Raw genomic sequence first — 72,089 nt, 5'->3', positions numbered from 1 at the left:
CTTGGTACGGTGCCTCTTCTTTGTGACAATGAAAGTGCAATAAAGATCGCCAACAACCCGGTTCAACATTGTCGCACCAAACATATTGACATTCGCCATCACTTCCTACGTGATCATGTTGCCAATAAGGATATTGATCTCACTCATGTGGGAACAACCTACCAATTGGCGGATATTTTCACTAAGCCTTTGGATGAAGCCCGCTTTGTTAACTTGAGAGGAGAACTTGGTATTCTTGATCCTAAAAACTTGGATTGATTAACTTCTTGCACTATATTCTTGCATTTATCTTGCTATCTAGCTTAGAGGCATAGCACATGTGGGGATAGTCATCTTACCATGTCTTGGTATGATGCATACCTATGTGTGCAACATAAATAGACCCAATGTCATTATATGGACCCAAGCATGTCTCTTCGAGGTCTCATGACATTTGCGCTTTTCACATAGGGGGAGTAATCCCCCGCCCCTCATTGAGCCTTCATTACAACTTGATTTGACTACATAAGGCCAAATGATCTTATTGCAAAAACTATTTCAAAATGCTCTTATGATTCTTGATATACTTCGAATCATGCCCATTGTTGCTATTCACATCTTGTTTGGATTTTCTCTCCAATGGGTATGCCTAGAGAACTTTGTGCTTCCAACTCCATGTCTATGCTCATCCCATCATTATCTATCTATCTATATGTACATGTCATCATATGAGCACTCACACACATTTACACAAAGAATAGGGGCAAAACGAGGCAAAATGACACATTTTTGGGAAAATTGTCTCTGGCCGGTCACTGGCCCGGTCGGACCGGCCTGTGCGCCGGGTCGTCCGGTCACTGGCCCGGTCGACCGGGTGCCCGACCGGCCGTGCGGGCTGTTATGTTTTGAAGAGGATACCCCTTGGGGATCTTCTTCCTCATTATCCCCCACCTCTCAAACCTCCATGGCCGCCGCCTCCACCATCTCCACCACATCCTAGGCACTTCCCACCACTAGATTCTCCCCAAACTTCACACAAACATAGATCGGGATCTCGCAAGCATCTTCACCAAAGCATTTGGTCCCTCTCAAGCTAGTTTGGGAGATCGTGGGGATTTGGTCCTCAAGCCTTCTTCACGAGTTCCTCTTGCTCATTTGGGCCAAGAGGACAATGTCTTCGGGTAAATCCTTCTCCCTATCCCCCTCCCTCTTGCTTTCCCTCCCACATTGCTCATTTTTGAGGAAAGTTGAGAAAAATTAGGGTTAGGGTTAGGGTTAGTAAGTCCTCATGCCACCTAGAGTGTCACACCCCTCCTATGCACATTGTTCACTCTCCTGGTATAATCTATGTTCAAGTTTGTGAGTTTTGCATGATTTTATGTCGAATTTCTGGGCAAAAACGTTACAACTCAGCATGACCCGGTTCACAGCCCGGTCGACCGGCCTCTCGACCGGCTGGTCCGGCGCACAGCCCGGTCAAACCGGATGGCCAACCGGCTCGTCCGGTCTGTCGTCCGGTCGGACCGGCTCCTGCGCCGGCTCGCTCAGCTTTTTCGCATGATCTCGTCGAGACACTTGAACCTAGGCTATGCTTTTGGCTTCCTCACATATGCTGATGACATGTACACTTACCTCTTTGCTATCCTCTCCCTATTATGCTGATTCACAGGTGATGAATGGACTGAAGCGAACCCTGGCCATGTTGCCAAGAGAGGGAGGAGCTCCGGGGTTCCACCCCGGCGCTCTACTGGTCGTGCTCCTCTGACTAGGGGTGGCAGCTCAACTGGAGGCCGAATCAAGAAATCTGCCAATAAGAGGAAAGATAAAGAGGCAGCACAGGATGGTGATGAGGTACTGCCAGATTTCCATGTTGGCAGTGTGCATATTGGGGCATGGAGAAGACTCAGAGAGTCCAACCCCTATCGCTTTGCGGAACCCACTTACACAGGGGGAGATCAATTCTTCTGGACCAACACACAGCAAGTCATGTGGGAAGAATTCTATGACTCCCGCGAGTACATGAAGAAAGGCACCATTGTTATGCCCAAGGCCATCAAGGATGTCATTGGAATGTATGAAGCCACCAAGTTCCGCTTTGTGGTTGCGACCTTGAGGCGGATGGGGTTGTATGATCTTATGTGCTTGACACCTACTGATGGGTGCTATTGTCCAACCTTGGTGAGACAGTTCCACTGCACAGTCTTTTTCCATGATGATGCAGCTCGGACTATGACTTGGATGACGGGCAAACAGCAATACACTTGCAACTATCTTGATTTCTGTGAAGCCTTGGGGTTTGGTGGAGGGCGTACTTCTGGCTTCAAGATATATTCTCAGCAGAAGTTCAACCGTGGGGACATTGCTGGCTGCTATCCGCCGGAGCCCACACCTGGACCTCCCACCATATCCGGGATGTACTACTCCTACCTCTTACTTGCCAAGCTCTTCCGTGAGACTCTCATCAGCAAGTCCGGCGATACAAGTGAATGCCGTGCATACCATCTGAACTTGATGTACTACTGTCTCCCTGAGCACCGGCAACCTATTGATGGCTGTGATCTCATCTACTGCGAGTTACGGCGCTGTGTTCGCGAGAGGTTGACTCCTAACCTTGCCCAGTACGTTCAGCTGCTCATCAACAAGGTTGTGCCCGCACCTCTCAATGTTTTAGGTGAGCGGGTCAGGATGGAAGCATTCAAAATCCCGGCCCAAGGTGATAACCCGGATGTTCCGGAAATGATGCCTTCTGAGCGCCGGTCCAAGGCACGCCATGACCATGCTAGCTCCAGCTCCTCTCGTCGCCCACAGCGTGGTGTCGCACGGTTCTTCTCTCGCTTATGGCAGATGTGCAAAACTACACATGATGTTGCACATCAAAGTCTCGCTTTGAACCAAGAGACAAGGAGGCGCCAAAATGAGTTCATGGCTGCTAGGAATGTGCCTATCCCTCCTCCTGGCCCTGAGTTGGAGCCTGTCCATGCACAAGACTGGGAGATGCCTCCTCTCACTGATGAGATGTTCCAGAACTTTGATCCTTCTCTGTACTTTGGTGGTAGATTTGCTCATCCACCCCCGCCGGATGATGACGATGAAGAGGATGATGACGGTAATGAGGATGATGATGAAGAGGATGATGATGAGGATGATGATGACGAGGATGACGATGGGGATGGTGATGGCAACTCTCCATCTGCCGTGCCCCACTTCTATTGATGGGACGCTAGCATCTCTCCTCTTTTCTTCGCCTTTTTGGTGTTCCGATGCCAAAGGGGGAGAAGAGAGTAGAGTCTAGAATTACGGGGTTCTTTCGTTGTCACAAGCCATGGGAGTTGCTTTATTTGGATTTTATATGGCTTGTGCGTAATTGCTTTGATTTCTCAAGAACCATTTGCTACTTTGAATGATTCATGTATGGATATGTATGGACGACTATTATGTGTGCTACTCTATGTTAGGATAATCATGCTTTATGCTTATATATGTTGATATACTTGTCCATACCATGCTTGTTTCCTAAAGATATTGGGGGAGCTTCTCATATTCCACAAATGGTGCACTTTGCATTCAAACGCAAACTCTCCAAGTGCACACATTATGGGGGAGCTGTTGTAATATCTTCTATGGAATCAAGGTTTAGAGCTTATCATAATATCTATGTGTTACTCTAGCTCGGTTTGTCATCATATACCAAAAAGGGGGAGATTGTAAGGGTATTTTACCCTTATCCATTATTTTGGTATCTATGACACCGTGCTAGAGTATTTGGACTAATACATGCCTACAAGATGACTTTCAGGTATTAGCCAAAGAGGTATGATGGTGTTGCAATGGAACAAAAGGCAACGGGAGACCCCCCCAATTCGACGAAAAATCAGCTAGTTTTTCTGAGCCAGGCCGGTCCACGAATCCGGTTGGACCGGCCCCTGGCACCGAGCAGCCCGGTCGCCAACCGGACCCTGAACCGGTGCCATCCGGGCGACATCCAGTAAAGAAACGAAGCCATCCGGCGCGCGTCCGGTCACCAGCCCGGTTTCGGACCGGCTGCTCCGGTCCACGGCCCGGTCTGACCGGGCGCCTGACCGAGCGGCCCGGTCAGCAACCGGGTTCTGCGCCTGTGACATCCGGGCCACATCCAGTAAGCACAGAAGTCTGCCCGGTCAAGTCCCGGTCCCAGCTCCGGTTGGAAACCGGCCGGCCCGGTCTGTGGCCCGGTCTGACCGGGCTGTGGACCGGCCTGTCCGGCGCAAAATCCGGTTGACCGGGTTTCTCGAAGAATCTGCTGATGTGGCAAGTGACCAACGGCCGTATTTAGAAGAACACTATAAATAGGTCTTCTCCTACCTCTGAACAGTCAGGCACTACACTACAAGCTGTTCTTAAGCTCTCTCTCTCATACTCCATTGCTAGAAACACCAAAAGCCTCAGATCTCCCTCCTCCTCCACCCAAACTCAAATCCCTCCGGGGAATCATTAGAGGAGGACCCGATCTACCGTTCTACCAAGCCAAATCTCATTCCCCCTTGTATTCATTGAGAAGCTTGCTTCCTAGGGTTCCTAGGAAACCCTAGGTAGGCAAGAGGAGTCCGGAAGCATCCGGGCTGTGGATTTGCTCCGGGCAAGATTGTGAAGGTTTGGAGGCTACCTCAAAGTCTACCACAAGTGAGTGAGCTATTCCTTCGTGGGATAGGCTCCGGAGAATAGGGTGAGCCTTCGTGGCGCGGGGAATCCTTCGTGGGACCTCCACTCCTCCAAACGTGACGTACCTTGTTGCAAAGCAAGGGAACACGGGAATACATCCTCGTCTCCGCGTGCTATCGGTTATCTCTAACCGAACTCCTTACTTGTGATTTAATCGCACTGTGAGAGCCTTCGTGCTCGAGTTGGTTGTATTCTCATATAGGTTGCTTCACCTAGTTTGCATTAGGCTCATCTTTATATTCCGCAAAGCCTAATATTGCAAAGAAAGAATTAAAATTTGTAGAAACCTATTCACCCCCCCCTCTAGGTTTACCATCTCTATACTTTCACATTGTATCTCATAATTCAACAGATGGACAGAACTTGGATACTACATGGACACTTATGTTCACCTTCATATATAAATGGTGTTCAACCCTTTATGGGGTTTATTAGAGCTCATGAAGGTCACGACCTGGACGTGTATTGCCCGCGCTGCACATGTATGAATGGTGAGAAGAGGCCTCACCATGTAGTGGAAGATCATTTACACATTTTTGGGATGGACTGCACATATGTTAGGTGGGTTTATCATGGTGAACCACATAATGATCCTTCAGCGGGAGAAGCAGATCTTGCTCACACTGTATGTGTGCTGGCATATGTAGTTAATTATTTATATTGATGCTGCCGCTGTTTCGATCAATAGTTTGCATTGCTGTGCAAGTTCTGTACTCAAACTTAACTTGTTGCAGATGGATGGACGGGAAGGAGAGAAAAAGCGCTTGCTTCAGGAACCGGGTTTCAGCTCTAGGACATGTGCTGTGCCAGATGAGAAGGTAAATATGTAAAACGGCATTTGTTCAGGTTGCATCCCTTAGATGTTTGTCTAATCTGTTGATGTACTAATTGCAGAAGCATAGAGTTGAAGAGGTCTCTCAGTTTGATGGGAGATTTGAAGATGAATCTCAGTTTGATGCACCTGTGGATGGTACTGATGACAGGCCTTTCATAGACGAAGGTCCTGCACCTGAGATTATCCAGCCTACAGAAGGAGGCCGTGGACCGAGTACACAGCTTTGCGTTGAAGTGGATGCACGCCCAGAGATCATCAGTTGCGTCCGGGTAGTCTCAAGACCACCCAACCCTGATGCACCTGTGGATGGTACTGATGACGAGCCTTTCATATACGAAGGTCCTGCACCTGAGATTATCCAGCCTACAGAAGGAGGCCGTGGACCGAGTACACAGCTTTGCGTTGAAGCGGATGCACGCCCGGAGATCATCAGGGGCGCCCCGGTAGTCTCAGGACCACCTAGCCCTGATGCAAAATGTTGAGCTACTTTATGATTCGTACTTTTATGTTCTGGTGCTGTAGTATGTACTATATTTGTTATGATTTGTACGCCTTTGACGCTAGAACTATAATTAAGTACTCAGTGGATGATCGCGTTGCAAAATTTGACACCCACACAATCAGTTCATCGTATGAGTAGTAGCACAATTACTTCTATAGCCAGTCCTGCCAGCGCATTAATTGGTAGCATGAAACACTTTCAGGCACTCCCCTCTGATTCATATTAATTGACTCAATTTTATCTAGATATGGATGTGTCTAGATGCATTTGTTATCTAGACTAACAAACTTGAGTCAGTTAATATGAATCGGTGTAAACCGCCCAAGTCCTCCAGCAGCTAGTTTATTGACTCTGGACTCCAAGCCTCTCGCGGCAAGCCATCGACGAAGCTTTGACCAGATCTTGGCCCGCTTTTTTTCTTTGGCGAATAGCAAAGCTTTGACCAGTTCCTCTCGGGATACAGCACGCCGGTGAGCTTGCACGGTTGCCATGAGTACTTTCCGGCGGAACTTCCTCTGCAGCGCCCTCAAGCCGCCGCTGCGAGACAGCACGCAGTGCCTCGAGGTGGACGGAACGGACGAACTCGGGATCTCAGGGCGGGGGGTCCGCCTCGTCCGGGAACGATCTCCAGCGGGTTAACGAGGACATGCATGGCGGCCAGGGTATTTGGTTTTTTTTTTGTTGTTGTTTGTGCTTGGGATTTGGGGTTTTTTCAGATAGGGGAGGAGGAACCGAGGAAGAGGAAGGAACAACCCGCGTGCTTGGCGCGTGGCAGTGTGCTTGAATTTCGATTTTTTGTGAAATGTTTCATTTCCCCGCTACAATTCGGGGGTTTTCTTGACGCGCCAATGCGTCCCGCCGTACAGGTTCAAGTGAATTTGGGGTGCCACACTATGGGCCCCAGTTTCAGTGAGACATGTAATGACTAGTCACAGCAGTAAGTTCACTTTGTAATAAAATATGTAACCCCTCCCCTTTATGTAGCCCCCTTTGTCTCTCCCGATCGAGTGCCGACAGCCGACGGATGCAAGCCGCTAGCTCGATCCCCTCCTTTCGCCTCCACCATCCAGGCATCCAGCTTGGAGGGGCAAGCTGCATCTAGACCAAGCGGATTAGGTAGTACTAGTAATGCTCTTTCCTTTCTCGAGATCGGTTCTTTTTTCCTCACCTCGATATCTTGCGCATCTACTATTTCCTATTCTGGGCGAAGGGGTGTCTTTCTGGTTACCCTCGCGCTGGGAGTGATTGATGGGGGTGGGGGGCGGGGGCTACCTTTGCTTGGATTGGGGTGTTCTTCCTTTATTTGTCGACATTTGCAACCTTTGTAGTTTCTGCAGATCCTCAATGTATCTTTTGTCAGCTTGTACAGGAAAGGAAATACCTCGGTGGTGGTGGTGGGGGCAATGGAGCGTAAGGCCACCACGCATGTGGGCAGTTGGCTGAGCCTGAGCTGCGTCCCCAGCCCCGCAAAGCAGGTACTCCGTTTGCTTATCCACTCTGTCTGTCTGCATCCTCAATCTGTTCCTGTTCTGGAAGATGCTTAAAGTAGCACATGTCTTCAGCTGTTTGTGCATAAAGCCTCTGTGACACCATGCTCTATATTCTCTGTATCAGGTTGGTACCTCCAGGTTCCGTGCTGAGGCTATGGGGAACGAGAATAGCGCCCCACCTGCTGCAGGAGCATGGCCCGATCTGCAGCACAAGAAGCGAAATGCCACTGCCGAGCTGGGCAGGGACCACCGAGGGGTAATTTTTTTAACCAACTTATCATGATGTAGTCTGAATCTGATACTCCCTCAGATCCAAATTAATTGACTCAACTATCTGTAGATACGGATGTATCTAGATGTGTTTTTAGCTCTAGATACTACTACCTCCATCCCAAAGCTTAGGGATTATATTATTTTTAGAAAGTCAAACTATATCATGTTTGACTAAGCTTTTACCAAAAATCATTAACATGCAAAATACAAAATTAATATCATTAAATAGGTTGTGAAATATATTTACCTACGGTATCTACACAATATTATATTTGTTGATAGAATGTTCTAAAATTTTGGTCAAACTTTACTTGTTTTGATTTCTCAAAAATAAATAAGCCTTAAGCTTTGGGATGGAGGTATCTAGACAAAGCTGAGTCAACTGGAGTAGTTTTTTTTGTCTATCCATAGCTAGTGTTCATGGTGCAAAAGGCTAAGAGCATCCACTATATGCATCAGTCTATCTCATACAGTAATTCAATATCACTGCTGAGGTCTGCCTTTTGTTTTGCTATTCATATGCAGACTGAAACTTTAGGGCCTTTACTCAAAAGGAAGATCAAAACTGCGGCTGATCAGGCTGCCAGTATGTTGATGCCGCCCCCATCTTCTAAATGCCTCTACAAGCACAAGGCCACGCGCCCGCTGGGTGGTGATCTTTTAATGAATATGGTATATTTTCTTAATCCACAAAACATGCCTTGATATTTGTCTGTTTATTGTCGGTTTTTTCTAATGCTTGCCAAAAGTTTACAACAACAACAACAACAACCAAGCCTTTCAGTCCCAAACAAGTTGGGGTAGGCTATAGTTGAAGCCCATAAGATCTCGAAGCCAAAAGTTTAGAAACACCAAATTCGTTTGCTTACAATCATCATACAGTAACGGATGAAGCTTGCTACCCGCATGGGTAGCTACACACCCATGCAGTATACCAATATGCAAGCCATATTAACTTGTTTTAGCTCAGTTTCCTAGTAGAACGTGGAATTCTAGTGTATAAAAGTGGTTTCCGAATTTTGATTTGAACTTTTTTTTGTCAAAGTCAACTCAATATTCAAAAAGTCAATGCAAAATACGTTGGTGAGTTGACTTTGATCAAAAAATATTCATATCAAAATTCGGAAACCACTTTTGTACACTAGAATTCCACGTTCTACTAGGAAACCGAGCTAAAACAAGTTAATATGGCTTGCATATTGGTATACTGCATGGGTGTGTAGCTACCCATGCGGGTAGCGAATGCACTCTCCATACAGTAATGTTCATCTACTCTCCAGTTCCCCTAACCCAACAAAAAATGATGTTAATTACGATTTTTAGATTAAAAGAGCACCATTAGGCGCTGTTAATTACGATTTTGAGATTAAATGTCATTTGCAATTGCTAATTACAATTTTGAGGCAAATGATTAGTTTAACCTTGATCTGTTCCGCTCTCCATTTTTCCCAACCGAAAAAAATGTAACCATTCCATTCCTCTGAAATGGAACCATTCCATTCCATTCCACGCTGTTTTAGAACCGAACACACCCTTGCATTGTTGTGAACTGTTGTCCATACACAGCCATACCCGTCCACTTACATCCAGCACTATATGCATCAGTCTGTCTCAGAGTCATTCAATATCACTGCTGAGATCTGTTCCCATTCTTATGCAGGCTGAAACTGCTGCGCCTTTACTCAAGTGGATGCAAAATGAGGCTGATGAGGCTGCTGTGAGGACGATGGTGCCGGCACCATCATCCGAAAACCTCTACAAGCACGAGGCCATGGGCCAGCTGGGTGGTGACCTTTTAATGAATCTGGTATATTTTCTTAATCCACATACATGATTTTATTATTATCTGTTTAATTACTGTTGGCTTTGCCTAATGCTTACCAAAAGTTCAGAACACTGCGTTTGCTTACAATCATCATACACTAATTTTTCACTTTTCAGTCTGTCTCATCCAAAGATATAAACTGTTGAGTTCCGTTGGCTTCTTTTGTAATCATTTGCATTGTTGTCAACTGTTGTCTATGCACAACCCTATTCTTCCACTTACATCCCGCACTTTTTGCATCAGTCCATCTCATAGATTTATTAAATATCAATGATGAGTTCTGTTGCTATTCATATGTAGGATGAAGCTTCTGTGCCTCTACTCAAATGGATAAAAAATGATCCTGATGAAGATGATGGTGCCGCCACCATCTTCTGAAAACCTCCTCAAGCACAAGGCCACGGGCCAGCTGGGTGGTATCCTTTTTAAGCAGGTATATTTTCTTAATCCTCATACATGATTTGATTTGTCTGTTTATTGCCGGCTTTGTCTAATTATGCTTACCAATAGTTCAGAAACACACACAACCCTATTCTTCCACTTACATCCAGCACTATATGCATCAGTGTCTCATAGATTCATTTTATATATCACTGCTGATGTCCGTTGCTCATCAATTTTCATATGCATCGAAACTGTTAAGCCTTCATTGGTCAAAAAGATTGCAACTGCTGCTGATGAGGCATCTGCAGAGGCTGCCACCAAGTTACTGCCAGCCCCACCTTCTGGATGCTTATATAAGCTCAAGTCCAAGGACCAGCCGGGCCGTAACCATCCAAGGGTTCGGGTATATTTTCTTAAGCCACATATACATGCCATGATTTATTTCGATATTATCACCGTCTCATCTCTTGCTTCTTGGAATTCGGAAACGCCAAATTAGCATGCTTATATTCATCATACACTAAATTTTGACTGTTCAGTTTGTAACATAGTGTTATGCACTCGCTTGTCAACATTTGCATTGCTCTGAACTATGCACTTTACACAACCTAATTCTTCCACTTACATTCAGCGCTACGCACCAGTAGTACCTCCCATGTTTTCTTCACCATCCCGATGTCGAGCTTGCGGGAATATGGCGGGCCCATGTACATACCCCGCATATAACACCTCCTATGGCTCTATCTACCTTTCTAATAACTCCTTCACAGAGTTACAGGTATGTATTCTCAGTGGTTTAGCATGAATTGGCATATAGTAAAGTCTTGTTTTTAGTCTTCCTGCTTCTTACATTAGTATCAATTTTCACCTGCAGACTGTACCTTGTGAACTTCGTCCAATGATTAACCAGAAGTGTCCGCATGAAGGGTCTTTCACTATGCATGGCAATGGCAAATTGATGAACACCTACACGGTCTATGAGGTGTATGTCTACAAGACGCAGGCCATCACATATTTGTATGGACATGATTGGAGAAAGTTTGCTTTTGACTACGGTCTGAAGAAGGGCGACGAGTGAGGATCGAAACTCAAACGGGCAGATATACGTAACTGCTTACAGAGTTGGAGACACTTCCAAATATATAATATGTAACTTTTTTGTACTCATATCCTTTGATTACTGCATTCTGAGCAGTTGTTCTAAACCATTCCCTCTGTTCTAGCTTGCTGGGTTTAACATGATCAAAGCTGCAGATCCCCTGATGGAACAGGAGCGGATGTCACAAAGGGCACCCACACCAGCACCGGCACCGGCTTCCCACTCTCCTGCATCAGCACCGGTTCCTGTACCAGCACCGTTTATTGCATCTACCCAGCAGGCCCCTACATCAGCATTGGTTCCTGTAGAGGCCCCATATACTACACCTGCCCAGCAGGCTCCTGCATCAACACTGGTTCTTCTAGCTGCACCGTTTACTGCACCTGCCCAACAGTCTCCTGCATCAGCACCGGTTCCTCTAGAGGCACCGTTTATTGCACCTGCCCAGCAGTCTCCTGCATCAGCACCAGCTCGTGTACCAGCCCAGGCTCCTGCACCTGCCCCAGCCAGATCACCGAGGTCTCAGCTCATTGTTGTGGCCACCCGTGTGGTGACCAGGACGCATCTGAAGGCTATGTTCGTGAGTATATGACAGCATAACTGCTCTTATCTTGATGTCTTCTCTGCTCAAAGTCTCACATGGTTCAGTCTTTAGTGCATTGGTGCCATTGACTAATTTTTGTTGGTATCTCTTGCTTTGAATCAGAAATTGCCTAAAAGTATCGCCAAGGATCTCAATGCTGGCCGAAGGGGCAAGATTTCCCTCGTCATGGAGAGTGAAGGTCTCACCGTGGAGGGACGGTACTCCGTCAGTCCCACAGATGGCCGCTTGGCTGTTACTTCCAGGTGGAAAAAGTTCATTGACGGTGCCAAACTTCGCATTGGATCAAAGTTGAAGGTCAAGATCTTTCGATGCCACTGTGACATGCTGGTCATCAAGTTTGCGGTTGTCTAGTTCTATTGTCCCATGAGCCCTTAGCAAATGCATTTGTAGTTATACTTATATAAGGTTATCTTATCTGAACTGCTAATTAATTGTATGGGTGGTAAAACTCTGGCAAGCTTTTGCTCTTAGCAAGTATGTATGTATGATCAGCTATTATGATAACTAATGTTTGTGTTCATCTTAATTTGCATTTCCGTTTTAGAAAAAAACTTAATTTCTATTTTGGCTGACCTGTTAGAGAACTATCAGATTGAATCCACAACATGATTCAAATAGATTCATTACACCAAGCCACATGTCTTGACCTTGCTATACACTAGTTCCATTAATCAGTGCAAGAAGGCTTACCTGAGCTGCTCGAACCACGGCGGTCGAATCCACCTTAGCTATCTAGCTAGAAATACAACCTTTGCAGAAAGAGGATTTGCAGTACGGGGAGGCTGACATTGGGGACCCATGAGCCAGCAGCGTCGTCAACGTTTTAAAGGCGGCAGGAGATCGAAACAAAAAAAGCCAAAAATCAGTTGGTAAACAAAATCCAAGAAATGAAACTTTTACCTTTCTGAGAGGATGATATGCGGGACCCATGAGGCAATCCTCAACTATTCCAAGGCGGCAGGGGATCAAAATAAAAATAGGAAATAGCCAGAAATTAATTAGGGTAAAAAATAAATCTATCAAAGGAAACCTTTATTGTTCATAGAGGATGACATGTGGGACCGACCTGCCAGCTGCGTCGTCATGGTTTCAAAGGGGGCAGGGGATCAAAAGAAAAAGGCAAATAACCAGAAATTAGGGGTAAAAAATAAATCCAACAAAGGAAACTTTTATTGTTCATAGAGGATGACATGCGGGACCCATGAGCCAGCAGCTTCCTCAACGTTTCAAAGTCGGCATGAGATTGAAAGAAAAAGGCAAGTGACCAAATATCAGGAGCCAAAAATAATCCAAGAAAAGAAATTTTATTGTACATAGAGGATGACATGCGGGTCCCATTTTGCAGCAGCGTACTCAACATTTCCAAGGCGGCACGGGAGCAAAAGAAAAATGAAGTAGCCGAGAAATCGGGGGTGAAAAAATCCAAGAAAAGAAAGATTTCAATTGGGCTGCATCTGGACATCTGGGCCTTCGAACTATCCTGCTGGGCCTTTTGACTCGTACAATTTCAGCCCACTCCAAAACAGGAAAGTTCGGATTTTTCTAAAAAAAAACAGGAAAGTCCTATGCTTCGCAAAAACACAAAACAAGGAGATTCAACATATAAGTTTGTCTATGTAAAAATAAAGATTTAATTTATCCGTATGCAATAGCTCAGAGCGAAATACAATGTTTATTGTCTGTAAAATAATCAAGATATCACATGTTTCTTGTACGGGGAGGCTGACATCGGGGACCCATGAGCCAGCAGCGTCGTCAACGTTTTAAAGGCGGCAGGGGATGGAAAGAAAAAATAAACCAAAAATCTGTTGGTAAAAAATACAAGAAAAGAAACATTTTCGTTCTGAGAGGATGACATGCGGGACCCATGAGGCAGCAGCATCCTCAGCGTTTATTGTTCATAGAGGTTGACATGTGGGACCCGTGAGCCAGCAGCGCCCTGAACGTTTTAAAGGCTGCAGGAGATCGAAAGAAAAAATAAGCCAAAAATCGTTTGGTCAACAAAATCCAAGAAAAGAAACATTTACCGTTCTGAGAGGATGACATGCGGGACCCATGAGGCAGCAGCATCCTCAACGATTCCAAGGCGGCAGGGGATCAAAGGAAAAAAGGAAATATCCCGAAATTAATTAGGGGTTCAAAATAAATCCATCAAAGGAAACTTTTATTGTTCACAGAGGATGACATGTGGGACCGACCTGCCAGCTGCGTCGTCATCGTTTCAAAGGGGGCAGTAGATCAAAAGAAAAAGGCAAATAGCCAGAAATTAGGGGTCAAAAATAACTCCAAGAAAGGAAACTTTTATTGTTCGTAGAGGATGACATGCGGGACCCATGAGCCAGCAGCTTACTCAACGTTTCAAAGGCGGCATGAGATCGAAAGAAAAAGGCAAGTGACAAAATATCAGGAGCCAAAGATAATCCAAGAAAAAAACTTTATGGTACATAGAGGATGACATGCAGGTCCCAATTAGCAGCAGCGGTCTCAACGTTTCAAATGCGGCTTGAGATCAAAAGAAAAAGAAAGTTGATTGTACATAGAGGATGACATGCGGGTCCCATGAGTCAGCAGCTTACTCAACGTTTCCAAGGCGGCAGGGGATGATACGTCTCCGATGTATCGATAATTTCTGATGTTCCATGCCACATTATTGATGATATCTACATGTTTTATGCACACTTTATGTCATATTCGTGCATTTTCTGGAACTAACCTATTAACAAGATGCCGAATTGCCGATTCTTGTTTCTGCTGTTTTTGGTTTCAGAAATCCTAGTAAGGAAATATTCTCGGAATTGGACGAAATCAACGCCCAGGGTCCTATTTTGCCACGAAGCTTCCAGAAGACCGAAGAGGAGACGAAGTGGGGCCACGAGGTGGCCAAACCATAGGGCGGCGCGGCCCAAGCCCTGGCCGCGCCGACCTAGGGTGTGGGCCCCTCGTGACGCCCCTTGACCTGCCCTTCCGCCTACAAATAGCCTTCGTCGCGAAACCCCCAGTACCGAGAGCCACGATACGAAAAACCTTCCAGAGACGCCGCCGCCAATCCCATCTCGGGGGATTCAGGAGATCGCCTCCGGCACCCTGCCAGAGAGGGGAATCATCTCCCGGAGGACTCTACGCCGCCATGGTCGCCTCCGGAGTGATGTGTGAGTAGTCTACCCCTGGACTATGGGTCCATAGCAGTAGCTAGATGGTTGCCTTCTCCTCATTGTGCTTAATTGTCGGGTCTTGTGAGCTGCCAAACATGATCAAGATCATCTATCTGTAATTCTATATGTTGTGTTTGTTGGGATCCGATGAATAGAGAATACTTGTTATGTTGATTATCAATTTATATCTATGTGTTGTTTATGATCTTGCATGCTCTCCGTTACTAGTAGATGCTCTAGCCAAGTAGATGCTTGTAACTCGAAGAGGGAGTATTTATGCTCGATAGTGGGTTCATGTCTCCGTGAATCTGGGGAAGTGACAGAAATCTCTAAGATTATGGATGTGCTGTTGCCACTAGGGATAAAACATTGGTGCTATGTTCGAGGATGTAGTTACTAATTACATTACGCGCAATACTTAATGCAATTGTCTGTTGTTAGCAACTTAATACTGGAGGGGGTTCGGATGATAAACTGAAGGTGGACTTTTTAGGCATAGATGCATGCTGGATAGCGGTCTATGTACTTTGTCGTAATGCCCAATTAAATCTCACTATACTCATCATAATATGTATGTGCATGGTCATGCCCTCTTTATTTGTCAATTGCCCAACTGTAATTTGTTCACCCAACATGCTGTTTATCTTATGGGAGAGACACCTCTAGTGAACTGTGGACCCCGGTCCAATTCTCTTTACTGAAATACAATCTACTGCAATACTGTTCTACTGTTTTCTGCAAACAATCATCATCCACACTATACATCTAATCCTTTGTTACAGCAAGCCGGTGAGATTGACAACCTCGCTGTTTCGTTGGGGCAAAGTACTTGGTTTGTGTTGTGCAGGTTCCACGTTGGCGCCGGAATCCCTGGTGTTGCGCCGCACTACATCTCGCCGCCATCAACCTTCAACGTGCTTCTTGACTCCTACTGGTTCGATAAACCTTGGTTTCTACTGAGGGAAACTTGCCGCTGTGCGCATCACACCTTCCTCTTGGGGTTCCCAACGGACGCATGTCGAACGAAAAGACAATACGTCAACCACGCGCATCAAGCAAATTTCTGGCGCCGTTGCCGGGGAGATCAAGACACGCTGCAAGGGGAGGCTCCACATCCCAATCTCTTTACTTTGTTTTTGTCTTGCTTAGTTTTATTTACTACTTTGTTTGCTGCACTAAATCAAAATACAAAAAAATTAGTTACTTGCATTTACTTTATCTAGTTTGCTTTATTTACTGTCTTGCACTCTATATTAAAAATACCAAAAAATTAGTTACTTTTGTTACCATGTCTAGCTCTGAACCTGTTACTTCTTCGCCTGAAGAATTAGTCTTCACTTTTAAACAAGGGGATGAGGAGAGTTTTAAGGATGCTTGGTCTAGAATTTTTACTTCTTATCGTAAAACTGAACCTCAAATGACTCTAAGTTTGCTCCTTAGTAATTTTTATTTTGGTCTTATGATTCGCTATAGATATGCTTTGGATGCTTTAGTGGGAGGAGATTTCCTTCATTGCAATGGGGATCAAGCTTTTAATGCCATAAAGAAGTTGGTTGCATCACATGATTCAGCTAATAACTTTGATTCAGCCCTTATTAGCATTTATAATAGATTAAACAATCTTGAGATAAGTACATCTCGCTTGGATGACAACTATCGCCATGTTCGTAATCGTCTTGAACAAGTTTTAGTGAACTCTGAACCTTCATTATGGGATCCTACTGTTAAAATTGTTATCGGTGATCAAACTCTTCATGCCAATTGTGATATTATGTCTGAATTTTGCCTTATACCTGAGAGCATTTATAAATCTTTGAAACTTTGGGGAGTTGATGAAGGAGGAGAAGAAATAACTCTCATTGATAACTCTGTTATAATTCCTAAGGGAATAGCCGCAGGTGTGCATACAACCATTCTTGGAAGAACAATATCCATTGATTATCTTGTTATTGAATGTGTAGGGACAGGAAAAATCACACTCAGAAGATCCCTGCTGAAACTATTGGGAGCAGTCATAGATGTGGGAGAAGGCACCCTGGAATTCACCTCTACACCGGGGGGGAATCATATATTTTCTAAATCAAAGAGAAAGAAAAAGAACAAGAAAGGTAAGGGTAAATCCCAAGGTAAGGTTGATACACCGTCTCTTGATAATACTTGATATACACTTTCTGCGCCTAGCTGAAAGGCGTTAAAGAAAAGCGCTTATGGGAGACAACCCATGTTTTTACTACAGTACTATGTTTTTATTTTGTGTCTTGGAAGTTGTTTACTACTGTAGCAACCTCTCCTTATCTTAGTTTAGTGTTTTATTGTGCCAAGTAAAGTCGTTGATAGTAAAGTTCATACTAGATTTGGATTACTGCGCAGAAACAGATTTCTTTGCCGTCACGAATCTGGGCAAAATTCTCTGTAGGTAACTCAGAAAATTATGCCAATTTACGTGAGTGATCCTCAGATATGTACGCAACTTTCATTCAATTTGAGAATTTTCATTTGAGCAAGTCTGGTGCCTCAATAAAATTCGTCAATACGAACTTTTCTGTTTTGACAGATTCTATCTTTTATTTCGCATTGCCTGTTTTGTTATGTTCGATGGATATTTCGATTCCATTGACTTTCAGTAGCTTTGTGAAATGTCCAGAAGTGTTAAGAATGATTATGTCACCTCTGAACATGTATATTTTTGATTGTGCACTAACCCTCTAATGAGTTGTTCTAAGTTTGGTGTGGAGGAAGTTTTCAAGGATCAAGAGAGGGAGATGATACAACATGATCAAGGAGAGTGAAAGCTCTAAGCTTGGGGATGCCCCGGTGGTTCACCCCTGCATATATCAAGAAGACTCAAGCGTCTAAGCTTGGGGATGCCCAAGGCATCCCCTTCTTCATCGACAACATTATCAGGTTCCTCCCCTGAAACTATATTTTTATTCCATCACATCTTATGTGCTTTTCTTGGAGCGTCGGTTTGTTTTTGTTTTGTTTGAATAAAATGGATCCTAGCATTCTTTGTGTGGGAGAGAGACACGCTCCGCTGTAGCATATGGACAAGTATGTCCTTAGGCTCTACTCATAGTATTCATGGCGAAGTTTCTTCTTCGTTAAATTATTATATGGTTGGAATTGGAAAATGATACATGTAGTAATTGCTAAAATGTCTTGGATAATATGATACTTGGCAATTGTTGTGCTCATGTTTAAGCTCTTGCATCATATACTTTGCACCTATTAATGAAGAAATACATAGAGCATGCTAAAATTTGGTTTGCATAATTGGTCTCTCTAAAGTCTAGATAATTTCTAGTATTGAGTTTGAACAACAAGGAAGACGGTGTAGAGTCTTGTAATGTTTACAATATGTCTTTTATGTGAGTTTTGCTGCACCGCTTCATCCTTGTGTTTGTTTCAAATAGCCTTTCTAGCCTAAACCTTGTATCGAGAGGGAATACTTCTCATGCATCCAAAATACTCGAGCCAACCACTATGCCATTTGTGTCCACCATACCTACCTACTACATGGTATTTCTCCGCCATTCCAAAGTAAATTGCTTGAGTGCTACCTTTAAATTTCCATTCTCTACCTTTACAATATATAGCTCATGGGACAAATAGCTTAAAAACTATTGTGGTATTGAATATGTACTTATGCACTTTATCTCTTATTAAGTTGCTCGTTGTGCGATAACCATGTTCCTGGGGACGCCATCAACTACTCTTTGTTGAATATCATGTGAGTTGCTATGCATGTTCGTCTTGTCTGAAGTAAGGGAGATCTACCACCTTATGGTTAGAGCATGCATATTGTTAGAGAAGAACATTGGGCCGCTAACTAAAGCCATGATCCATGGTGGAAGTTTCAGTTTTGGACATATATCCTCAATCTCATATGAGAAAATTAATTGTTGCTACATGCTTATGCATAAAAGAGGAGTCCATTATCTGTTGTCTATGTTGTCCCGGTATGGATGTCTAAGTTGAGAATAATCAATAGCGAGAAATCCAATGCGAGCTTTCTCCTTAGACCTTTGTACAGGCGGCATAGAGGTACCCCTTTGTGACACTTGGTTAAAACATGTGCATTGCGATAATCCCGGTAGTCCAAGCTAATTAGAACAAGGTGCGGGCACTATTAGTATACTATGCATGAGGCTTGCAACTTGTAAGATATAATTTACATAACACATATGCTTTATTACTACCGTTGACAAAATTGTTTCTTGTTTTCAAAATCAAAGCTCTAGCACAAATATAGCAATCGATGCTTTCCTCTTTGAAGGACCTTTCTTTTACTTTTATTGTTGAGTCAGTTCACCTATTTCTCTCCACCTCAAGAAGCAAACACTTGTGTGAACTGTGCATTGATTCCTACATACTTGCATATTGCACTTATTATATTACTCTATGTTGACAACTATCCATGAGATATACATGTTACAAGTTGAAAGCAACCGCTGAAACTTAATCTTCCTTTGTGTTGTTTCAATGCTTCTACTATGAATTATTGCTTTATGAGTTAACTCTTATGCGAGACTTATTGATGCTTGTCTTGAAGTACTATTCATGAAAAGTCTTTGTTATATGATTCACTTGTTTACTCATGTCATTTACATTGTTTTGATCGCTGCATTCATTACATATGCTTTACAAATAGTTTGATCAAGGTTATGATGGCATGTCACTCCAGAAATTATCTTTGTTTATCGTTTACCTGCTCGGGACGAGCAGAAACTAAGCTTGGGGATGCTGATACGTCTCCGACGTATCAATAATTTCTTAAGTTCCATGCCACATTATTGATTATATCTACATGTTTTATGCACACTTTATGTCATATTCGTGCATTTTCTGGAACTAACCTATTAACAAGATGTCGAAGTGCCAGTTGTTGTTTTCTGCTGTTTTTGGTTTCAGAAATCCTAGTAAGGAAATATTCTCGGAATTGGACGAAATCAACGCCCAGGGTCCTATTTTGCCACGAAGCTTCCAGAAGACCGAAGCGGAGACGAAGTGGGGCCACGAGGTGGCCAAACCATAGGGCGGCGTGGCCCAAGCCCTGGCCGCGCCGACCTAGGGTGTGGGCCCCTCGTGACGCCCCTTGACCTGCCCTTCCGCCTACAAATAGCCTTCGTCGCGAAACCCCCAGTACCGAGAGCCACGATACGGAAAACCTTCCAGAGACGCCGCCGCCAATCCCATCTCGGGGGATTCAGGAGATCGCCTCCGGCACCCTGCCGGAGAGGGGAATGATCTCCCGGAGGACTCTACGCCGCCATGGTCGCCTCCGGAGTGATGTGTGAGTAGTCTACCCCTGGACTATGGGTCCATAGCAGTAGCTAGATGGTTGTCTTCTCCTCATTGTGCTTAATTGTCGGGTCTTGTGAGCTGCCGAACATGATCAAGATCATCTATCTGTAATTCTATATGTTGTGTTTGTTGGGATTCGATGAATAGAGAATACTTGTTATGTTGATTATCAATTTATATCTATGTGTTGTTTATGATCTTGCATGCTCTCCGTTACTAGTAGATGCTCTGGCCAAGTAGATGCTTGTAACTCCAAGAGGGAGTATTTATGCTCGATAGTGGGTTCATGTCTCCGTGAATCTGGGGAAGTGACAGAAATCTCTAAGATTATAGATGTGATGTTGCCACTAGGGATAAAACATTGGTGCTATGTTCGAGGATGTAGTTACTGATTACATTACGCGCAATACTTAATGCAATTGTCTGTTGTTAGCAACTTAATACTGAAGGGGGTTCGGATGATAACCTGAAGGTGGACTTTTTAGGCATAGATGCATGCTGGATAGCGGTCTATGTACTTTGTCGTAATGCCCAATTAAATCTCACTATACTCATCATAATATGTATGTGCATGATCATGCCCTCTTTATTTGTCAATTGCCCAACTGTAATTTGTTCACCCAACATGTTGTTTATCTTATGGGAGAGACACCTCTAGTGAACTGTGGACCCCGGTCCAATTCTCTTTACTGAAATACAATCTATCGCAATCTTGTTCTCTACTGTTTTCTGCAAACAATCATCATCCACACTATACATCTAATCCTTTGTTACAGCAAGCCGGTGAGATTGACAACCTCGCTGTTTCGTTGGGGCAAAGTACTTGGTTTGTGTTGTGCAGGTTCCACGTTGGCGCCGGAATCCCTGGTGTTGCGCCGCACTACATCTCGCCGCCATCAACCTTCAACGTGCTTCTTGACTCCTACTGGTTCGATAAACCTTGGTTTCTACTGAGGAAAACTTGCCGCTGTGCGCATCACACCTTCCTCTTGGGGTTCCCAACGGACGCGTGTCGAACGAAAAGACAATACGTCAACCACGCGCATCAGGGGATCAAAAGAAAAAGGAAATAGCCAAAAATTAGAGGGTGAAAAAAACCCCAAGAAAATAAAATTTTATAGCACATAGAGGATGACATGCGGGTCCCATGAGCCAGCAGGTTCCTCAACGTTTCAAACGTGGCATGAGATCAAAAGAAAAAGGCAAGTGACCAAATATCAGGAGCCAAAAATAATTCAAGAAAAGAAACTTGAGTGTACGTAGAGGATGACATGCGGGTCCCATTTAGCAGCAGCGGTATCACCGTTTGAGAGGCTGCACGGGATCGAAAGAAAAAGGCAAGTGACCAAATATCAGGAGCCAAAAATAATCCAAGAAAAGAAATTTTATTGTACATAGAGGATGACATGCGGGTCCCATGAGCCTGCAGGGTCCTCAACGTGGCATGAGATCGAAAGAAAAATGCAAGTGACCAAATATCAGGAGCCAAAAATAATTCAAGAAAAGAAACTTGATTGTACATAGAGGATGACATGCGGGTCCCATTTAGCAGCAGCGGTATCACCGTTTGAGAGGCTGCACGGGATCGAAAGAAAAATGCAAGTGACCAAATATGAGGTTCCAAAAAAAATCCTAGAAAAGAAAGTTTTATAGTACATAGAGGATGACATGCGAGTCCCATTTAGCAGCAGCGGTATCACCGTTTGAGAGGCTGCACGGGATCGAAAGAAAAAGGTAAGTGACCAAATATGAGGTTCCAAAAAAATCCTAGAAAATAAAGTTTTATAGTACATAGAGGATGACATGCGGGTCCCATTTAGCAGCAGCGGTCTCACCGTTTGAGAGGCGGCAGGGGATCGAAAGAAAAAGGTAAGTGACCAAATATGAGGTGCCAAAAAAAATCCAAGAAAAGAAAGTTTTATAGTACATAGAGGATGACATGTGGGTCCCATTTAGCAGCAGCGGTATCACCGTTTGAGAGGCGGCAGGGGATCGAAAGAAAAAGGCAAGTGACCAAATTTGAGGTGCCAAAAAAAAATCCAAGAAAAGAAAGTTGATTGCTCATAGAGGATGACATGCGGGTCCCAATTAGCAGCAGCGGTGTCAACGTTTCCAAGGCGGCAAGGGATCAAAAGAAAAAGGAAAGTAGCCAGAAATCAGGGGGTCAAAAAATTCCAAGAATAGAAAGAATTTTGGTTCATAGAGGATGACATGCGGGACCCATGATCCTGCATCGTAAACGGCTCGATCGGAGTGCGTTGAACGAGATGGCGCGATCGAGAAAAAAAAACAATGCCAGAGAGGCTGCCATCTGGGCCCTACATCCCTCGGCGGTGCGGATTTGCGTTGACTCGGCCGGCGAACCCGAGAATTCGAGATGCACCACGTCCCGGGCCACCATACGCAACGTTTTGGCCGGTTTCGTCGGGCTAGGTGGCCTCAAAAACGAGAAAAAAAACGTTTTGACATGCACAACGGACAGACCCAAAATCGTCGGCCATGGTACACCAGCAACCACGGCGCGACTTCAACTTCGTCGGCCATGGCAACTTTTCTTGTAGTGCGTGCTTCTTGGCTCCTACTGGTTCGATAAACCTTGGTTTCTTACTGAGGGAAAACTTGTCGTTGTACGCATCACACCTTCCTCTTGGGGTTCCCAACGGACGCGTGATGTACGCGTATCAAGCTCTTTTTCTGGCGCCGTTGCCGGGGAGATCAAGACACGCTGCAAGGGGAGTCTCCACCTCCAATCTCTTTACTTTGTTTTTGTCTTGCTTTACTTTATTTAGTACTTTATTTGCTGCACTAAATCAAAACACAAAAAAATTAGTTGCTAGTTTTACTTTACTTGCTATCTTGTTTGCTATATCAAAAACACAAAAAAATTAGTTACTTGCATTTACTTTATCTAGTTTGCTTTATTTACTGTTGCTAAAATGGGTACTCCTGAAAATACTAAGTTGTGTGACTTCACAACAACAAATAATAATGATTTCTTATGCACACCTATTGTTCCACCTGCTACTACAGCGGAATTCTTTGAAATTAAACCTGCTTTACTAAATCTTGTTATGCGAGAGCAATTTTCTGGTGTTAGTTCTGATGATGCTGCTGCCCATCTCAATAATTTTGTTGAACTATGTGAAATGCAAAATAATAAGGATGTAGATGGTGACATTATAAAATTAAAATTGTTTCCTTTCTCATTAAGAGGAAGAGCTAAAGATTGGTTGCTATCTCTGCCTAAGAATAGTATTGATTCATGGACTAAATGCAAGGATGCTTTTATTGGTAGACATTATCCTCCTGCTAAAATTATATCTTTGAGAAGTAGCATAATGAATTTTAAACAATTGGATAATGAGCATGTTGCCCAAGCATGGGAAAGAATGAAATCATTGGTTAAAAATTAACCAACCCATGGACTGACTACTTGGATGATCATCCAAACCTTTTATGCAGGACTGAATTTTTCTTCGCGGAACCTATTGGATTCAGCTGCTGGAGGTACCTTTATGTCCATCACTCTAGGCGACGCAACAAAGCTTCTTGATAATATGATGATTAATTACTATGAATGGCACACGGAAAGAGCTCCACAAGGTAAGAAGGTAAATTCTGTCGAATAAACCTCTTCCTTGAGTGATAAGATTGATGCTATTATGTCTATGATTGTGAATGGTAGGACAAATATTGATCCTAATAATGTTCCGTTAGCTTCATTGGTTGCTCAAGAAGAACATGTTGATGTGAACTTCATTAAAAATAATAATTTCAACAACAATGCTTACCGGAACAATTCTAGTAACAACTATAGGCCATATCCTTATAATAATGGCAACGGCTATGGTAATTCTTATGGGAATTCTTAAAACAATAATAGGAATACACCCCCTAGACTTGAAGCTATGCTTAAAGAATTTATTAGTACACAAACTGCTTTTAACAAATCTGTTGAAGAAAAGCTTGGGAAAATTGATATACTTGCTTCTAAAGTCGATAGTCTTGCTGCTGATGTTGATCTTTTGAAATCGAAAATTATGCCTAATGAAAATAATAATAATAAAATTGTTACTACAACAAATGCCATCCAAGTTAGAATTAATGAGAATATAAGATTGATGGCCGAATTGCGTGCTAGGTGGGAGAAATTAGAAAATGCTAAAGAAGATAATATAGCTAAAGTTTGGACTATTACCACCACTAGTAATGCTAATGCTCCACATGTTGATGCACCTCCTACTATTAATGGTAAAATAATTGGTGTTGGCAATGTTTCCACTTCTAATGCAAAGCGTGAAAAACTGCCTGAAACTGCTAAAACTGCTGAAACTGCCTGTGATAAAACTGCTGAAATTTTTTCCAACATTGGAGATAATGACCCCATTGCTTTAGATTATAATGGTTTGGATTTTGATGATTGCCACATCTCTGAAGTTATAAAGTTCTTACAAAAACTTGCTAAGAGTCCTAATGCTAGTGCTATAAATTTGGCTTTCACGAAACATATTACAAATGCTCTCATAAAAGCTAGAGAAGAGAAATTAAATCACGAAACTTCTATTCATAGGAAGTTAGAGGATGGTTGGGAGCCTGATACGCGTACAGCACGCGTCCGTTGGGAACCCCAAGAGGAAGGTGTGATGCGTACAACGTCAAGTTTTCCCTCAGTAAGAAACCAAGGTTTATCGAACCAGTAGGAGCCAAGAAGCACGTTGAAGGTTGATGACGGCGGAGTGTAGTGCGGCGCAACACCAGGGATTCCGGCGCCAACGTGGAACCTGCACAACACAACCCAATTACTTTGCCCCAACGTGACAGTGAGGTTGTCAATCTCACCGGCTTGCTGTAACAAAGGATTAGATGTATAGTGTGGATGATAATTGTTTGCAGAAAACAGTAGAACAAGTATTGCAGTAGATTGTATTCGATTAAAAGAATGGACCAGGGTCCACAGTTCACTAGTGGTGTCTCTCCCATAAGATAAATAGCATGTTGGGTGAACAAGTTACAGTTAGGCAATTGACAAATTAAGAGAGCATAACCATGCACATACATGATATGATGAGTATAATATGTATTAAATTAAAAGCATCGAACTTAACTTAGCGATTTTCTTAACGAATCTCCATATCTTTCCTTTTACGGCGCCTTTGTTCCATCTTGGGGAGAGCAGGTAAACATATCACATCAATTGCCACTTTTCATGCTCAATACTTGGACCATGACTCCACGAGCGCGACCTGGTTGGTGGCCGGCAATGTCTGCTTGGTGTTTTCTTTGTAGTTCACGGGCATTGGGAGCAGGATGAAGACTAGATCATCTATCTGCACGCTTGATTAGTCATGTAACCGTGTAACTTTCTTGTCATCGTTGGCTATTGCTCCGGTGTCCCCCCCCCCCCCCCCCGGCGAACGACGTTCTATTTAGACGGCTACGATCTGCTGATACCCCTTCGTGGGTTGACTTAACATGTGTGTTTGGTTCATGGGCAAACATGTACGGGTTAACGATTAATAAAAAAGGATAAATATGCCATTAACACACCGGTTAATATGTAATTAACGGGCCCTTTTCCCTTTGTGGTGGAGGCCGGACCTAGCGGGCGGCCGCCTACCCGTGCCTAGCAAGGTCACTACCCGCACATATTTAGCGAGGCCGTTTCTGTCGACTGGGTGTGATGCAGACGTAGCAAGCTCGTTGCTCGCCACGCCATGGAGACCGCCGCCGCCGAGCTAGGGAGCCACGTTGAAAATCAAGCCCGCCGCTTACCGCGCCCTGGAGGCCGCCGGTGTCGAGCTGGGGAGCCACACGGAAAAGCAAGCCCACCGCTCGCCGTGACATGGTGGCCGCCGCTGAGCTGGGGAGCCACACATACGACGGTGGCAGGTGTCGGAGTCGCGTCGACGGCCATGGATTCTCAGGCGGCTAGTGAGATTAGTCATGAAATTCACGGATCATATGGTCCGGCCTTTCTCAGAAATATTCGGCTTTTGGGATGGGATCATCCATATTTTCTGGTCACGAACCAAACGCACGTTTACCACCTGAACGTCGTTCGCCAGGGGGGGACACAGGAGCACAGCCCGTCATCGTTATTAAGGTCCCTCAGATGTGTAGTTCTGTTCATACACTTAAGATTACCTTAGTCTGCCTATACGTAGGGCAAACTTGACGATGTCCTGCCACACGTGAAAGTGAGAAGTAGTGTGGAGCAGCTAGTATAAGAGGTGTTGGAGGACACCACGAGTGGTACTCCGGCAGTCAAGCTTACACCCCCTGCAGCGCCAAACGTAGACGTGCACGCTCCGCTGCCCATCCTTGCGGACAAGAAACGGCCATGCCGACACCGGTAACTGTGATGATGTGGTGATTCACAAGAACCCCAACTTTTGCCTCCTCGTGGCATGCACTATTTCGGATTTTGTTTTTCATTTGGTTTAGAGCATCTTATCAATCCTCTGTTTTTTTACTTCTTCAGGCACATCAAGTTATGTGTCCAATATCCAAATCTACTACTCTGTCGAGGCAAACAAGCAGCTCATGACTTCCATTAAGAAGTACCAAAAGGTCATTTCTGAATAGAGCGGAGAAGCTCGGTCTAGTTCAGGTGGTGAAGCCTCCAAACCCCCAATACTAGTCCGACCGCTCGGGAAGAACGTGGAGGAACCACATGCGATGAACCACTTCCCCTCAAATATTGAAGAGATGCAGATGCATTAAGGGTCCAGCCCATAGACGAGGCGCACCCTATCTGAGGGGCATAGTGAAAGGTGTGGATCCTTGCTTATGACGTCAAGCCCCATGCCGAGTTGGAGGCGTCGACCTCCCACTGGAAGGTCACAAGCAGCTCCTACGTCAAGGAGCACTCAGTGCTTGAAAAGCTCAAGGCAGCCTCGAAAAATGCTGCCGGGGTGCTTTTGTGTATTGGCTGACGATACGAAATGGGCTTAGTAATAGAGGTGTTTTTGCAGTATTGAACGGAACCACCTGAGCGTACCAAATACTACTAGAATCCAATTCTGGAACGTGCACTCTTGCATTTAAGTGGACCCCCATCTTCCTAAGATCAGATTTTGTACCATAATTATATGTACTAATTATGTGTCCGCATTATGGTGTATATAGTATACTTGAGACTGATTTTATACTAATTGATCATTCTCTGCATTCAATCTTCAATTTTTTGACTGCTTTCTGCAACATAGATTTTCCAATCAACACGCGGGGTATTATATAATTACTGGAAAACTACACACGTCTCGATGCCACCAGAGAAACAAATATCATCATTCATCAGTTATGTTCCTTCCACACCTGATGAACAACCTCCACAAGTTGCTCCTTCTGTATTGGCTTAGTCAGGTGAAGATCCATCCCTGCTTGGATGGTCTTCTGCAGGTACTCCTCCTCAGAGTGCGCGGTCAGCGCGATGATTGGGGTGTGGATCCCGTAACGGCTTTCTTCCATGCGGATGCGCTTTGTCGCTTCATAGCCATCCATCACCGGCATCTGGAAACAAAGCAGATCGAGCGCAGTGTTAAAACCGTCATCAGAAACAAAAGATTAAATTGACTTGCTTGGCATCAAAAAATAGAAAATGTACCTGGCAATCCATGAATATCACGTCGTAGGGCAAGACCAACCGTTCCTCTGAAGAAGCACCACCACTTGCAATCTCAAGAGCATTGATGAACATTGCCACAGCCTCGGATCCATCCGCTGCTACCATAACAGTTGCACCTAGAGTGCTCAGCATTTTCTTTTGGATAAACTGCAGCACCCTCGTGTCTTCCACCAGCAGGACACGCTTCCCTTCCAGAGGCCTGTCATCTTCAAGCTTGGGAAGCTCCTGGGGCACTGCCGCCGCAGACGTGGTTTCAGATGACGCGGCAGTGGCCTCCAGAGGCTTGTCGTCTCCAAGCCTGGGCGGCTCCTGGGGCACTGTCACCGCAGATGTGATTTCAGATGACGCTGCAGCGGCCTGATCTGCGGTTGGCAGCTCATTGATGGTGACCCCAACCTGATGCGGAAGTTGTTGCGGAAACGGAGAGGCTTGGAGCTCTCTCATGACCTGGAGGAGCTGGCGCAGCCGAGAGCCGTGGATCGGCTTGCGCAGGTCCATGTCGCAGCTCGCCGCCTCCTTGAGCATCCTCAAATCCTCGGAGGAGGTCTTGAGGTCAGTAATGCAAGCCACCCTGCACGGAACTTGGTGCTTGATCCTCGCGAGGCTCGGCGCCTCCTGGAGGATCTCATTGAGCCTCCCACCGGAGATGTCGACAACAACGAGTAGGCCAAAGGGGTGGAGGTGCCCCACGTGGCTGCCGCTGCTGTTCCGTAGGACCTGGGTGACCATCTCTTTGGAGCTGAAGCAGCGGTCAGCTACACCTTCCAAGTCATCACCACCTCCCTGCGACGAAGAGATCGACGCTGGCCTAGACTGTGAGGCACCCACGGTGGCGCGTGCCTTTTCCATTGTCTGGGCGAGGAGCTCGGCACGCGGGACGGGCCAGACCTTCATCCCGACGTTCTCCATCCATGAATGGAGGATTCGCCGGGTCTCGTCCCCATGGACTAGGAGGACGCACTGCCCACCCTTGAAGCAGCCAGGCTCCCTGAATAGGGACGGCACCGCCCTCCCGTGCTCGATGTGCTCTTCAGCGTCGCTGATCTTGAGGAAGACGTTTAATCCGAAGCACGTTCCCGCTTCTCCTGGCTCTTTGTCCTTGATGCTTATTTCGCCACCCATCAAACGTACCTTATCAAAACAAGAACAACAAATAAGTAACAACATTGTAAAAAATACAAAGTAAATTAAAAAAACATCACAACTAGCAAAGTTATACATAGCCTGCAAACCAAAAAGTACACTAATACACAGTTGTCTCTAGCTTTTAAACCTAGTGAAAAATAGCTTTTGGATCAATATGTAGCCATCCTAATTTACAAACCAAAAAAAATATACCATTATTTTTACAAAAGTTGCAAAAGGACAAAAAGTATAAATTTTACTAGTCTATAATTTATGCATCCAGTCATACAACTATTTGATTGGATCACAATAAAAAGCAAAGGATTTTCAGGATCTAAAACGCAATATTGCAATTTCATGCCCAGTTGAATCCGGTGGGATTTTTATTTCTTTGATTGCATCACAAAGAAAACAAAGGGTTTTCTAAAGAAATCAAAGGATCATTTCCAAGAAGGTTGAGTGGATATAAAATTTATCATCAATATAGTGCAAACAAATCCTTAGAAAAAACTCTTTATGTAATTAAGTCCTACGATCAAGCAGCAAACATAGAAAATTTTATGTGAATTACAATCCTCCAAATTTCCTATGAATATCCTTTTAATAAAATAGATCCTTAGAATCACTATTCTAATTGTGGTAGTTAACATGAATAAATAATATAAGGACGGAAGCCACTTACAATGGATTGAACGATGCCTAGGCCTAGGCCGGTGCCACCATGCCCTTCTTTTACCTGAACGTAGTTTTCAAACACAGATTCCTTTTTTCCTTTGGGATCCCAACACCTGTATCAACTACCTCAAAGTAAAACTCAATAGCGTTAGGATCATTCTGAAGAAGTGATCGGCGAGCATTCTGCTCGGCACCTTCTTCCCTTGTTCCTAGCAGCCACCGATAGAACACGCTCGCACGCCAGTGGGGGGCGAACCTAGATGGGGTGTTGATCATGGAAGTCCTGTTGACGTCCGAAACCCACCGGCGGGCAGCGACGGGCAACACCGTAGAGCCGGGAACAACCTAGGGCTGCGGCTGGCCGAGGTCCCTCCGAGCGACGGCCCGCAAAGCCTTCTGGTCACACGTCCGATGCTGATGCAAGGGCGTGCCACCTGACCTATACCTGGTCAGGAAGGTGATGGAGATGCCTCGTTTAGTTTCCTGCATGGCATACACGTAAACATTAAATACGAGCCTCGATCGGCTCTCAGGTTATCCTGTGAATCGGCTCAGGGAGCCGATCCACCCATGATTCGTACGAGGTGCACGAATACATGGTGGTCCTGCTTGATCAAGATAAAGCTAATGAGATCTACGACGATTTAGGGTTTTCACCGCATAATCGGATCATCCTACTCAGGATTGGGCCTCGCGGCCACGCACGGTGATCATAAGCCGATCCTAGACAAGGCCTAAAAACCAACACGAGGTTGATCCCCGGAACATCCTGTCTAGGACTAGCGAACGACACCCTACGTGCCGCTGGATCCTCCAGCCCCTTGTAAGGCCTAACTATTGCAGATATTAAACTAATCCTTGATGAACAAGGAGCAACCGTAACGGATCAGATCTACTAAATAATGATCAAGCGGGGTGCCGCCCCCACACCTAAGATAGGTGTGAGGGCGGCTAGACATGCAAGGGTTGCACTACGATAGCATGTTACGCGAAGAACTATGCTAACCCTAACACATCCATGATAACTACGTTGCTCGCCATCAAAAAGGCTGCAGTACGAGCAACGCATGAACAACGTGGAGCTTGTGCTGCCTAGATCGCAAGATGCGATCTAGGCAGCATGTTGCTTACCGGTAGAAACCCTCGAGACGAAGGAGTTGGCGATGCGCCGAGATTGATTTGTTGGTTGAACGTTGGTTGTTGTTTATTCCATAAACCCTAGATACATATTTATAGTCCAGTGGACTTTCTAACTTAGACGTGCACCTAACCGTGCACGGGTAAAATTCTAACTAACCGACACGTATCCTAATATGTTACAGATACAAAGGCAAACTAGCCCAAACTCAGCATAACAGGCCGATTCACGTAATTCTTCCATGTATATTCTTCAAGTCCATCTTGATCGCGGCCCACCTCTAGCTCGGTCAAATTCTGGTGATAACACATGCCCCCCTGGTTTTGGAATTGGTAATTCCAAAATCACTCTGCTTTTTCTTCGTCGGGTCATGTCGTGGCAGAACCGTTGCAGTATCCGTCATCATGATGCCTTGCCTTCTCAACTTCTCCGTGTGACCTGGCAGTTTTTTTTTCTTTTAGGCACCACTTCCTCGGAAACTGCTGTGGCATTGAATTTCCACTATACCCCCTTTTATTTAACCGCTCCGCACAGTTTATTTCCGCATCTTCTTCGCATTAGCACTCCAAAAGCCCTCCTGTGCCACCATGTCTTCTTCCTCCTCTGCCTCATCGGATCTTTCCACCCAGTCCTCTTCCTCCCGCGAGCCGACGCCGGAACCGAACCCGGCGGAGGTCCACGCAGCCAACACCCGCCGCGCCATTGAGGCCGGGGAGGAGTCTAGCCATGACTTCTCCATCTGGTCGGAGGACGACAAGTCCCTGACCGACGGGGAAAGCGACCTCCGCTTCCTCGCCAGCGGGGAAACGGAGGAGGAGAGCGACGACGATCGCTTCTCCTGCGACTTCACCTCTCCCGAGGAGGTGGAGGAGGAAGAAGAGGAGGAGGAGGAGGACGACACCTCCTCCGACGAGCCGCCGGCCAAGCGGTTCTGCCCCTGGCCGGGGAACCTCAGCGACTTCGACAGCGACGACGACGACGCTGACGAAGAGGACGAGGACAATGAGGGCCCGATCGGCGGCCATTGGAGCGACGACGAGCCCGCCGGGAGCAGCGCCGACAGCGGCGACGACGGCGACGACAAGGGCAGTGACGGCCCGTAGATAGGACCTCTAGTATAGGACCAGTAGTAGTAGATGGGGCAATGTATCCCCTAGTACTTCCTTTTGAGAGCAATCAGCTCTTTTATGTAAGAAATCTATCAATGAAGAACTTTCCCCAATTTGATCTTGCCGATTTCCTTTGAGTTTAATTTAGCCGATTTCTTCTAATACTGATTTTGCCGATTTGTCCCCTCTGCCAATGCGTAATGAGCCGATAGCAACGCATCGGTCCTTTAAAATTCACCCTTCCATTCTTCAGCTGATGATTTTGAAATCTGGTGGATAATGTAGAATCTTCAGGGAAGCCTTTGAATCCAACCAAACCTAATGGTCTTTCTTTAACACTCATCATTTGTGAAGAAGGTTGCGACGAAAGACCAGCCGATGGTACCCCAATCGGCTCTTAAACAGAGCATCCACCAGGCCTGCTGCCCCCCGAGCCTTACTCGAGGCGAGAATGTCAGAGAGGACGCACCCAAGCCGATCACCTTTCCTCCTTAGAAAGCCGATATACCCCTTCTGTCAACATAGCTGAACTAGTACCAAAGGTTGAGAATCCTCGACAAGAAGGTACAGGAACCCGGATCGGCTCAAAGCAGCTGAAGAAGTTCTCATTGTTTTACCCCCGCGCAGAAGCAGAGGGCCCCACAGCTGAACTGGATTTGGTGGAGATCCGGTAAACCTCGTGTAATTGTACTAGAGTCGATGGCTGCGCATCGGTTTTGTTTCTTAGTTCTAAAGTCGATGCCCTTGCATCGGCTGTAAAAAAAAAAAAAATTTTTACTGGCCGATTTTCTCCTATCGGCCCGAATATTTCACTGCACACATGTTTTTTACTGCACATGTTCATCTGATTAGGTGCCCCACGAGCCGAATCTGCCAGCTGACTGCAGATATCGGCTTTTGTGGTTAGCCAGGGCACTGCACTTGCACGTCGGCTCCGCAAGGATTCGTGCTGATTTTCATCCGCCGACGTGGCCGCTGCCCAGTAGCTCGATGCTGAACACAAGCAGAACATGTGGTGAGGATAATTTTGGCCGATTGCTGGGATCGGCCTCCATATTGATTGAAGCGCTGACTGAAGGTTCTGTAATGCTCCTTCATAATTTTTGGGGCCGATCACAAGGATCAGCCTCGCCACGTTTGCTCGTCGCTTTGTTTCAGCTACTCAGTCAGGCTGGTGGATAAAACCAGCCCAACCTCTGACTTGATGCGCTTGCCGTCGTCCACCTTGAGTGCATCGTGTAATCGTGGAGCACTAAGCTCCGTCGGAAGGACGAGCACCATGTTTGTGCCAGCCGATGTTTCATCATCGGCTTTCCTTTGCTTGGGGCGCCACTCCATTTTTCGTGGACGACCCTCTTCGTCCAGGGTTCGCTGAACTTTCGCCGCCAGATCAGGTCGTGCCTTCCTTAACGTATGCAAGTATAACCTTTCGGCTTCCTCCAGGCCGCGCAATCGCTGAACCCTGCGCTTTTGTGAACGGCTGAGTCCATCAGGGCACCACCTTGGCCGGTGGTACCTGTCTTCTTCTTCTTGTCCCTCGTCTTCTGAATCCTCGAGATCTGCCCACCGAGGGGACTCAGCGCGTTTGCTTTGTGGCGGGAGAGGCCCTAAGCGCCTGAACACAGACACGTTGGCTGCCTCCTTCTTCTTCTGGTTGCATTCTGGGCAATTGCCGATTGTGGGCAATCGGCTCATTCCTGAATCCCAGCGTTGTACGAAGAAGGGGCAGTCCCAGTGCCTGTCGTTGTCATCTTGCTCCCTTGATTCTCCTTTGGCACGGCGCTCGTGTTCCTCCTCATCGTGACCGTGCCGATGATATCTTCTGGCTTCTCGAGCCAGACGATCTCTTTCATCATCATCACTGGATCGTCGGCGTCGGTCATACTGACTCACATACTTGTTGAGGAGGTGATCAGAGAGGGGTCGCTGATATCTCATGTTCTTCACTTCTCCCTCTGTGACGTAGCGCTTGCCATCATGACGGAGCCGATCGCGTGGAGCGGCCTCCTCTGTGTCCTTGCTACGAGAGCAGCTGCCCTCGTCTCCATCTTTGCCAGAGTGATGCCCAGGTCCTACCATGTTGATGCTGAACGAGGACCCTGGCTGGCAACCTTCAGGGTAAGTGCATTCCACCATGTTAACGGCGGGGAAGGGTTGGGTGTCGATCTTCATGGCGTACTGGTTGAAAATTAGACGCCCTTTTTCTATCGCCGCTTGGATGTGCTGACGCCATACCCTGCAGTCGTTAGTGGCATGGGAGAGCGAGTTGTGCCATTTGCAGTATGGCTTTCCGTTCAGCTCTTGCACCGTGGGGAATTTGAGACCTTCGGGAATCGTCAACTGCTTCTCCTTGAGCAGGAGGTCGAAGATTTGCTCAGTTTTGGTCACGTCAAAATCAAACCCCCGGGGCGGGCCTGGTGGCTTTACCCATTTGCAGGACACGGGGGTTCCTCCCCGAGTCCATTCAGCCACTGCTACCTCCTGATCTCCCGCAGAAACTTCGTCTTCCTCTGCATCGACCAGGACTACTGCACGTTTGAATTTGTCCTGCACGAGGTCCGGGTGGCGCTGTTCATATGCCGACAGTTTACGAACCATGTGCGCTGGTGAGGGATAGTACGCTTGGGAGGCCATGTCCTTGAGCGGTGTTGCGAGGCCCGCTACTGCCAACTCGACTGCTTCTTTTTCAGTTATACGAACCGAATAACATCGGTTCCTAAGATTCCTGAAGCGCTGGATGTATTCTGTCACAGTTTCTCCACGCTTCTGACGTAGTTGTGCTAGATCGGCAATGCCGGACTCGGAAGCCTCTGAATGGTACTGCATATGGAACTGTACTTACAACTGCTTCCAAGTCCGGATGGAGTCTGGTGGCAACGAGGTGTACCACCCGAAAGCCGATCCCGTGAGGGACTGTGAGAAGAGCCTCACGCGTAGCTGATCCGACACTGAGGCCGGTCCCAGTTGTGCCAAATATCGGCCTACGTGCTCGATGGAGCTGGAACCATCTGATCCACTGAATTTGGAGAAATCAGGGAGCCGATATTTAGGTGGTAGCGGGATCATCTCGTAGTCATCGGGGTACGGCTTGGAATAGCCGATTGCCCTCCTTTTCGGCACCATGCCGAACTGATCTCTCAGTATGGTACTGATCTGATCCGCTGTGCTGGCTGCAGGAGTTGAACTCTGAAGATTCGCCGGGGTGGCGTACTTAGCCAGCCATGTTTGCTTTTCCAGCTCTGAGCCAACTGCAGGAGCTGAGCTCTGGAGGTTCGTCGGGGTGGCGTACTTAGTCAGCCACGTCTGCTTCTCAAGATCTGTTGCTGACGTCCCTCCTGTTTTCCCAGAAGTCCCTGATGTTGTGGCCTGGTTTGTGAGCGCCCAGTTACCGCAATCTGGCACATACGTGCACGTGTACCCGTGAGGGATCTCCTTACGCGCCTCAGGCAAGAACTGGCAGTCACTAGGGTCACCACCGATCTTGTAGACGACGAATGCCGGTGAAGCCGGCACTTCTGGTGCTGCCAACGCAAATGGCAGCGGTGGACGGGACTGGAGTGGCAACTCTCCTTGATGCGTCCCGAGAGCTGGTCCTGACGGCGAGTACTGGTGCCTCATGATCTCCTGGATCACGCGAAGAGCGACACGCTCCAACGTGTTGACCAGGTTCTCAGAGTGGCGGTGTAGCGAGTGAGCCACCAGGTAGTTGATCTCCTGCCGCAGGGACCTGGTGCGTTCTTCCGACGGGGCAGAGAGGTCTATCCCATCTAGCGCACCATTAGGCGAGAACCCCTTCCACCTGATGCCATGTGAACGGGTTCTGTGGAAAGAGCCGATGAGGTCGGCCTCGAGGATGACCTTGATCTCGTCATACTTCTTCTTGAGCTCATCGGTCAGATCCTCGTACGTGACTGGAGTACCGTCCGCCATCTCAGATGTAGATGGCGATGTGGTTGATGCAGAAGCTTGTCCCACCGGGCGTGCCAGAATGTGTTGACGTCCGAAACCCACCGGCGGGCAGCGACGGGCAACACCGTAGAGCCGGGAACAACCTAGGGCTGCGGCTGGCCGAGGTCCCTCCGAGCGACGGCCCGCAAAGCCTTCTGGTCACATGTCCGATGCTGATGCAAGGGCGTGCCACCTGACCTATACCTGGTCAGGAAGGTGATGGAGATGCCTCGCTTAGTTTCCTGCATGGCATACACGTAAACATTAAATACGAGCCTCGATCGGCTCTCAGGTTATCCTGTGAATCGGCTCAGGGAGCCGATCCACCCATGATTCGTACGAGGTGCACGAATATATGGTGGTCCTGCTTGATCAAGATAAAGCTAATGAGATCTACGACGATTTAGGGTTTTCACCGCATAATCGGATCATCCTACTCAGGATTGGGCCTCGCGGCCACGCACGGTGATCATAAGCCGATCCTAGACAAGGCCTAAAAACCAACACGAGGTTGATCCCCGGAACATCCTGTCTAGGACTAGCGAACGACACCCTACGTGCCGCTGGATCCTCCAGCCCCTTGCAAGACCTAACTATTGCAGATATTAAACTAATCCTTGATGAACAAGGAGCAACCGTAACGGATCAGATCTACTAAATAATGATCAAGCGGGGTGCCGCCCCCACACCTAAGATAGGTGTGAGGGCGGCTAGACATGCAAGGGTTGCACTACGATAGCATGTTACGCGAAGAACTATGCTAACCCTAACACATCCATGATAACTACGTTGCTCGCCATCAAAAAGGCTTCAGTACGAGCAACGCATGAACAACGTGGAGCTTGTGCTGCCTAGATCGCAAGATGCGATCTAGGCAGCATGTTGCTTACCGGTAGAAACCCTCGAGACGAAGGAGTTGGCGATGCGCCGAGATTGATTTGTTGGTTGAACGTTGGTTGTTGTTTATTCCATAAACCCTAGATACATATTTATAGTCCAGGGGACTTTCTAACTTAGACGTGCACCTAACCGTGCACGGGTAAAATTCTAACTAACCGACACGTATCCTAATATGAGGCAAACTAGCCCAAACTCAGCATAACAGGCCGATTCACGTAATTCTTCCATGTATATTCTTCAAGTCCATCTTGATCGCGGCCCACCTCTGGCTCGGTCAAATTCTGGTGATAACAAGTCCTTGCGATAGGGCGGTTGGCCCAGGCGCGGAGCACGACGTGGCCGTCGTGCGTGAACTTGATGGCATTTCCAAGAAGGTTGTCGAGGATCTGTTTGAAGCGCTTGCAGTCACCGATGACAACATCGCATCGAAGAACAGAGAAGTCACAGGGGTCCCAAATCACCTCAATGCCTCTAGACATACCGACGACGTTCGCCATGTCCATGGATTCTTCAAGGACGTCAGCCATGCTGAACTGCACCTCCTCCAATTGCATCTTCCCGGACTCCACCTTGCCCATGTCTAGTATGGTATTAAGTATATCTGCAACACACATGTTACATATATGGGTTGAATCAACATATGCTGAACAAAGAAACTTATTGTGCATCCGAGTACGCACATAACTAAGATGGAGCCTCAATGTGCTCTTACATCCGAAAACGTACACATCCAAGATGAATCGTACATTTGATAAGATATTAGCCTAACTCTTTAATATACAAAGACTACACACATGGTGTGGCTAATATGAATGCGACCATCTATGTGAAATTGTGAACTACTCAAAACATTATATATATTCTTTCTTGGGAACTAAATGAATGTTAACTCGTCAAAAAATAGAACTGCACGCTGTAGAAACTGTGGACTACATTTTTTCTACTGGAAAAAAAGATACAACTGAACTGTTGCACATTTTACAAATAAAAATTGTGAACTCATTATTTGTGCAACCTCACTTTATATGACGTGCAAATCTGTAGTGACGTGATTACATTAATTATCTAAATTACCATGGACGAATCACATCTTGCAAAAAAAAAGTGGCAAGTATACATGGCATGCATGGTACGTAGCTAGGGAGATATATGGATGTATGGAACTAACCAAAGAGCTTGTTGGTGCCAATCTTCATCTGGTCGAGGTAGTAGGTGAGGTTGGGATTTGCTCGCGCCTCCGTTCGGGAGACATCGATGAGTCCAGCGACGGCGGCAAGCGAGGAGCGGATGTCGTGGATGGCGGACGCGAATGCGTTGCTCTTATTCATGCTCTTGCGCTCTGCCTGCTGGAGCGCTTCCTTCTGCCTCATGAGCTCACCCTGGAGCGCTGCCTCCCGCGACCCCGACCGCCACAACGCCCGTGCCATGAAGAAGCACGCCACAACCACCATGAGCGCGAGCAAGCACACGACAGAGACCACTGCCACCCCTATCTCGGGAAACATAGCCTCCTTTTGCCACACCAGCCGGAGTCCCTGAAGAAAAAGGAGATAATTATCTCTGTACATGTTAATACTTGTAACAACGTAAATAAGGGATTGTTTGGATAGCTGCTTTGTAGAGATCGAATCAGTTATGGATAAATGCAATTTTGAGGCTAGCGACAGCCTAAAACTTTGTTTGGGTGCACCAACTAATACGTGGATAATCAAACTCGGTTTCCGTAACATCCAAAATATGCGTTTTTGAAAAAACGGGTCAGAGACATTTTTGTGAAAACGTGTTTTACCTAAGGAAACTCGATTTTCACGATAAGAAGGCCGGCGACTGTCCGGCGTCCGCGCGCGAGTCCCCGATGATGCGTCAGCACTGGCTTAAGAGGCGACAGCCACGTTCCTGTTGGCTGCAGACTAGGCTTAGCGGGCGGTGGTGCCGGACTGGCGGCCGACGACGCAGCTGAGGCTGGGGCCTTGCTTATGGGTGCCGCCGTACTCCACGGTGTGAGGGAAAGCTAGCCCTGTTGCCGGCTTGAGCGTCACCGCACGAATCCAACAATTCGATCGGATGATTCCTTTCGTGCCTGCATGTGGAATCGATTGATTTGCTTCTAATTAAGGAGCACAGCCAGAAGGTTCCACAAATTAAGCCTGGTGTTCGGTGTCTTTCGCTTGGAAAATAATTCCAAATACAGAAAATCTCTTCCTCCCCGTAATACTCGTACTCAACTAATATTGACGCCGTAGTAATGGTCCTGCTACAGCAGCCGGTGTCCTCCGGCGAAGTGGCCACGCGCGCCGTCCACCGCCACCACGCTTCACAGCTTGGGCCTCACGGCCATCACCGCCATATAAAAAGGAAGAACGCCGCCAAGACGACGGCCTGTCTTTTCACCGGTGGAGGCACAGCAGCCACGAACAATTACGCCGAAGAATAGGGCCGAGTTATAGCCGCCGTCTCGTCGGACACGCCGCCGACGGCAAGAAGTCGGGAGAGCTCGCGCTGAAACCGGGAACAAGGCGGCGCTCGAGCAGGACCACAAGTTCTAGGCTGTTGTCTCGCCAGAACGTCGGTCGGCAAGATGGCTCCTCCGGTCCCTCCCCGTTCGTTAAAAATGGTCACGCCAGCCAAACATGATTTTTCATCAGCTTATTCTTAGCCAAGATGTTAGTAAAACCGGTTATCCTAAATATTCTATTAAAACTCATTTTCTATAAACTGAACCATAAACCACGTTACCAAAACAACCACTAAATGTATGAGTGTATGTCACAGTTCTACATCTCAAAAAGATGTGATGCGATGCGTGTGCTACCGGTCGGTACGCGCCCGGGCCATAGTATGCTAGATCCACCCCTGTTAGATATGTTGTGTAGTACGTGTGTATCCCCTAAAAAAAATAAAGTACGTTGGGATGATGCATGCTCCCCTAATAAACAAGATGGATGTTACATACACACGTACCAGGTGTACTCCTATGGAGAGGTTGAAGCTCGTGCACGCGACTCTGTACTCCCTTTGGTGGGACCCGATCCGAACGTTATGGAGCTCTAGCTTGGGAGCTTCAAAGGTGGACGCGGTGCATTTGATATCTGAGAACAGATCCTCCATCTTCTTTTTCGCGTCAGAACCAACGACCAAAGGTTTATAACCTGTAGATGTGTTGTGCTTAGTGTCGATGATCGAGTAGTATGCGTCCACGGAGCCGAAGCCTACAGCGGCCCGATCGACGATCGGTAGAACGTCCCTAATAGGGACGGAGGCGAAGACCACGCCGGCGTCACCGACTGGTGCGGATAAAACCACCATCTGGATGCTTGGGCGGGCCAACCCGGCCCCGAGGGCCACCAGTGAGCTGCTCTTGGCGTCCGCTAGAGCCCGTGCGGCGTTTGGCAGGCGCTTCGGCGGTGGCATTGCCGTGACGGATCCGACGGGGACACCGGTCACCGGATCAACGGCCTGCTTGTACCACTTGCCGCGGTTGCTGATGAACATCTTTCTGGGCCGGCTGTCCTTGCCACGGTAGTAGGTGAAGGAGGAGCCGTCGATGCTGGTGTATGACATCTCAGCCACGTGCGGCTGCATTGCGAACGCCATGAACAAGTTTTGTTCCACCTGACATATCAACACGTACAAGATTATACATGAGTAATTCGGAGTAGAGTACATTTGAACTAATTTAGCCGTACATAGGTGTGTACATCTTGTTTTGGGAGTGTTCATAATTACCAAATTAACATGGTACGAACAGGCCATATTTTTCCAACTAAGAAAATATTTTTTTGCATATACACATAATGTTTACTCAATATTTCAAAATATCTTCTTAAATGCCCAATTTTATTACAGTATTTTTTATTTGCCACCTAACATGTCAACATATACCGGAATATACATGAGTAATTCATGAGAGTAGAAAATTAACTCTTCGTACAACATATATACCGGAATATACATGAGTATTTTTTTTGCCACCTAACATGTCAACACATGCGATGGGTGTAATAAATCCACTCTCATAGTAGAATTAAACTAATTTAGCTCTTCGTACATGTTTACATCTACTTTTTGGACGTGTTCATAATTATCAAATTAACATTGTATGAAGAGGTCATATTTTTCATTCTAACAAAATATTTATGGATAATAATTACTCAATATTTCAAAATATCTGCATAAATGCGTAAATTTATCACAGTATATTACATTGTACAGTACAGTGATTAGTACATATTACGTTTCCATCTAAAGATTGTGTTTGGAAAGGAAAGTGGAAAGTGCATAAAAATTACTAATTAGTCGTGCATGCATTGCAAAATATTTTTACAACTAAGAAAAAATATGGTTTGCGTACACATATAAGATCAATATTACAAAATATATTCATTAATGCTCAAATTTATATCACTGTATATCAAAACATATACCAGAGTGATTAATACGTATTATATTTTTTAAAGTTTTATAAGATTGTGTTTGGAAAGGAAAGTGCATCAACATTAGTCATGCATGCATATTGCCAAAAAAAAAGGCATAACAAAATCAAGGCACTTACGCGAGATAAGCGATTCATGTTGCTCGTAGCCGCTAGATTGTCTGCAACTACGAAGGCGGAATGGTTGGCTGCCAGGATAGCCTGCATGCCGATGGCGACGTGGTCCAGCGACGCGTACATGTTGCTGGACACAGCAGCACTAGTGGCTTCTTTTACATGCCTAGAGATGGAAATGTAGGCCAGAGCTACCACGAGAATGGTCGCTCCATGGGCAACCTGCATATGCATATACAGTTGGCGCCTTTTAATATAAACATCAAATAGCAATACATGTATATATAATTAAGTGTTTCCAGTAGATAGTATCCAAAAGCAATGTCCATACTAAATAATTTATAAATATCATCGCCAAACCTAAACATACTTTACGAATGGGTCTACTTGTCAGCAGGGTCTGCCCGGTTTGCAATGTTGCATCAGGGCATAAAGTGTGTTGTGCTACCTGCTAATTCGTGGAGATATCGTGGTTGCATTTTTTTTTTGTTTAGTCTACCGTATGTACTGAGTCATTCGTGGAGATATTGTGCTTACATCTTTTTGTTTTGCTTAAAGTTATTCATGGAGAATGATGCCACATTCTCCTCTTTCGCATATCATTTTCATTTATTTTCACACCTCATTAATGTATATATGATATATAGGTCTCTTTTGAAATATTCAAAAGATTGCGAAATAATAAATGGTTTTCCGGCTCACTAGGACGTGACAAAGGGATGTTGCCACGTGTCTCCACTCATGTAACGCTAACATTTTTCATGACTTTCGATCTGTAGTTGCAAGTAGTAAGGCAGAACATCAAGTGTTTAAACTCGTCTAACGGTAACTTTTGTCGCGACATTCGATAGAAGATGCAACTATTAAGTCGAGATTTCGAGCGTTCTACTCATCTAGAGGTAATGTTTGCCATGACATTCCATGTCTGTAGATTCAAGTGTTTTCATGTATCTAAGGGAACGATGTGGTGACATTCCATCAGTAAGTGTAAGTACATAAAAGTGAATTTCAAAATGATGACAGGTTACATTGTTATTTTGATGGACCGAATCTACTCAAGAATATGTAGGTTTGAAAAATAATGTCACTTTTCTACGTATCATTTGTATTTATTTTGTTTTTTTATGATACGCAAAATACTTGCATGTCATTTCCTTTAAGATTGGGAGAAGTTATATATTCCGGGATTGAAGCAAAAAATGAAAACAAGATAGATCCACCAAATGGAAGAATCAGAACTACTGACAGGGGAAGAAAAAACTATAATCTACATCATTAATACTTAAAATATTGCAAAATAAATATGCAGAAAGTGACATCAATTTTCATATATACTATTTATTAAAATATTAATATCACTAGTGTATATTTTGATATATGAGTGGAAACGGTTATTTTCTTGTCTCATTAATGTATATGATATCAAAATCTTTATCAAATATTTAAAAGAATGCACAACCATAATTTTTTTTTGTTTACGGGGCGTGACAAGGGATGCTGCCACATGTCTCCACTCATCCAATGGTAATAATTTTCATGAGTCACGATTTGTAGTTGCAAGTAGTAAGGCAGGCCACCAAGTGTTTTTGCTCGTCTAACGGTAATTTTTGTCGCAACATTCGATAGAAGATGAAAGTATTAAGTTGAGGTTTTGAGCGCTCTACTCATAAAGAGGTCTCATTTGCATTGACATTCTAAGTCAAGATTAAAATTGTATCCACTCATCTAACGGTTTTATTTGTCACGACATTACATCGGTAAGTGCAAGTACGTAAAACGTAAAGTTCGAAGTGTATCAATCATCTTGGAATCTCATCAATAGGTGAGATACTTGCACTTACGACAAAGTGTGTCCCCCTACTTGCGACAAGCACAGGCTGGCTCGCCACCGCCTCATGAAATTGGAAGGATACAACATATTTAGTAGGGCATTCGACATATGTAGGTTTGACACATTTAGTAGTACATCACAATATAAAGAAAACATTAGTAGAGCATACAAGAAAGTATGTTCCCCTAGTTGCGACAAGCCCGGGCTAGCTTGCCACCCCTCATGAACTTGGAAGGATATTCGTGTTGCATGTAGTGGAAGCTTACGGGATAAAAACTATATGTGTCAAACTTCTCTAGCCCATACACATAACACACATGGGAGGATATCATTGTCATCTTGTATGGTAAAATTGTCTCTAACTTAAGAGCTTATGTCTCACATAAGTATGAGGATATTCCTAAAGGCGGAATGTTGCAACATAAAAACTATAGTTTACAGGCCGAGTTAATAATGCCTCACATGAGCGGGGAGGGCAAAGACTCAAGTTTACAGGCGCAAATTATAGATCAAATTATTCAAAAAGTCATCAGCCAGGGAAGCTGAGACATCCCACGCAACGTCCATATGGTCTCCTACCAACTAGGACTAAAGCAACGGCCAAAGAACAAGTGATCTCTAGTCTGTAAGTGGTTTGATCTGCAAAGGAGACACAAAAACTCTTCCGTGATGTTAAAGTGGCGTCTACGAAGCATGTCACTCGTGTTTAATCTGTCAATTAAGAAGAGCCAAGAGAAGACCCAATGCATTATATTGCATCCGGATTTTCATATAGCGGGATGGCAGACTGGCCGGGCTCTGGACAAGATGATGAAAACAATGAACTATCTAGTCTAGATATATATCTTAAGGCCACGCAACACACCACGTGGGAGGATATAATGGACCAGATCTTACAAAATGTGAAAAAAATACGCATATACTTTCAGCTGAAAAATAAGCCATTAGCCATGACTTCAATAAAATTTAAAAAAAAACTATGGGACAGATAGACCTGTGTCCTCTACGTACCGGAGGGATAAAGGCCAGGAAGTGCTTGAAGCGAGTACCACACTTTCGAATCCCTTCAGCCATCCCGTTGGGTGTCGCAAATTGCAAACTACTGTATAGAAATTGATCTTTCTTAGTTTACGTATTTCATAGAATAAATGCCCTCCTTTTATAATGTCTGGAGGGAAACCTAGAATACATGGTATTTCGAAACTGTGGCCTCGAAACTACCATACACTCAGCCGCTTGTTTTGAATTAAACCGTGTATGTGTATAGTGCTATTTATTTTCCTTTAATTTGCTTTTATTATTCCTTCTATATCAGTTCTTCACAGTAGTAGTGGAAAAAAGATATTGTACGTAATCTACAAGATCCTCTCCCATGATAGATTTTTATTTGAAAGATCATGGTAGATTACTACCAGCCACGTGATGTCAATAACAAAGTATCATTCTCTCGTGGAAGCTAGTGATATAATATCGTGATATAATAGGAAAAATCTTCCAATTAGGGATCATTAACTCACTACAATTCTTTTGTAATCTTGACGCTATTTCTTTGCGAAAAGGACTCTATTGACTAAAACAACGGTGCACACCCTGAAAAATAAAAAAATGCATCGTGGTCCCTATGGCTGAATGCATTCTTCCTCATGAACGAACCGATTGTGTGCCGCCGATGCTCCTCCATCATAGAGGCAGCCTGCCATTGTTGATTGTGTATGGGAAGTCATCAAGGTGATGACCTGGCATAAAAAAAAAGCTCGGAGAAGATACCGTCGAAGTCATCGTTGTTGAAAGATCCAAATATTCAAGATCTTAATCTCCAAAAATATTCATACGCCTTATGTTGGTACCGGAGGCCGCACCAACAAGGTGGAGAGGAGGGAAGAAAAAACTACAAAGGGAATCCTCCGCCACCGTGCCGAAAAACATTGCAAACCCTAACCTCAACGACAAGAGAGGCCGATGGGAATCTAGGCCAATAAGCCATCGACGTCGTCGCAGCCGACACTGTCGAGATCAAGAAGCTCGAGGGGGGGGGGGGGATTATTTGCCATCTCGGCACCGTCGCCACCATCAGCGAAGTGTCAACCGAGATCCCTACTAAAAGCCTCGAGCCAGGGGAAAACCATGACTCTAGCCAGTAGATCAGGGCCTCCCCGCACTCCCACATCGGTCGAGCTAGCGGAGGAGGAGGGGGTGACGGTCTATTGACAAGGGAGGAGTGGCGGCATGGAGCGCCCACAAGATGAGCTCTCTAGGGTTTTCTCTACCTCACGCGACGGAGGTCCTATGTTGATGCTATATATAGAGCGTGTATTCGTCCCGGTGTCTCACATTGAGCTATCTCAGATATTAAAACGACAATTCAGGTTGTGTCCCTCATTAAAACTCCATCAAAAAGTTGCGTGCCTATCAAATTCAATTCATTATTAGATAAAAAAATATCTCGAATTAAGCACGGAAATTGGAAAATTCCATTTGTTGATATTTACTGTCAAACTTTGGATTAGAATATAAGACTAAGTTGGTATCTGGATCAAACATATTGTGCAGTTGTTCATACATGTTTACAACTTTACATGTTATTATTTTGGGCATGTTCATAACTATCAGCTTTGTATGAAACATGCCATATTTCTATCAAGTACTCCCTCCGTCCCACAAAAAATTTGTCAACTTTATCAAAATTTAGATATATCTACCTACTAGATAGTGTTTAGACACATCCAAATTTTGACAAAGTTCCAACACTTTTGGTGGGATGGGGGAGTACATTCCTTTAATATATGCTAAAATTTGGTTGTATAGATATACAAATGCTCAGTTTTTCGAACAATCTTTATAAATGCTCATACTTTTACAACGCAGATCAAAACAAATCAAAGTAATTAAAGATTCTAGTTTAAAAGTTGGAAAATGTTATTGTTTGTAAGGAAAGTATATGATGGAGAAATTGTACGAAAACCTGGCCTAATTATTAGTCAAAGTTTTCCTTAAAAAGAAAAGTGGCATCCTAGTATTCTAGGACGGATGGAGTAGCGAACCATGGAGTGTTCATGCGTAACTTATAGGTGATGTTTTCTTGTAAAAAGGAAAATCAAGGAGCGCGCATGTATGCATTTTACATTAAAGGTTAACAGCATTGCTACGCGACAATAACAACAGTGTGCTGGTCAAGTGGTCATCCCTCCCCGGCAAGTTTATCAGTTTTACACAGCTGATGAGCATATGCTCGTGTGAGAGAAGCATCGTTGTACATGTCTTCGAAGTCGCCCTCCAGCACATAAGGCTCTCGAGAAGTTCATTAATTCATTGATAACCATACCATCTTCCTGGGAAGTTGTCTATCCTCACCGAATATATTTTGCAACATCGTCTTCGTCCCCAAAAGCCCGGAAGGACCGAAAGATACAACACATGCTAAGCAAGTGTGCTAAGCTCTTAGACTTCTCTATGCAGTCTTCATGAAAACATAAGGATTCAGATAACTATATAATAGTGTTTAGTTTGGTTGCTTGTGATCTTCAAAGAGTCCACACCACCATGAAATTGTTTGCTAGCAACACATCCAGGACGATCACAGCAGTGCCACTTGTGGCTTCTTTCGTGTGTGTGGAGAAGAAAACAGTTGGGCCGCGTCGAGTGCAGCTATAGTGTTCAATAAAGTCCCCAAACGACTTGCGTCCCAAGATCCGTCTTAGGTAGGAAGCAACAGATCCTTACCACTAGACTGTGGTTGCAGTCGATGAAGCATGCCAAAGCAGTGCAGTCCTTGTACTTCCCGTCGCATGAGCGGCTCCAGCTCTGGTCAGCTTGTCGAAGAAGCCTCTGTCTGAGCACCTCAAGCAATATTCATTTGTCATTATCCACACATACAAGGTAGACCGACGCTGGTGATATGCTAGTATCGGCTTCAACACTGAGAGACAGTATGAGCAAGCACGCTAGGGTTGATAACCATTGAGGTCTCCCAGTTTTTCTATCGCGCCTCATGCTTGCCTATTTAGGCGAGGGGGCGTGGGCCCACTCATTTGTGGCCCAAGTGACAAGGGATTAACTTGTCAATGCCTATAAATCGTAGACTTAGGGTTTCGTAAGAAGTAGAGGGCAAGTAGATATCGAAGATTCAGCCGAACAAAGGTGTTCAACTCAATAGTACGGTGGCTCAGGTTACAATGACTTGATCCCCTCTTTCTGCCTCGGCTTCCCCTTTATATAGGAGGTGAAGCCGAGGTTCTTTCGTATCATACAAGTTATAAATTGTCGGGCCATGTTGGGCCTTTCCTATATTGATACAAGTTTCCTATTATAATTCTATTTTCTTAACCCGAAAACCTCTAACCTTCTGGACCTCCAAAGCTTCGAGTCCATGGGATTTGTTCTTTCCCGTAGACCAAGGGTACTTTATTCGGCATGCCTAGCAGGTATACCTATGTCGGTGGCCCCGAGATTTTGCTTGAATCGTGGAGTCGAGTAAAATCTCCATCATACATCTGTTTAATAAAACTTTCAAGTTACATTCATGTTTCATTCAATGTCTATTTTGTACGAGGATAATGGTAAATGAGGATGGTTCTTCCGATGGATCAGGGATAATGGTAAATGAGGATGGTTCTTCGATGGATCAGGTAACGAGTTAATTGCTCTCGTGGCAAACCCTCGTAAACCTACTTCAAGCTCAAGTCCCTGGACTCAAACCAGGAATACTGGTGTAATTCGACACGTGCCATTTCAGAGGTCAACGAAGTCCCTAGTCAACAAGGAGGCGAAGCGGATGCCGGGGATGAAAATACTCCTTGTCCTCCATCAGATTTTCTGGTAACCTTCGTTGACTTCCTCATTCACGGATTATCTATTCCTATCCACGAGTTTCTTCGTGGTCTCTTCATCTATGTGATTCAGCTCCATCAGTTGACTGATACGTCTCCGACGTATCGATTATTTCTTATGTTCCATGCTACAATATTGATGATATCTACATGTTTTATACACATTATATGTCGTATTTATGCATTTTCCGGCACTAACCTATTAACAATATGCCGAAGAGCCCGTTGCTATTTTCTGCTGTTTTTGGTTTCAGAAATCCTAGTAAGTAATATTCTCGGAATTGGACGAAATCAACGCCCAGGGTCCTATTTTTGCACGAAGCTTCCAGAAGACCGAGGGGGAAAGGAAGTGGGGCCACGAGGCGCCGCCACACTAGGGCGGCGCGGCCCAGGCCTTGGCCGCGCGGCCCTAGCGTGTGGGGCCCTCGTGTGGCCCCCCGCGTTGCCCTTCCGCCTACTTAAAGCCTTCGTCGCGAAACCCCCGTATGCCGAGAGCCACGATACGGAAAACCTTACTGAGACGCCGCCGCCGCCAATCCCACCTCGGGGGATTCTGGAGATCGCCTCCGGCACCCTGCCGGAGAGGGGAATCATCTCCCGGAGGACTCTTCATCGCCATGATCGCCTCCGGAGTGATGAGTGAGTAGTTCACCCCTGGACTATGGGTCCATAGCAGTAGCTAGATGGTTGTCTTCTCCTTATGTGCTTCATTGTTGGATCTTGTGAGCTGCCTAACATGATCAAGATCATCTATCTGTAATACTATATGTTGTGTTTGTCGGGATCCGATGGATAGAGAATACTATGTTATGGTGATTATCAATCTATTACCTATGTGTTGTTTATGATCTTGCATGCTCTCCGTTATTAGTAGAGGCTCTGGCCAAGTTTTTACTCTTAACTCCAAGAGGGAGTATTTATGCTCGATAGTGGGTTCATGCCTCCATTAAATGCAGGACGGTGACAGAAAGTTCTAAGGTTGTGGATGTCTTGTTGCCACTAGGGATAAAACATTGATGCTATGTCCAAGGATGTAGTTATTGATTACATTACGCATCATACTTAATGCAATTGTCTGTTGTTTGCAACTTAATGTTTGGAAGGGGTTCGGATGATAACTTTGAAGGTGGACTTTTTAGGCATAGATGCATGCTGGATAGCGGTCTATGTACTTTGTCGTAATGCCCAATTAAATCTCACTATATTTATCATATCATGTATGTGCATTGTCATGCCCTCTCTATTTGTCAATTGCCCGACTGTAATTTGTTCACCCAACATGCTATTTATCTTATGGGAGAGACACCTCTAGTGAACTGTGGACCCCGGTCCTATTCTTTACATCGAATACAATCTACTGCAATACTTGTTTTACTGTTTTTTGCAAACAATCATCATCCACACTATACATCTATTCCTTTGTTAAAGCAAGCCGCTGAGATTGACAACCTCACTGTTTCGTTGGGGCAAAGTACTTTGGTTGTGTTGTGCAGGTTCCACGTTGGCGCCGGAATCCCTGGTGTTGCGCCGCACTACATCCCGCCGCCATCAACCTTCAACGTGCTTCTTGGCTCCTCCTGGTTCGATAAACCTTGGTTTCTTTCTGAGGGAAAACTTGCTACTGTCTGCATCACACCTTCCTCTTGGGGTTCCCAACGGACGTGTGCTGTACACGCCATCAAGCATTTTTTCTGGCGCCGTTGTCGGGGAGATCAAGACACGCTGCAAGGGGAGTCTCCACAATCCAGTCTCTTTACTTTGTTTTTGTCTTGCTTTATTTTATTTACTACTTTGTTTGTTGCACTTAAACAAAACACAAAAAAATTAGTTGCTAGCTTTACTTTATTTACTGTCTTGTTCTCTATATCAAAAACACACAAAAAAATTAGTTACTTGCATTTACTTTATTTACTTTTTGTTTATTTCATCATGTTTCCTCCTAATTACACTCTAAAAGACATACCGGTAGGATGTGGGTCTATCATTGGGAGAGATAATATAGAAGATTTTTTCACTCATGTTAGTAAAGTTGAAGATTTTGAAGATAGACACTTAGTAGAACTTGCTCCTAGTTATGAAATTGCTGCCGCTTCTTTAGTTCGCATGTTGGAAACTAAATTTGTTAATCTCAAGCCTATAATCCAACACATGTTTCTCACACTTTGTGATATGGAAGAAGGGGAAAAGAAAGATTTTGTTTTAGAAACCCTTCTTAAAGAATTTGGTGGTGTAGCAAGAGAGGGTAGAAAGGTCTTTATTAAATACAATATGCTTGGCTCTTACACCAATTTTGTTAGTATCCTTGAAAAGATGGACATGGAGAGAGTAAGGTACACTAATAATGTTAATGATGGTGGGGAGATTAAGACAACAATACCTTGTAAGCTCCTGGGAATGAGCGATGCTCTAGAAACTAATTATGGTTGGCTTGTCCCTGAAAATTTGTTTGACGAGGATAGCAAACCTAAGAATAATGAAAAGGGAGCCTCTGAAACTCACATAGATAAGATAAAATGCATAGTTGAGGCAACTCCCAATACCCAAGGTAATGTCGATGCTTCATATCTTGATAACACTTGATATACACTTTCTGCGCCTAGCTGAAAGGCGTTAAAGAAAAGCGCTTATGGGAGACAACCCAAGTTTTTACTACAGTACTTTATTTTATATTTGAGTCTTGGAAGTTGTTTACTACTGTAGCAACCTCTCCTTATCATGTTTTTGTGCCAAGTAAAGTCTCCATGGTAAAGTTGATACTAGATTTGGATTGCTGCACAGAAACAGCATTGCTGTCTATCACGAATTCGCGCAGAAGTCTCTGTAAAAAAATCAGAAAAAATCTGCAAATTTACGTGCATGATCCTCAGATATGTACGCAACTTTCAATAGTTTTGAGTTTTTCCGTTTGAGCAAGTTAAGTGCCCCTTCCAGGTTCGTCTTTACGGACTGTTCTGTTTTTGACAGATTCTGCCTTTTATTTCGCATTGCCTCTTTTGCTATGTTGGATGAATTTCTTTGATCCATTAATGTCCATTAGCTTTGTGCAATGTCCAGAAGTGTTAAGAATGATTGTGTCACCTCTGAACATGTGGATTTTTATTGTGCACTAACCCTCTGATGAGTTTGCTTGAAGTTTGGTGTGAAGGAAGTTTTCAAGGATCAAGAGAGGAGTATGATATATTATGATCAAGAGGAGTGAAAGCTCTAAGCTTGGGGATGCCCCGGTGGTTCACCCCTGCATATTTTAAGAAGACTCAAGCGTCTAAGCTTGGGGATGCCCAAGGCATCCCCTTCTTCATCGACAACATTATCAGGTTCCTCCCCTGAAACTATATTTTTATTCAGTCACATCTTATGTGCTTTGCTTGGAGCGTCGGTTTGTTTTTGTTTTTGTTTGAATAAAATGGATCCTAGCATTCATTGTGTGGGAGAGAGACACGCTCCGCTGTTGCATATGGACAAATATGTCCTTAGGCTTTACTCATAGTATTCATGGCGAAGGTTGAATCTTCTTCGTTAAATTGTTATATGGTTGGAATCGGGAAATGCTACATGTAGTAATTCTAAAATGTCTTGAATAATTTGATACTTGGCAATTGTTGTGCTCATGTTTAAGCTCTTGCATCATATACTTTGCACCCATTAATGAAGAAATACATAGAGCTTGCTAAAATTTCGTTTGCATATTTGGTCTCTCTAAAGTCTAGATAATTTCTAGTATTGAGTTTTGAACAACAAGGAAGACGGTGTAGAGTCTTATAATGTTTACAATATGTCTTTTATGTGAGTTTTGCTGCACCGGTTCATCCTTGTGTTTGTTTCAAATAACCTTGCTAGCCTAAACCTTGTATCGAGAGGGAATACTTCTCATGCATCCAAAATCCTTGAGCCAACCACTATGCCATTTGTGTCCACCATACCTACCTACTACATGGTATTTCTCCGCCATTCCAAAGTAAATTGCTTGAGTGCTACCTTTAAATTTCCATCATTCGCCTTTGCAATATATAGCTCATGGGACAAAATAGCCTTAAAAACTATTGTGGTATTGAATATGTACTTATGCACTTTATCTCTTATTAAGTTGCTTGTTGTGCGATAACCATGTTCCTGGGGACGCCATCAACTCTTTGTTGAATATCATGTGAGTTGCTATGCATGTTCGTCTTGTCTGAAGTAAGGGCGGTTTTCACAATCAAATGGTTTGAGTATGCATACTGTTAGAGAAGAACATTGGGCTGCTAACTAAAGCCATGAATCATGGTGGAAGTTTCAGTTTGGACATAAAACCTCAATCTCTTATGAGAATATTAACTGTTGTTGAATGCTTAAGCATTAAAAGAGGAGTCCATTATCTGTTGTCTATGTTGTCCCGGTATGGGTGTCTAAGTTGAAGAATGATCAAAAGCGAGAAATCCAATGCGAACTTTCTCCTTAGACCCTTGTACAGGCGGCATAGAGGTACCCCTTTGTGACACTTGGTTGAAACATATGTTATGCAATGATAATCAGTGTTAACCCAAGCTAATTAGGACAAGGTGCGGGCACTATTAGTACACTATGCATGAGGCTTGCAACTTGTAAGATATAATTTACATGATACATATGCTTTATTACTACCGTTGACAAAATTGTTTCATGTTTTCAAAATAAAAGCTCTAGCATAAATATAGCAATCGATGCTTGTTGACTGCCAAAACCCACCGGCGGGCAGCGACGGTCAACACTGTAGAGCCGGGAACAACCTAGAGTTGCGGCTGGCTGAGGTCTCTCCGAGCGACGGCCCGCAAAGCACTTCTGGTCACACGTCCGATGCTGAGTGCAAGGGCTTGCCACCTGACCTATACCTGGTCAGGAAGGTGATGGGGATGCCTCGCTTAGTTTCCTGCATGGCATACACGCAAACATTAAATAAGAGCCTCGATCGGCTCTCAGGTTATCCTGTGAATCGGCTCAAGGAGCCGATCCACCCATGATTCGTTCGGGGTGAACGAATATATGGTGGTCCTGCTTGATCAAGATAAAGCTAATTAGATCTACGACGATTTAGGGTTTTCACCGCATAATCGGATCATCCTACTCACGATTGGGCCTCGCGGCCATGCACGGTGATCGTAAGCCGATCCTAGATAGGGCCTAAAAACCAACACGAGGTTGATCCCCGGAACATCCTGTCTAGGACTAGCGAACGACACCCTACGTGCCGCTGGATCCTCCAACCCTTTGTAAGGCCTAACTATTGCAGATATTAAACTAATCCTTGTAGAACAAGGAGCAATCGTAACGGATCAGATCTACCAAATAATGATCAAGCGGGGTGCCGCCCCCACACCTAAGATAGGTGTGAGGGCGGCTAGATATGCAAGGGTTGCACTACGCTAGCATGTTGCGCGAAGAACTATGCTAACCCTAACAAATCTATGATAACTACGTTGCTCGCCATCAACAAGGCTTCAGTACGAGCAACGCATGAACAACGTGGAGCTTGTGCTGCCTAGATCGCAAGATGCGATCTAGGCAGCATGTCGCTTACCGGATAGAAACCCTCGAGACGAAGGAGTTGGCGATGCGCCGAGATTGGTTTGTTTGGTTGAACGTGTGTTGTTGTTTATTCCATAAACCCTAGATACATATTTATAGTCCAAGGGACTTTCTAATTCAGGCGTGCACCTAATCGTGCACGGGTAAAACGCTAACCTCTAAACCGACACGTAATCTAATATGTTACAGATACAAGGGCAAACTAGCCCAAACTCAGCATAACAGGCCGATTCACGTAATTCTTCCATGTACATTTCCTTAAGTCCATCCTGATCGCGGCCCACCTCTGACTCGGTCAAATTCTGGTGATAACACATGCCCCCCTGGTTTTGGAAATAACATTTCCAAAATCATTACGCTTTCTTTCGTCGGGTCATGTCGTGGCAGAGCAGAACCGTTGCAGCATTCTTCATCACGATGCCCTGTCTTCTCAACTGTTCCGCGTGATTTGACCGTTGTCTTTGGGCACTGCCTCCTCGAAAACTGCCGTGGTATTGAATTTTTTCACCATAGCCCCTTTATTTAACCGCTCCGAGCAGTTTGCCACTTCATCATCCTGCTCTGTTCCGGCCATCGGCACCGAAAAACCCCCAACCTCCCATAGCCATGTCTTCCTCTTCCTCCTCTTCCTCGTCGGTCTTCCATGACTCCTCCTCCGAGCTTTCCTACGGGTCCTCCTCCTCCCGCGAGACGCCGCCGGACATCCGCGCCCCAGAAGAATGGGACCTGGAAGACCACGCCTCCTCCATCTGGTCCGAAGACGACCAGTCCCTGACCAGCGGGGATGAAGATCTTCAGTTCCTTGCCGTCGGGGAACTGGAGTCGGAAAGCGAGGACGACCGGTTCCCCTGGGACGGCTGCCCCACCTCTGAAGAAGAGGAAGAGGAAGACGACAACGACGACGACGACTCCCTCGAGGGCTACCCGCCGGCGAAACGCCTCCGCATGTGGTGGGACGACGACGGCGACGATGAAGACGGGAATGAAGCTCCCGTAGAGGGCTATGGAAGTAGCGACGAGGAACCCATCGGCAGCAGTGCCGATGAGAGTTCCGAGGATGACGACGAGGGAAGTGATGGCCCGTAGATTAGGATCTACTAGTGTAGGCCTAGCAGTAGTAGATTGGTCAATAGACCCTTCTTTTGTTCTTCCTTCTTTGAGCAATCGGCTCTTTCTTTGTAAGAAATCCTGTTTATGAATGAGGAAGTTTCCCCAATTCGACTTTGCCGATCTCCTTTAACTGATTCTTAATGAGCTGATGGCAACGCATCAGTCTCTCATAATCCGCCCTTCCTTTCTTTGACAACGGGGTGACTGCAATCTTGGTCAAAACTCAAAAGGCCAATGTCAGCGCATCAAGCCTTCACAAACTATCCTTCGTTCTTCCGAACAATGAATTTGAGTTCCGCCGGATCACCACCCTTGACGAAAATCGCGGCGCAGGACTAGCCGATGGCCACCAATCGACTTTCAAAAACAGAGCATCCACCAGGCCAGCTGCCCCCCGAGTCTCAGTCGAGGCGAGAACGGTAATGGATCAGCCAAATGTGCCGCCTATGCAGGGTCAGCCGATTTCAACAAAATCGGCTTCCCAAAGCAGAGAACCTTCAAGGCGAGCTGCCCCCCGAGCTTCTTCAGTCCACTTCTCGCGCCTTGCAGGTTAGATCGGCTCCTTTCCTTTGGTGGATCTGATGCAACCCACCCTTAATCTGATCTGCACATCCATCTTGCTCTTGGTATTGGTCAGGGTCATGATCCCTCAAACCTGCCCCAGCTGATACTGCGAACTTGAATACTTGCAAAAAGAATCCAGAGGTTCTTGAAGAGAAGATCTGAGTCATCACACCACTCCATTGAGGAGCTCTTCCATTAGGATCTCTCTTCATGGCTCATTTCCTGCTCCATTGACCCTCTGCTTGTAACAGTTGTACCTCTGGAGTCGAAGGTCATGCATCAGCTTTCTACCCTTAAGTCGACGTCTGCTGCATCGGCTGTGCTTAAATTTTTTTTTTATTTGGCCGATTTTCCTTAATCGGCCCCCCCAATGTTTCACTGCACGCATGTTTACACATGTTTATCCGCACATGTTCTTTATCTGACTGTATGCCCCCCGAGCCGAATCTGCCAGATGACTGCAGATATCGGCTTTTATGGTTAGCCAGGGTACTGCACTTGCACGTCGGTTCCGCGAGGATTCGTGCTGACTTTCATCTGCCGACGTGGCCGCTGCCCAGTGGATCGACGCTGAACACAGGCAGAACACGTAGTGAAGATAATTTTGGCCGATTGCTGGAATCGGCCTCCATATCCATTGACTGAAGGTTCTGTAATGTTCCTTCATAAATTTTTGGGGCCGATCACAAGGATCAGCCTCGCCCCATTTGCTCATTGATTTAATCTTGCTATTCGGTCAGGCTGGTGGATAAAACCAGCCCAACCTCTGACTTGATACGCCTGCTGTCGTCCACCTTGAGTGCATCGTAGAATCGTGGAGCACTAAGCTCTGTCGGAAGGACGAGCACCATGTTCGTGCCAGCCGATGTTTCATCATCGGCTTTCTTTTGCCTGGGACGCCACTCCATTTTCCGTGGACGACCCTCTTCATCCAGGGTTCGCTGAACTTTCGCAGCCAGATCAGGCCGTGCCTTCCTTAGCGTATGCAGGTATAACCTTTCGGCTTCCTCCAGGCCGCGCAATCGCTGAACCCTGCGCTTTTGTGAACGGCTGAGTCCGTCAGGGCACCACCTCGGCCGGTGGTACCTGTCTTCTTCTTCTTCCTATCCCTCGTTTTCGGAATCCTCGAGATCTGCCCACCGAGGGGACTCAGCACGTTTGCTTTGTGGCGGGAGAGGCCCTAAGCGCTTGAACACAGACACGTTGGCTGCCTCCTTCTTCTTCTGGTTGCATTCTGGGCAATTGCCGATTGTGGGCAATCGGCTCATTCCTGAATCCCAGCAGTGTCTGAAGAAGGGGCAGTCCCAGTGCCTGGCGTTGTCATCTTGCTCCCTTGATTGTTTCGTGGCACGACGCTCGTGCTCCTCCTCATCGTGATCGTGCCGACGATGTCTTCTGGCTTCTCTATCCAGACGATCTCTTTCATCATCATCGCTGGATCGTCGGCGTCGGTCGTACTGACTCACATACTTGTTGAGGAGGTGATCAGAGAGGGGTCGCTGATATCTTATGTTTTTCACTTCTCCCTCTGTGACGTAGCGCTTGCCATCATGACGGAGCCGATCGCGTGGAGCGGCCTCCTCTGTGTCCTTGCTACGAGAGCAGCTGCCCTCGTCTCCATCTTTGCCAGAGTGGTTCCCAGGTCCTACCATGTTGATGCTGAACGAGGATCCTGGCTGGCAACCTTCAGGGTAAGTGCACTCCACCATGTTAACGGCGGGAAAGGGCTGGGTGTCGACCTTCATGGCGTACTGGTTGAAAATTAGACGCCCTTTTTCTATCGCCGCTTGGATGTGCTGACGCCATACCCTGCAGTCGTTGGTGGCATGGGAGAGCGAGTTGTGCCATTTACAGTATGGCTTTTCGTTCAGCTCTTGCACCGTGGGGAATTTGAGACCTTCAGGAATCGTCAACTGTTTCTCCTTGAGCAGGAGGTCGAAGATTTGCTCAGTCTTGGTCACGTCAAAATCAAATCCCACAGGTGGGCCTGGTGGCTTTACCCATTTGCGTGGCACGGGGTTCCTCCCCGAGTCCATTCAGCCACTGCTACCTCTTGGTCTCCCGCAGGAACTTCGTCTTCCTCTGCATCGACCAGGACTACTGCACGCTTGAACTTATCTTGGTACAGGTCCGGGTGGCGCTGTTCATATGCTGACAGTTTCTGAACCATGTGCGCCAATGAGGGATAATCTGCTTGGGAGGCCATGTCCTTGAGCTGTGTTGCAAGGCCTGCTACTGCCAACTCGACTGCTTCTTTTTCAGTTATACGAACCGAATAACATCGGTTCCTAAGATTCTGAAACGCTGGATGTACTCTGTCCACGGTTTCTCCGCGCTTCGACGTAGTTGTGCTAGATCGGCAATGCAGGACTCGGAAGCCTCACGAATGGTACTGAATATGGAATCGCTCTTCCAAGCTTTCCAAGTCCGTATGGAGTCCGGTGGCAAAGAGGTATACCATCCGAAAGCCGATCCCGTGAGGGACTGTGAGAAGAGCCTCACGCGTAGCTGATCCGACTTGAAGCCGGTCCTAGTTGCGCCAAATATCGGCCGACGTGCTCGATGGAGCCGGAGCCATCTGATCCACTGAATTTGGAGAAATCGGGAGCCGATATTTAGGTGGCAGCGGGATCATCTCGTAGTCGTCGAGTGCGGCTTGGAATAGCCGATTGCCCTCCTTTCGGCACCATGCCGAACTGGTCTCTCGGTATAGTGCGATCTGATCCGTTGTGCTGGCTGCAGAGTTGAACTACGAAGATTCGCCGGGGTGGCGTACTTAGCCAGCCATGCTTGCTTTTCCAGCTCTGAGCCAACCGCGGGAGCTGAGCTACGGAGGTTCGTCGGGGTGGCGTACTTAGTTAGCCACGTACGCTTCTCGAGCTCTGTCGCCGACGTTCCTCCTGTTTTCCCGAAGTCCCCGACGTTGTGGCCTGGTTTGTGCGGGCCCAGTTGCCACAGTCTGGCACATACGTGCACGCGTACCCTTGAGGGATCTCCTTGGGCACCTCGGGCAAGAACTGGTAGTCACTAGGGTCACCACCAATCTTGTAGACGACGAATGCCGGTGTAGCCGGCACTTCGGTGCTGCCAACGCATATGGCAGCGGTGGACGGGACTGGAGTGGCAACTCCCCTTGATGCGTCCCGAGGGCTGGTCTGACGGCGAGTGCGGTGCCTCATGATCTCCTGGATCACGCGAAGAGCGACACGCTCCAACGTGTTGACCAGGTTCTCGAGTGACGGTGTAGCGAGTGAGCCACCAAGTAGTTGATCTCTGCCGCAGGGACCTGGTGCGTTCCTCCGACGGGGCGAGAGGTCTATCCCATCGAGTGCACCTTGCGGTGAGAACCCCTTCCATCGATGCCATGGGAACGGGTTCTGCGAAAAGAGCCGATGAGGTCGGCTTCGAGGGTGACTTTGATCTCGTCATACCTCTTCTTGAGCTCGTCGGGCAGCTCCTCGTAGGTGGCGGCGTGCCGTCCGCCATCTCGGATGTAGATGGCGATGTGGTTGATGTAGAAGCTGGTCCCACCGGCGTGCCCGAGAATGTGTTGACTGCCAAAACCCACCGGCGGGCAGCGGCGGTCAACAACTGTAGAGCCGGGAACAACCTAGAGCTGCGGCTGGTGAGGTCCCTCCGAGCGACGGCCCGCAAAGCACTTCGGTCACACGTCCGATGCTGAGTGCAGGGCGTGCCACCCGACCTATACCTGGTCGGGAAGGTGATGGGGATGCCTCGCTTAGTTTCTGCATGGCATACACGCAAACATTAATTAAGAGCCTCGATCGGCTCTCAGGTTATCCTGTGAATCGGCTCAAGGAGCCGATCCACCCATGATTCGTTCGGGGTGAACGAATATATGGTGGTCCTGCTTGATCAAGATAAAGCTAATTAGATCTACGACGATTTAGGGTTTTCACCGCATAATCGGATCATCCTACTCACGATTGGGCCTCGCGGCCACGCACGGTGATCGTAAGCCGATCCTAGATAGGGCCTAAAAACCAACACGAGGTTGATCCCCGGAACATCCTGTCTAGGACTAGCGAACGACACCCTACGTGCCGCTGGATCCTCCAACCCTTTGTAAGGCCTAACTATTGCAGATATTAAACTAATCCTTGTAGAACAAGGAGCAATCGTAACGGATCAGATCTACCAAATAATGATCAAGCGGGGTGCCGCCCCCACACCTAAGATAGGTGTGAGGGCGGCTAGATATGCAAGGGTTGCACTACGCTAGCATGTTGCGCGAAGAACTATGCTAACCCTAACAAATCTATGATAACTACGTTGCTCGCCATCAACAAGGCTTCAGTACGAGCAACGCATGAACAACGTGGAGCTTGTGCTGCCTAGATCGCAAGATGCGATCTAGGCAGCATGTCGCTTACCGGATAGAAACCCTCGAGACGAAGGAGTTGGCGATGCGCCGAGATTGGTTTGTTTGGTTGAACGTGTGTTGTTGTTTATTCCATAAACCCTAGATATATATTTATAGTCCAAGGGACTTTCTAATTCAGGCGTGCACCTAATCGTGCACGGGTAAAACGCTAACCTCTAAACCGACACGTAATCTAATATGTTACAGATACAAGGGCAAACTAGCCCAAACTCAGCATAACAGGCCGATTCACGTAATTCTTCCATGTACATTTCTTTAAGTCCATCCTGATCGCGGCCCACCTCTGACTCGGTCAAATTCTGGTGATAACAATGCTTTCCTCTTTGAAGGACCTTTCTTTTACTTTTATGTTGAGTCAGTTCACCTATCTCTCTCCACCTCAAGAAGCAAACACTTGTGTGAACTGTGCATTGATTCCTACATACTTGCATATTGCACTTGTTATATTACTCTATGTTGACAATTATCCATGAGATATACATGTTACAAGTTGAAAGCAACCGCTGAAACTTAATCTTCCTTTGTGTTGCTTCAATACCTTTACTTTGATTTATTGCTTTATGAGTTAACTCTTATGCAAGACTTATTGATGCTTGTCTTGAAGTACTATTCATGAAAAGTCTTTGCTTTATGATTCATTTGTTTACTCATGTCATTACCATTGTTTTGATCGCTGCATTCATTACATATGCTTACAATAGTATGATCAAGGTTATGATGGCATGTCACTCCAGAAATTATCTTTGTTATCGTTTACCTGCACGGGACGAGCAGGAACTAAGCTTGGGGATGCTGATACGTCTCCGACGTATCGATAATTTCTTATGTTCCATGCTACATTATTGATGATATCTACATGTTTTATACACATTATATGTCGTATTTATGCATTTTCCGGCACTAACCTATTAACAAGATGCCGAAGAGCCAGTTGTTGTTTTCTGCTGTTTTTTGTTTCAGAAATCCTAGTAAGGAAATATTCTCCGAATTGGCCGAAAGCAACGTCCAGGGTCCTATTTTTGCACGAAGCTTCCGAGAAGACCGAGGGGAAAGGAAGTGGGGCCACGAGGCGCCGCCACACTAGGGCGGCGCGGCCTGTGCCTTGGCCGCACGGCCCTAGCGTGTGGGGCCCTCGTGTGGCCCCCGCGTTGCCCTTCCGCCTACTTAAAGCCTTCGTCGCGAAACCCCCGTGCCGAGAGCCACGATACGGAAAACCTTCTTGAGACGCCGCCGCCAATCCCATCTCGGGGATTACGGAGATCGCCTCCGACACCTGCCGGGAGAGGGGAATCATCTCCCGGAGGACTCTTCATCGCCATGATCGCCTCTGGAGTGATGAGTGAGTAGTTCACCCCTGGACTATGGGTCCATAGCAGTAGCTAGATGGTTGTCTTCTCCTTATGTGCTTCATTGTTGGATCTTGTGAGCTGCCTAACATGATCAAGATCATCTATCTGTAATACTATATGTTGTGTTTGTCGGGATCCGATGGGTAGAGAATACTATGTTATGGTGATTATCAATCTATTACCTATGTGTTGTTTATGATCTTGCATGCTCTCCGTTATTAGTAGAGGCTCTGGCCAAGTTTTTACTCTTAACTCCAAGAGGGAGTATTTATGCTCGATAGTGGGTTCATGCCTCCATTAAATCTGGGACAGTGACAGAAAGTTTTAAGGTTGTGGATGTGTTGTTGCCACTAGGGATAAAATATTGATGCTATGTCCAAGGATGTAGTTATTGATTACATTACGCACCATACTTAATGCAATTGTCTGTTGTTTGCAACTTAATACTGGAAGGGGTTCGGATGATAACCTGAAGGTGGACTTTTTAGGCATAGATGCATGCTGGATAGCGGTCTATGTACTTTGTCGTAATGCCCAATTAAATCTCACTATATTTATCATATCATGTATGTGCATTGTCATGCCCTCTCTATTTGTCAATTGCCCGACTGTAATTTGTTCACCCAACATGCTATTTATCTTATGGGAGAGACACCTCTAGTGAACTGTGGACCCCGGTCCTATTCTTTACATCGAATACAATCTACTGCAATACTTGTTTCTTGTTTTCTGCAAACAATCATCATCCACACTATACATCTAATCCTTTGTTACAGCAAGCCGGTGAGATTGACAACCTCACTGTTTCGTTGGGGCAAAGTACTTTGGTTGTGTTGTGCAGGTTCCACGTTGGCGCCGGAATCCCTGGTGTTGCGCCGCACTACATCCCGCCGCCATCAACCTTCAACGTGCTTCTTGGCTCCTCCTGGTTCGATAAACCTTGGTTTCTTTCTGAGGGAAAACTTGCTACTGTCTGCATCACACCTTCCTCTTGGGGTTCCCAACGGACGTGTGCTGTACACGCCATCACTGACCCCTAATTCTATTCTCCATATCTCCATCTTCATCACCTTATGCGAGTGTTTCCTGAGCTTAGTTCCTACTCGCCCTTGAGTAGGTAAACGATAACAAGGATAATTTCTTAAGTGACATGCTACCAACATAATCTTGATCAATACTATTGTAAAGCATATGAAGTGAATGAAGTGATTCGAAGCAATAGTAAAGATAATGACTAAACAACTGAATCATATAGCAAAGACTTTTCATGAATAGTACTTTCAAGACAAGCATCAATAAGACTTGCATAGGAGTTAACTCATAAAGCAATAAATTCTTAGTAGAAGGCATTGAAGCAACACAAAGGATCATTAAGTTTCAGCAATTGCTTTCAACTTGTAACATGTATATCTCATGGATAGTTGTCAACATAAAGCAATGTAACAAGTGCAATAAGTAAACATGTAAGAATCAATGCACACAGTTGACACAAGTGTTTGCTTCTAAGATAGAAAGAAGTAGGTAAACTGACTCAACATAAAGTAAAAGAAAGGCCCTTCGCAGAGGGAAGCATGGATTACTATTTTTGTGCTAGAGCTTTTATTTTGAAAACATAGAAACAATTTTGTCAACGGTAGTAATAATTCATATGTGTTATGCATAAGACATCCTATAAGTTGCAAGCCTCATGCATAGAATACCAATAGTGCTCGCACCTTGTCCTAATTAGCTTGGATTTACATGGATTATCATTGCCTAACATATGTTTGAACCAAGTGTCACAAAGGGGTACCTCTATGCTGCCTGTACAAAGGTCCAAGGAGATAGATCACATTTGATTTCTCATTTTTGATAGATCTCAACTAAGGACATCCATACCGGGACAACATAGAAAATAGATAATGGACTCCTCTTTAATGCATAAGCATTCAACAACAGATAATATTCTCATAAGAGATTGAGGATTGGTGTCCAAACTGAAACTTCCATCATGATTCATGGCTTTAGTTAGCGGCCCAATGTTCTTCTCTAACAATATGCATACTCAAACCATTTGGTCATGATAAATCGCCCTTACTTCAGACAAGACGAACATGCATAGAAACTCACATGATATTCAACAAAAGTGTAATAGATGATGGCGTCCCCAGAAACATGGTTACCGCTCAACAAGCAACTTATAAGAAATAAGATACATAGCAACATATTCAATACCACAATAGTTTTTAAGCTATTTTCTCATGAGCTATATATTGCAAAGACAAAGAATGAAATTTTAAAGGTAGCACTCAAGTAATTTACTTCGGAATGGCAGAGAAATACCACATAGTAGGTAGGTATGGTGGACACAAATGGCATAGGTTTTGGCTCAAGGTTTTGGATGCACGCGAAGAATTTCCTCTCAGTACAAGGCTTTGGCTAGCAAGGTTGTTTGAAGCAAACACAAGTATGAACCGGTACAGCAAAACTTACATAAGAACATATTGCAAGCATTATAAGACTCTACACTGTCTTCCTTGTTGTTCAAACACTTCACCAGAAAATATCTAGACTTTAGAGAGACCAATCATGCAAACCAAATTTCAACAAGCTCTATGGTAGTTCTTCATTAATAGGTGCAAAGTACATGATGCAAGAGCTTAAACATGATCTAAGAGGGCTCAAAACAATTGCCAAGTATCAAATTATTCAATACCATACACCATTTACCACATGAAGCATTTTCTGTTTCCAACCAAATAGCAATTAACGAAGCGGTTTTCAACTCCGCCATGAACATTAAAAGTAAAAGCGAAGAACACTTGTGTTCATATGAAAAAGCGGAGCGTGTGTCTCTCCCACACAAGCATGAATTTATTCAGAGAATGAAAATAACAAAACGAAAATAAAAGCACACAGACGCTCCAAGTAAAGTACATAAGATGTGACGGAATAAAAATATAGTTTCACTAGAGGTGACCTGATAAGTTGTCGATGAAGAAGGGGATGCCTTGGGAATCCCCAAGCTTAGATGCTTGAGTCTTCTTGAAATATGCAGGGATGAACCACGGGGGCATCCCCAAGCTTAGACTTTTCACTCTTCTTGATCATAGTATATCATCCTCCTCTCTTGACCCTTGAAAACTTCCTCCACACCAAACTCGAAACAAACTCATTAGAGGGTTAGTGCATAATCAAAAATTCACATGTTCAGAGGTAACACAATCATTCTTAACACTTCTGGACATTGCCCAAAGCTACTAGAAGTTAATGGAACAAAGAAATCCATTCAACATAGGAAAAGAGGCAATGCGAATTAAAAGGCAGAATCTGTGAAAACAGAACAGTCCGTAAAGACGAATTTTTCTCGGGCACTTAACAGGCTCAGATGAAAAAGCTCAAATTGAATGAAAGTTGCGTACATATCTGAGGATCACTCACGTAAATTGGCAGATTTTCCTGAGTTACCTACAGACGGGGCTGCTCAATTTCGTGACAGTAAGAAATCTGTTTCTGCGCAGCAATCCAAATCTAGTATCAACTTTACTATCAAAGACTTTACTTGGCACAACAATGCAATAAAGTAAAGATAAGGAGAGGTTGCTACAGTAGTAACAACTTCCAAGACACAACAAAACAGTAGCAAAATAAAAACATGGGTTATCTCCCAAGAAGTGCTTTCTTTATAGCCATTAAGATGAGCTCGGTAATTTTAATGATGCTCGCGCAAGAAATAAGAGTTGAAGCAAAAGAGAGCATCAAAAGCAAATAAGAAACACTTTTAAGTCTAACCCACTTCCTATGAAAAGGAATCTTGTAAATAAACAAGTCATGTAAGCATAATGAAACAAGCATAGAAAGGCAACACAAGTGCAACTTCAAGATTCTCAACATAAAGAGGGGAAACTTAATATTATTAAGATGCATATAACCATGTTTCCCTCTCTCATAATAACTTTCAGTAGCATCATGAACAAACTCAACAATATAACTATCACATGAAACATTCTTATCATGAGCTACATGCATAAAATTATTACTCTCCACATAAGCATAGTCATTACTATTAATTGTAGTGGGAGCAAATTCAATAAAATAGCTATCATTATTATTCTGATCACCATAATCATCATATATAGGAGGCATATTGTAATCATAATTAATTTTCTCCTCAATAGTAGGTGGACTGAAAATATGATAGTCATCATTGTAATCATCATATATAGGAGGTAAAGTATCATCAAAGTAATTTTTCTCCTCCATGCTTGGGGGACTAAAAATATCATGCTCCTCAAAACCAGCTTCCCCAAGCTTAGAATTTTCCATAGCATTAGCAACAATGGTGTTCATAGCATTCATACTAATAACATTCCCATTAGCATGCATATAAAGTTTCATGGGTTTTTTAATTCTCTCTTCAAACACATCATGTCCTAATTCAAGATAAAGTTCATAAAGATCTCTCATTTTTTTGTTGTTTTCCATTAAGCCTAACTAGTGAAAATAAAAACAAGAAACAAAAAGATATAATTGCAGGATCTAAAGGAAATACCTTCGAGCACTCACACACCGGCAACAGTGCTAGGAGATAGCTTAGTAGTCGGAGGATGTGAATACCTTTTACCTTACCTCCCCGGCAACGGCGCCAGAAAATAGCTTGTTGCCGTGGGAGGCAATTCTCTGTTGTGTAACTTTTCTTCAGATCCCCGGCAACGGCGCCAGAAAATAGCTTGATGTCTACGCACGCTTCTATTCTTGTAGACAGTGTTGGGCCTCTAAGAGCAGAGGTTTGTAGAACAGCAGCAAGTTTCCCTTAAGTGAATCACCCAAGGTTTATCGAACTCAGGGAGGTAGAGGTCAGAGATATCCCTCTCAAGCAACCCTGCAATTACGATACAATAAGTCTCTTGTGTCCCCAACACACCTAATACACTTGTCAGATGTATAGTTGCACTAGTTCGGTGAAGAGATAGTGAGATGCAAGTGATATGGATGAATATGAGTGGTAATAGCAATCTGAAATAAATATGGCAGCAAGTAAACATGCAGTAGAACAGTAAATAAACGGAGTTTCGATATTCGGAAACAAGGCCTAGGGATCATACTTTCACTAGTGGACACTCTCAACATTGATCACATAACTGAATAAATAAATGCTACACTCTCTTGTTGGATAACAAACACCATTCATTGTGTAGGGCTACGAAAGCACACCTCAAGCCGGAGTTAACAAGCTCCACAACTTCATAAAGGAAACACACACGATGCGCACACTATCACCGTCACACCGTGGAGAGTGAATCCGGAGTTCATATTAAAGTAACCTCTAGAGTGTATAATAGTGATACTCTGGATAACTCTCCTAATGGAATCACTAATCGTGTAGTGGCTACAAAAGCTCCGCTCAGAGTTCATCAAGTACTTGACAAACACCACTCATAGGGATATCCACGTCAAATCATAAATCCAAGATAATATATTTATCATAGTGATAGTTAACTTCATAATCTACAAGAGATCACAATCATAACCTACGCCAAGTACTACATGATGCACACACTGTCCACTTTACATCATGAAGGAGGAATAGACTACTTTAATAACATCACTAGAGTAGCACATAGATGATATTCAACTAGATCACAAAGCTCATGATCACATAAAGATCACATGGGAGAGAGAGATGAACCACATAGCTACCGGTACAGCCCTTAGCCTCGAGGGAGAACTACTCCCTCCTCATCATAGGAGACAGCAATGTCCATGAAGATGGCGGTGGTGTCGATGGAGATGCCTTCCAGGGGCAATTCCCCGTCCCGGCGGCGTGCCGGAACAGAGACTTCTGTCCCCCGAACTTGGCTTCGCGATGGCGGCGGCTGCGTAACTTTTCTTGTCCCGTGGCTTATCTCTTTAGGGTTTTCGAGGCGGAGAGAATATATAGGCGGAAGGGCGGCCTCGAAGGAGCCAGGGGGTGGCCCCCCCATAGGCTGGCGCCCCCCCCCCCCCCCCCCCTTGGCTGCGCCGCCATGTGGGGTGGGGCCCCCAGGGCTCCCCTCTGGTCCCTCTCTGGCTCTCTAGAAGCTTCCGTGAAATACAAGATCGTGGGCGTTGATTTCGTCCAATTCCGAGAATATTTCCTGTGTAAGATTTCTGAAACCAAAAACAGCAGAAAACAGGAACTGGCACTTCGGCATCTTATTAATAGGTTAGTTCCGGAAAATGCATCAAAACGATATAAAGTATGAATCATGTAGGTATTGTCATAAAACTAGCATGGAACATAAGAAATTATAGATACATTTGAGACGTATCACATCCGCACCCTGATACGTCTCCAACGTATCCATAATTTCTGATGTTCCATGCTTGTTTTATGACAATACTTACATGTTTTGCTTGCACTTTATAATGTTTTTATGCGTTTTCCGGAACTAACCTATTAACAAGATGCCACAGTGCGGTTCTGTTCTCTCGCTGTTTTTGGTTCCGAAAGGCTGTTCGGGCAATATTCTCGGAATTCGACGAAACGAAGACCAAACATCATAATTCACCGAGACGGACCAGGACACCGAAGGGGAGTCAGAGGGGAGGCCTGGGGCCCCCACACCATAGGGCCACGCGGGCCAGCCCCTGGCCGCGCCGGCCTATGGGGAGGGAACCCTGTTGCCCCTCCTGCGCCGCCTCTTCGCCTATATAAACCCTTTCGACCTAAAAACGTGATACCGATTGACGAAACTCCAGAAAGACTCCAGGGGCACCGCCACCATCGCGAAACTCCAATTCGGGGGACAGAAGTCTCTGTTCCGGCACCCTGCCGGGACGGGGAAGTGCCCCCGGAAGCCATCTCCATCAACGCCACCGCCTCCATCATGCTCCGTGAGTAGTTCCCCCATGGACTACGGGTTCTAGCTGTAGCTAGTTGGTATCATCTCTCCCATGTACTTCAATACAATGATCTCATGAGCTGCCTTACATGATTGAGATTCATCTGATGTAATCGGTGTTGTGTTTGTCGGGATCCGATGGATTGTTACGTTATGATTGTCTATCTACAAAGTTTATGAAGTTATTGTTGCTGCAATCTTGTTGTGTTTAATGCTTGTCACTAGGGCCCGAGTGGCATGATCTTAGATTTAAGCTCTATACTTATTGCTTAGATTGTATCTACAAGTTGTATGCACATGTCTATGTCCGGAACCAAAGGCCCCAAAGTGACAGAAATTGGGACAACTGGAGGGGAAGGCTTAGATATGAGGATCACATGTTTTCACGGAGTGTTAATGTTTTGCTCCGGTGCTCTATTAAAAGGAGTACCTTAATTTCCAGTAGATTCCCTAGAGGCCCGGCTGCCACCGGCTGGTAGGACAAAAGATGTTGTACAAGTTTCTCATTGCGAGCACGTATGACTATATATGGGAAACATGCCTACATGATTAATAGACTTGATGTTCTTTCTTAATGCTATTTCAATCCTATCAATTGCCCAACTGTAATTTGTTCACCCAACACTTGTTATTGGAGAGTTACCACTAGTGTAGATAGCTGGGAACCCCGGTCCATCTCTCATCATCATATACTCGTTCTACATGACATTACAGTAGTATCAACTATTTTCTGGTGCCATTGCTCTCATATTACTGCTACTGCTGCTGTGTTACTGTTACTACTGCTCTCATATTACTGCTGCTTTCACATCACCCCTGTTACTAGTGCTTTTCCAGGTGCAGCTGAATTGACAACTCAGTTGTTAAGGCTTATAAGTATTCTTTACCTCCCCTTGTGTCGAATCAATAAATTTGGGTTTTACTTCCCTCGAAGACTGTTGCGATCCCCTATACTTGTGGGTTATCAAGACTATTTTCTGGCGCCGTTGCCGGGGAGGCATAGCTCTACTTATAAGTTCACCTGGGGAGTACACTCTACCTCTCTCTCTGTTTTTATTTTATTTTGTTTTGCCTAGTTTACTTTTGTCTAGTTTCTTTTTGTTTTTTTTATTTTCCCTATATACCCGAAAGTCCATAAAAATTTGAAAAACCGAAAAATTAAAAACTATTGCGATGGGAGAACCTACAACCTATTTGGAGCTTATTGAATTATATAATAATTATAGAGAATCAAGAACGGGAAAAGTTATGAGTGCTGTGATAGAAAAACTGAATACAATTGCTAAAATCTTGCTTAAACGCCATGATATAAACTGTTGCTCTCAACAGGATACTAAACATCTTAAATTTCAATGTGGCTTTAGTGAAGAAGTTTTAATTAAGAACTATAATTGGAATAGCTATCTTCATTTTGGGTTCGAAGAGGTAGAACAATTTGTCATGTTTATGGGAGCCTCTGAGATAGAATCCTTCATGGCTAAAAATTATGAAACTTGTGTTGTTTGTAAGGACCTTAAAGATTATGTCTCTTCTATCCTTAATTTTTGCATAGAAAGCTATAGTGATAATCCTTATATCATTGATTATAAAGAGAGACTCATTAATGCACAAGAATGCACTCACAATTTGCAGGAACCAGTGGAAGAAGAAATTGATGAACCTGAAAACTCATTGGATGAAAAAGAGGAGGAAATTGATGAACCTGAAAACTCATTGGATGAAAAAGAAGAGGAGAGTGATGAACAAAAGGAGGAAGAATGGATTAGCTACCCATGCCAACCTTCTAATGAGAGTAACTCTTTATCTCTTACACTATTTGATTGTCCTCCATGCTTACCGAAAGAGGTTGAATGTTATGTTCCTGTGGATTCTCTTGAAATATTCCCTATGAGTAAAACTTGTGAGAATAATTATGCTACTGTTATTTATGATAATCCATGCTACTTTGATAAATCTTATGATAATGCTTTGTTTGTGCCTGATGTCGAAATGCATGGTACTAAAGAATTTTGTGTAGCAAATGTTTATGATAAAGCTCTGGATGATGGTCCTATGTTACTTGATAATATTAATTGTACTACTAATGAAAATGGGATTGGAGAAGTCTTGACATTATCTATGAGTCCCATATCCTTTGAGATTGATCAATCATCTTGTTATATTATTGATAAAAGTGGGTTTGAAAGTTTAAATCCTATTATTTCTGAGCTTGATAAAAATTATGTGTTTGTGAATCATGAAAAGCATGTTGTATGTGATAGTTATGTTGTTGAGTTTGTTAATGAAGCTACTGAAAATTATTATGATAGAGGAAAATATGGTTGTAGAAATTTGCATGGCACTAAAACACCTCTCTATATGCTGAAAATTTTGAAGTTACTCTTGTTTTATCTTCTTATGCTTGTCACTTTGTTCTTCATTAATTTATTTGTGTACAAGATTCCTATGCATAGGAAGAGGGTTAGACTTAAATGTGTTTTGAACTTGCTTTTTGATGCTCTCTTTTGCTTCAACACTTATTTCTTGCGAGTGCATCATTAAAACTGTTGAGCCCATCTTAATGGCTATAAAGAAAGCACTTCTTGGGAGATAACCCATGTGTTTATTTTGCTACTGTTTTGTTGAGTCTTGGAAGTTGTTAGTACTGTAGCAACCTCTCCTTATCTTTATTTTATTGCAATGTTGTGCCAAGTGAAGTCTCTAATAGAATGTTGATACTAGATTTGGATTTCTGCGCAGAAACAGATTTCTATCTGTCACGAATCTAGGCAGGGCTCTCTGTAGGTAACTCAGAAAAATCTGCCAATTTACGTGCGCGTTCCTCAGATATGTACGTAACTTTCGTTAGTTTTGAGTTTTCTGATTTGAGCAACGGAAGTACCGTTTAAAAATTCGTGTTTACTGGCTGTTCTGTTTTGACAGATTCTGTCTCTGTTTTTGCATTGTCTCTTGTGGACTTTAAGTGAGGCTTTCTAGACGTGGAGAGCTGTAGCTAATGTTTTATTGAGTACTTGCAATGTGTCACTACAGGACCAATGTGAATTCAAGTTTTTTTAGTACTAACCCCTCTAATGAAGTTTATGAGAAGTTTGGTGTGAAGGAAGTTTTCAAGGATCAAGAGAGGAGGATGATATATGATCAAGAAGAGTGAAAAGCCTAAGCTTGGGGATGCCCCCGTGGTTCATCCCTGCATATTTCAAAAAGACTCAAGCGTCTAAGCTTGGGGATGCCCAAGGCATCCCCTTCTTCATCAACTTATCAGGTTTCTTCTATTGAAACTATATTTTTATTCGGTCACATCATATGTGCTTTGCTTGGAGCGTCTGTGTGTTTTTATTTTTGTTTATGTTTGAATAAGATTGGATCCTAGCAATCCTTGTGTGGGAGAGACACACGCTCCGCTTTTTCATATGAACACTTGTGTTCTTCGTTTTACTTTTAATGTTCAATGTTAAAAGTTGGAAGCTATTGCATTTATTGCTATTTGGTTGGAAAAAGAAAATGCTTCATATTGTCTTGGATAATTTGATACTTGGCAATTGTTTTGAGCTCTCAAGTAGATCATGATTAAGCTCTTGCATCATGTAGTTTAAACCTATTAGTGGAGAAATACCGTAGAGCTTGTTGAAATTGGTTTGCATGATTGGTCTCTCTAAGGTCTAGATATTTTCTGGTAAAAGTGTTTGAGCAACAAGGAAGACAGTGTAGAGTTTTATAATGCTTGCAATATGTTCTTATGTAAGTTTTGCTGTACCGGTTCATACTTGTGTTTGCTTCAAACAACCTTGCTAGCCAAAGCCTTGTACCGAGAGGAAATGCTTCTCGTGCATCCAAAACCTTGAGCCAAAACCTATGCCATTCGTGTCCACCATAACTACCTACTATGTGGTATTTCCTGCCATTCCAAGCAAATACTTCATGTGCTACCTTTAAATAATTCAAAAGCTATTATCTCTTATTTGTGTCAATGTTTTATAGCTCATGAGGAAGTATGTGGTGTTTTATCTTTCGATCTTGTCATTTACTTCGGACAGACTTTCACCAATGGACTAGTGGCTTCATCCGCTTATCCAATAATTTTGCAAAAAGAGCTGGCACGGGGTTCCCAGCCCCCAATTAATCAACTTTCATTAATAATTCTCTTCACATGTTTTGCTCTGATTCATCAGTAAGCAACTTAATTTTGCAAATAGACACTCCTTCATGGTATGTGAATGTTGGAAGGCACCCGAGGATTCGGTTAGCCATGGCTTGTGAAAGCAAAAGGTTGGGAGGAGTGTCAACCATAAATAAAACTAAAATACATGTGTAAACAAAAGAGAAGAGGGATGATCTACCTTCTTTGGTAGAGATAACGTCCTTCATGGGAGCCGCTCTTGAAAGTCTG

At 44.8% G+C, this 72,089-nt stretch overlaps 2 protein-coding genes across 2 annotated transcripts; both read right to left on the bottom strand.

Moving 5' to 3' along the window:
• Positions 1 to 27,395: 27,395 nt before the first annotated feature.
• On the bottom strand, positions 27,396 to 29,005 carry LOC127308704 (probable histidine kinase 2). The gene is made up of 2 exons (XM_051339609.2): positions 27,752 to 29,005; positions 27,396 to 27,657 (listed from the first exon to the last, which is right to left on the bottom strand). Exons 1-2 carry the CDS (start codon positions 28,991 to 28,993, stop codon positions 27,442 to 27,444), a joined length of 1,458 nt encoding a protein of 485 aa, XP_051195569.1. The 5' UTR covers positions 28,994 to 29,005; the 3' UTR covers positions 27,396 to 27,441.
• A 624-nt stretch (positions 29,006 to 29,629) lies between these two features.
• On the bottom strand, positions 29,630 to 44,118 carry LOC127310712 (probable histidine kinase 2). The gene is made up of 6 exons (XM_071822042.1): positions 44,056 to 44,118; positions 41,220 to 41,435; positions 39,629 to 40,279; positions 37,836 to 38,202; positions 36,970 to 37,268; positions 29,630 to 29,698 (listed from the first exon to the last, which is right to left on the bottom strand). The coding sequence occupies exons 1-6, from the start codon at positions 44,116 to 44,118 to the stop codon at positions 29,630 to 29,632; spliced, it is 1,665 nt and encodes a 554-aa protein (XP_071678143.1).
• Positions 44,119 to 72,089: the final 27,971 nt, after the last annotated feature.

Source organism: Lolium perenne, chromosome 6, assembly GCF_019359855.2.
Source record: "Lolium perenne isolate Kyuss_39 chromosome 6, Kyuss_2.0, whole genome shotgun sequence".
Classification (NCBI taxonomy): Eukaryota; Viridiplantae; Streptophyta; class Magnoliopsida; order Poales; family Poaceae; genus Lolium; species Lolium perenne.
Note: the sequence above shows the minus strand (reverse complement) of the source record. Positions and strands in the feature narration are given on the sequence as shown.

Bases quoted from the DNA above. Each gene is read 5' to 3' on its own strand.
- LOC127308704 (XM_051339609.2), bottom strand. From the start codon at position 28,993: ATGTATAACTTTGCTAGTTGTGATGTTTTTTTAATTTACTTTGTATTT. The intron at 27,658-27,751 runs GTACATTTTCTA...CTTTGTTTCCAG, and splicing joins TGATATTCATGGATTGCCAG to ATGCCGGTGATGGATGGCTA.
- LOC127310712 (XM_071822042.1), bottom strand. From the start codon at position 44,118: ATGGCTGAAGGGATTCGAAAGTGTGGTACTCGCTTCAAGCACTTCCTG. The intron at 41,436-44,055 runs GTACGTAGAGGA...ATGCATATGCAG, and splicing joins TCCTGGCCTTTATCCCTCCG to GTTGCCCATGGAGCGACCAT. The intron at 38,203-39,628 runs GTACGTGTGTAT...CTTTTTCTTCAG, and splicing joins TCTCCATAGGAGTACACCTG to GGACTCCGGCTGGTGTGGCA.